Source organism: Chiloscyllium plagiosum, unplaced genomic scaffold, assembly GCF_037043375.1.
Source record: "Chiloscyllium plagiosum isolate Xiang-an unplaced genomic scaffold, Cpla_swu_hap1 HiC_scaffold_1, whole genome shotgun sequence".
In the NCBI taxonomy this organism is placed as follows: domain Eukaryota; kingdom Metazoa; phylum Chordata; class Chondrichthyes; order Orectolobiformes; family Hemiscylliidae; genus Chiloscyllium; species Chiloscyllium plagiosum.
This window is the reverse complement of record NW_028270139.1, coordinates 9,360,168-9,432,256: the sequence shown is the minus strand read 5'-3', so window position 1 is coordinate 9,432,256 and position 72,089 is coordinate 9,360,168. Positions and strand designations below refer to the sequence as shown.

General features: G+C 41.9%; 2 protein-coding genes across 4 annotated transcripts in view; both read left to right on the top strand.

Annotated features, from left to right (window-relative positions):
* The first annotated feature begins 31,745 nt into the window (after positions 1 to 31,745).
* Positions 31,746 to 57,069, top strand: lsm6 (LSM6 homolog, U6 small nuclear RNA and mRNA degradation associated). 3 transcript variants are annotated; one of them, XM_043699236.2, is made up of 5 exons: positions 31,803 to 31,886; positions 45,531 to 45,767; positions 50,013 to 50,127; positions 53,286 to 53,399; positions 56,677 to 57,069. In XM_043699236.2, exons 3-5 carry the CDS (start codon positions 50,034 to 50,036, stop codon positions 56,709 to 56,711), a joined length of 243 nt encoding a protein of 80 aa, XP_043555171.1. In that variant the 5' UTR covers positions 31,803 to 31,886; positions 45,531 to 45,767; positions 50,013 to 50,033; the 3' UTR covers positions 56,712 to 57,069. The 3 variants fall into 3 exon arrangements, with proteins under 3 accessions (XP_043555161.1, XP_043555171.1, XP_043555179.1); XM_043699226.2 differs by lacking the exon at positions 45,531 to 45,767 and having other exon boundaries at positions 31,746 to 31,886; XM_043699244.2 differs by lacking the exon at positions 45,531 to 45,767 and having other exon boundaries at positions 31,853 to 31,980.
* A 12,628-nt stretch (positions 57,070 to 69,697) lies between these two features.
* Positions 69,698 to 72,089, top strand: part of reeld1 (reeler domain containing 1) — a 60,772-nt gene continuing 58,380 nt past the window's right edge. Inside the window, exon 1 of the mRNA XM_087975368.1 lies at positions 69,698 to 69,794. The gene's annotated coding sequence lies outside the window, so the exon portion shown is untranslated. The remainder of the gene's footprint in view (positions 69,795 to 72,089) is intronic.

The following is a 72,089-nucleotide window of genomic DNA, read 5'->3' as shown; positions in this document are numbered from 1 at the left end:
AATTGTTGAGGATGTGGACCAGATCAGCCAATTGAATGAGTGTGTTGGTGGAAAGGAACTGGTTGGGTTGGACGGAAGACAAAGAAATGGAGGGTTTGGAGGCCTTCCTCATGGTGGATGGATGTGTATAGAGACTGGATGCCCATGGTGAAGATGAGGCATTAGTGGCCGGGGAACTGAAAGTCATGGAGGAAGTAAAGGGCATGGGTGGTGTCCCAAATGTATGTGGGGAGACCATGGATCAAGGGGACAGGATAGTGTCAAGGTATGCGGAGATAAGTTTGGTGGGGCAGAGGTAGGCTGAGACGGCCCTTCCTTCCAGCTACCAATTGGATTCATTCCTCCCATCGACCAAACAGGTCATACCCTCAACTTGTCTTCACCTATTGCTACCTCACCACCCCACCAAAAACCCTCCCCAACCATCCCCCCCACAATCTGTAGCTCCCCTTACACACATCCCCACTCCTGAAGAAAGGTTACACCCAAAATGTTTAATTCTCCACCTCCTAATGCTGCCTGGCTTGCTGTGTTCTTCCAGTCTCCTGCCTGTCAACATTGCTTATCCACCGTTGCTCCTTTCAGTGACATTTCCTCATCCGTCATAGCCAACTCAATGCCTCATGCCAGCATAGTCTTCCTTATTAAGATTCAGGAACCTAGTCTCAGAATCAATTACCTCACTTTCCACCTTGAAGAAGAATTGTGAGGTAGAATGGTGGCTCAGTGGTTACTACTCCTGCCAAGGTGCCACAGATTTGGATTTGATTCCAGCCTCGGGCGACTCTCTCTGTGGAAGTTGCACAGTTTCCCTGTGTCTCCTTGGTTTTCTCCAGGTGCTCTGGTTTCCTCCCACATTCCAAAGATACGCAGGTTAGGTGAATTGGCCATGCTAAATTGCCCATAGTATCCAGTGATATGCAGGCTAAGTGGATTAGCCATGGAAAATGCAGTGTTACAGGGGTAGGGTTGGGGAATGGGTCTGGGTGAGATGTTCTTCAGGGGGTTGGTGTAAATTCAATAGGTCAAAAAGCCTGCTTCCACACTGCAGGGATTCTGTGATTCTATGGATTCTATCATATTTATGGTTGCTCATCCCAAAAGGGTCTCTCATGACTACATTATCAATTATTCCTTTCTTATTGCATAACACCAAGTCTAAGGCGGCCTGTTCTCTAGTTGGTTCCTCAATGGATTGCTCGAGAAAACTATACTGTATACATTCTAGCAATTCCTCGTTTAGAGTAATGGTGACTAATTTGACTTGCTCAATTTATAAGCAGATTAAAGTCATTCATAATTACAGATATTTCTTTACCATATGCTTCTCAGGTTTCCTGTTTAATACCATTCCTATCATCATCACTACGGTTCGGTGGTTTATATACTACTCCCACAAATCTCTTTTGCCCCTTGATATTTCTCAATTCTACCTACACAGAATTGATATTGTCTGAGCTAATATCTTTCCTCAATATTGATTTTCTATCCTCATTACCCAGTGATGCAACTCCACTGCCTTTTCTTTTTTGTCTATCTTTCCTAAACACTGAAAACACAGGGTGGCTCGGTGGCTGGCACTGCTGCCTCACAATGCCAGGGATCCAGGTTTGATTCCAGCTTCGGGTGACTGTCTGTGTGGAACTTACACATTCTCCCTGTGTCTGCATGGGTTTTCTCTGGTTTCCTCCCACAATCCAAAGATGTGCAGGTTAGGTGAAATAACCATGCTGAATTGTCCATAGTGTTAGGTACATTAGTCAGGGGTAAATATAGGGTAGGGGAATGGGTCTGGGTGGGTTACTCTTCGGAGGGTCAGTGTGGACTTGTTGGGCCAAAAGGCCTGTTCCACACTGTAGGGAATCTAATCTAATCTACTCCTGGATAGTCAGTTCCCATCCCTGGTAACCCTTCAGTCCTGTCTCCATATTCCCAACTATATCATATCCATTTACGTCTAGATTAGATTAGATTACATTACATTACATTACAATGTGGAAACAGGCCCTTCGGCCCAACAAGTCCACACCGACCTGCCGAAGCACAACCCACCCATACCCCTACATTTACCCCTTACCTAACACTATGGGCAATTTAGCATGGCCAATTCACCTGACCTGAACATCTTTGGACTGTGGGAGGAAACTGGAGAACCCAGAAGAAACCCACGCAGACACGGGGGGGGGGGAATTGAACCCGGGTCTCAGGCGATGTGAGGCAGCAGTGCTAACCACAATGTCACCGTGCCGCCCACAATTCATCCACTTTATTTTGAATGTTCCATGTGTTCAGGCTTGTCCCATTTCCATATTTTCTACTTTGGCCTTCTTTGATTCTGACCTTTATTTCCTCTGCCTCTCACGTCTCTTATTTCCCCTTTCTGTTTTTTGTTCTTGTCCTTGATTGCCTTTCCTCTGACATCCATGCCAATTTAGTTTAAACCCTCCCCAACCACTCCACCAAATACCCCTCCTCGGACATCAGTCATAGTCATGACTAGGATAACTGGTCCAGTTTATACTGGTCCCATCTCTCCTAGAACCATCAGAAATCTGAACACTTCCCCCTCAAACCACTTCTACAAGTTCAACCAGTATATGCTGCTATTTCAACTCTGTCGAGCACATGGCACTGGTAGTAATGAGGGACTGGTAGTGATTGCAAGATCATTATCTTTAAGGTCCTAATTTTCAGGTTTCTTCGTAACTCCCTAGATTCCACTTCATCTTTTTTTTAACCTACGAGTACCACGACCATTGGTTGTTCACTCTCCTCCAGAATGTTCTGTAGCCACTCTGAGACATCCTCGACCCTAGTACCAGGGAGGCAACAGACTATCCTGGAGTCTCATTTGTGATCACAGAACACCTATCTATTCTCCATACAATTGAATCCTCTACATTTATTGCATCTCCACACTTTGTGTTCCTTTCTTGTGCAGCACAGCCAACTGTGGTGGCATGAATTTGGCTATTGCGGTTTTCTTTGGGGAGGTCAGTCCCCTCAACAGTATCGAAAGTGGTACATTTGTTTTGCACAGGATTAGCCACAGGAGACTCCTGCACTGCCTGTCTAGTCCACGTACTCTGCCTGGTGGTTACCCATTCCCTTTCTGCTTTCTCCATAGGTATTACCCACGATTCTCTCAGATTCACAGATGCTCCACAGTATCCCCAGCCATTGTTCCATCTCTGAATCATAGACTTCCAGGAACTGCAACTGGAGACATTTCCTGAACACATGCTGGCTCTAGGCATTGGAACTGTGCCCAACTTCCCACACAGAGCAAGAGTAGCACATCACGACTATGAACTCTCCTAACATGGCTTACCCCTTTAAGTTAAACCTTTTGGAAAACGCTTAAATATCAAATATTATTCATTTCTCTCACACTCGTTCTTTCCAGTTCCTTGTTATAGCCCATAAAAATTATAAACCACAAAAAGACCTTAGAAACTAATTGCGATAAAAATACTAAATATTTATTTGACCTTGCAACAACTTACCAAACAAATCTCTCCCTTGGAGCTTCTACTCTTGCCGTAGGGTAAGACCACTTCAGTTTTTCTATGATGTTACTCTTTATTTCTTCCCAAACTGCTTCACTGTGATGCCAACTGTGGGAACATTCTTCCCAGACTGCTTCACTGTGACATTGACTGCGAGGATATCCTTCCCATACTCAAAAGCTGAAACTGCAAAGAACTTGACATCACAACTTTTCTGACAGATTTGGAACACGATATCAAGGAAGCCTTGGTGAGTTACTGCTTTGAATCTTGTAGATGGTACACATTGCTGCCAGTGGTGAAGACAGTGAATATTAAAAGGTGCTGAATGGTGTGCCAATCAAGTGGGCTGCTCTGCCCTGCATGGTGTTAAGCTTCTTGATGGTTGTTGGAGATGCATTTGTCCATGCAAGTGGAAACCACTCCATCACATTCCTGTCTTGTGTGTTGTAGGTGGTAGACAGGATGTGATGCGTCAGGAGATGAATTCCCTGATGTTGAGTTGTAGAATTCCCAACTTCCAACTCATCTTGTAGTCATAGTATTTATATGGTTAGTATCATTCAATTGTCACTGAACATCAAGGAGTGATGGTTAGATTCTCTCTTGTTGGAGACAGTCATTGTCTGGCAATTCTATGGCATGAATGTTAGTTCCATCTGTCAGCCCAAGCTTGAAGTCATCCAGGTCTTGTTACATTTAGACATGGACTGCTTCAGAATCTGAGGAGTCATGAATAGTGCTAAAAATGGACAAGGAAGGGCCAAAGTTTGGCATGGGGGTGCATGAGGAACCATGGTGAATGGGTGGAGGGGCATAGCCTGGGATGGGGTGAAGGGCATGAGGTGACAAGCATGAGGCATGAGAAATGCATGGACAGTGAGTGGGTATGAAGCGTGAGGGCTGTCTTTATTATTACTGGGATGATATTCCACAGCATCAAGGCAAACCTTTTAAACAGCCTGTCTTAAACCTTACTGCCATTTCCACTGCTCTAACCATTATCTCTGGTCATTCTCTTAGTTAAGGCTCCACAGCTCCACTTTTTGTTGCACAGTTCTGTGCTATTGTAAGACATGTGACTTATAGCAGCCTTGGTGTGTGTGTAACAAGACTTTTGTTTAGCTCTGAGGGTCACTATATGTACTGTCCATCTTTTGGAAATGGTGGTTCAGAAGAATGGTCATGAATTTACTACCTTTTGATCAGTCTCATACAGTAGAATCTTGAGTGCTAATCTGTTTGAGAACAAAGTCCTGTGTGTAACTGAAACTGAGAATAATAGTTGCAATTGTACTAAAATACACAATAAAGTTCTGAATTTGAAATATTCTGCAGTCCCTGTGGCTACCACGTGGAGTAGCTGGAAAGGATGTAGCTGGAACCCAATCCTCAATGAAGATTCCATACTTGGGGGCACTCTCTCCCACGGTGGAGTGAGCCAGGACATTTCCCAACTCCTGATAATCAGCGTCCGGATTAAAGCTTGTGCCTCATATACCTATTAGGGGCCAGGAACGATCTATGTTCCAGACAATACAAGCATGGGATAAACTTCTTTAATGCCTGTCATTTTTATATATTAGCATTCAATGGCATCATAATCTAAAATCATTCCATTTATTAGGATTATATTTATGTTTTAAGAGAGTAGTAGCTTTTATTCTTTGACACTCTATGTACCACCCAGATTAGATCAGAAATTTGATAGCACACTGCACATTATTCTAACTATTTGAATGATCTAACTTGACAACGTTACATGACTGTGTTTTTGCACCAAAATTAATTCACTGCCATGGAGTGTGAAGGGGAGGTTTGGAACCAAGGGAAGGTACACAGGCGGTAAATACTTGTCAGTGTTCTGGTTGTGAACAGTGATAGATATTTAAATAACTCACTAGAGGAGAAGACTCCATATATGTTCCCATCCTTGGTGGTGGGAGAGTCCAACACATCAATGCATTTGCATCAATCTTCATCCCAAATTGCCAAATGGATGATCTACCTCATCTCTTTCGAAGGTTCCCAGCATCACAGATTCCAATTCAATTCACCAACATACCAAGAAATTTATGATACTTGAAACCACAAAGGCTATGGACCTTGAGCAATAGTACTAAAGACTTTTGCTCTAGAACTTGCTGTGCTCTTGGACGGTCCATCTACCTGGCAATATGGAAAGTTGCCCAGATATGTCATGCACATAAAACTTAAACAGGACAAACTGAACCCACATTATTACATGAGTAAACTGAAGGAAGGTGTTGCTAACAGTGCTATCAAGCAGTACCTGCTTAGCAATAACATGCTCAGTGACACCCAGTTTGGGTTCCACCAGGGCCACTCAACACTTGATCTCATCAGAGCCTTGGTGCAAAAGAGCTGAACTCCAGAAGTGAGGCAAGAGTGACAGCCCTTGACATCAAGGTCACAGTTGATTGACGATGCCATTAAGGAAACTCAGATTCTGAAGAAAATTCATTTTGGATTGAGGCATGAAGTCCTATTCTCTTTCCACAGAATGCTGTTAGACACGCTGAGTTTCAGCAGCACTCTGCTTTTATTTCAAATTTCCAACATCTGCAGTATTTTACTTTTATCTTACAAAATCCCAATTTGGGCTGAGAAGAGGAAGCAATATTTGCACCACAAATGTACCAGGCAATGGTGATCTCCAACAATGGAGAATCTAATCAACGAATCTTGACAATCAATTACATCGTCATTGCTGAATCCCTGACTACCAAGATTCCGAGGTTACCATTAACTAGAATTTGACTGGACAAGTCATAAATATTAGATTCCTAGTGGCTAGGAATTCTGCAGCAAGTAACTGACTCCTAATTCCCTAAAGCTTTTTCACCATCCACAAGACACAAGTCAGGGATGTTCCGGAATATTCCCCATTTGCCTGGATGAGTGCAGCTCCAACAATACCCAAAATGCTTGGTACCATCCAGGGCAAAGCACCCCATTTGACTGGCACCATCTACACAAACACCCCCTCCACCACAAATGTACAGTAACAGCAACAGTGTCTATCTACGATAAGATGCACTGCAGAAATTCACCAAAGCTCCTAAGACAGCACCTTCCAAACCTACGACCACTATTATCTAGAGGTGCAGGGGAAACACTACCAACTGCAAGTTCCTCACCAAGCCACTCAAAATTCTGACTTGGAAATATGTTGTTATTCCTCAATTGTCACTGGGTCAAAATACAGAGTTCCTTTCCCAACAGCATGGTACTGAACGTACAAAATGGACTGCAGCAGTTTAAGAAGGCAGCTCCCCACAATTTTCTCAAGGCCAATTAATGCTGGACAATAAATGCTGGCCCAGCCAGACGAAGCCTCTGAATGAGTTTGAAAAACTGTTGCAGGTCCCAACACAACTATTCTGCCAGGTTGAGGAATTGTAGAAATTGCTCATTTGTGACTTTCCCCTCTAACTTTCTGCCCTACTGGTAGTGAAAGATGGATTGTGCTTAACAACTGTACTATTATTGTAGAAAACTAAGATTTTAAAATTTGATGGATGTCACTAAGGATTAACACCAAGATTATAAAATTCAAATTTGTTGCCACGTGTTTATTAACTACATCCTGTTTATGAGAACAATCTAGTCCTCAGCTAAGAATTGGATGTTCTTGTTCTAATATTACACTATGTGAAAGAAAGATCGCTGAATGTTTTTCAACCCTGCCTCGAGACATTTAATCATAACACGTCTGCCCAGAACTTTCCTAAAACAAGCTTTTCTTCCTGGATCATCACTATTGCTGAACCATTGCTCCGTCATTCACCAAACTTGTATTGGAAAATAAATGTTTTGACAAGAAATAAAGCAGCATTGCCAATGATGAATTCAGCCTCTAATCCTGCAGAACAGAGTGACTGATTTCTACCTCGGATTCTATTTGGCAAAGGCTGTGGTTGGTCTGATTCTTTAAGAAATTATGTTTACAACCCTTCCTTTGACAATTATTTTCCACTTCTTCCATTTCTCTTTTCTGTTCTTCATGTTGTCCATGGGTGTTTACATGCACATCTGCTGATAGTATCTTGGATGTCTACATAGTTCATCATTACAACTATTTCATTTATTTTAGTCTTCAGTTTTCTTTAATCTTTAAAAATGTAAAAATTGGAATTTCACTTCCCATTTAGTCATGTACCAAATCTCATGATTACAAGTTGTTGTTACTTTATGTACGAAAAGAAAACAGGCAACTATTTTCATACAAAACAGGCACGAAGACATATTAGAAAGTTCTGTAATGGTCTGTGGACAGACTTAACTACACTCATTTTATACAAGCGAGTTCAAGTGTAAGGAGCAGGTGTCAATAAAACCAAAAACCCACTGCTATCTTATTTTTCCAATGAAGCTACTTCTATGTTCTTGACATAGTTTACCACTTCACCTACTCTCATTCCTTTGGTGTAGCATCCCATGACTTTTCCACAGATGTGCTCACCCTGGTGGAGTGGATACTGAGGGCACTTTGTTCAAGTGGACATAGATATCACGTTGACAGGGCTGGTGAAGATATCACCCTGGCAGACCACAAGATGGAGCAGAAGTAAGGCTGATTTGATAACTCTCAACTCCACTTTTCTGCCTTACCTGCATAACCCTTGATTCCCTTACTGATTACAAAACTGTCTGTCTCAGCCTTGAATGCACTTATTCTGTTCTGCTGTTTTTAGTTTTTATAAATGACTTGGATGAAGAAGTAGAAGGATGGGTGGGTAAGTTTGCCGATGACAGAAAGGTCGGTGATGTTGTAGATAGTGTCGAGGGCTGTTGCAGGCTACAACAAGACATTGACGGGATGCAGAGCTGGGCTGAGAAGTGGCAGATGGAGTTCAACCTGGATAAATGTGAAGTGATTCATTTTGGAAGGTCGAATTTGAATACTGAATACAGGGTTAAAGGCAGGATTCTTGGCAGTGTGGAGGAACAGTGGGATCTTGGGGTGCATGTACATAGATCCCTCAAAGTTGCCACCCAAGTTGATAGGGTTGATAAGAAGGTGTATGATGTTTTGGCTTTCATTAACAGGGAGATTGAGTTTAAGAGCCGTGAGGTTTTGCTGCAGCTCTATAAAACCCTGGTTAGACCACACTTGGAATATTGTGTCCAGTTGTGTCGCCTCATTACAAGAAGGATGTAGATGCTTTACAGAGGGTGCAGAGGAGATTTACCGGGATGCTGCCTGGATTGGAAGGCTTGTCTTATGAAGAAATGTTAAGTGAGCTAGGGCTTTCCACACTCGAGAGAAGGAGGAAGAGAGGTGACTTGATAGAGGTGTACAAGGTGATGAGAGGCAGAGATAGAGTAGATAGCCAGAGACTTTTCTCCAGAGCAGAAATGGCTGTCATGAGGGGTCATAATTTTAAGGTGATTGGAGGAAGGTATTGGGGAGATGTCAGAGGTAGGTTCTTTACACAGAGAGTGGTAGATGCATGGAATGCACTGCCAGCAGGGGTAGTAGAGTCAGAGACATTAGGGGCATTTAAGCAACTGCTGGACAAGCACATGGACAGCAGTAAATCGAGCGGTCTGTGGGTTAGGTTGATCTTAGATTAAAATAAATGCTCGTCACAATATTGTGGGCTGAAGGGCCTATACTGTGCTGTACTGTTCTATGTTCTTAATGACACAACCTTGACAGTCCTTTAGGGTAAATAAAATCTACAAATTCACTACCATCTGAGAAAAAAAATTCCTCCTCCTCTGTCTTAATTAGACTCTCCCATGAGAAGAAACAAACACTCTGCATTTACTTGCCAAACCCCTTAAGAATCTTAGATGTTTCATTCTTCTGAACTCCAGTGAGTATAAGCTCAACCTAGTTAATCTCTCCTCATTAAAAAAACAAACCCTCCGCATATCAAACAAGAGAACCTTCTCTGGACTGTCTCCAATGCCAGTATACCTTACCTTAGATCAGGGATCAAAACTATTTACAGTATTTAGATTAGATTACAGTGTGGAGCCAGGCCCTTCGGCCCAACAAGTCCACACCGACCTGCCGAAGCGCAACCCACCCAGACCCATTCCCCCACATTTACCCCTTCGCCTAACACTACGGGCAATTTAGTATGGCCAATTCACCTAATCTGCACATTTTTGGATTGTGGGAGGAAACCGGAGCACCCGGAGGAAACCCACGCAGACACGGGGAGAATGTGCAAACTCCACACAGTCAGTCACCTGAGTCGGGAATTGAACCCGTGTCTCTGGCGCTGTGAGGCTGCAGTGCTAACCACTGTGCCACCGTGCTGCCCATCTGGGTATTCTGGGTGTGGTCTGATAAGTGCTGTTTATAGATTTAGCAAGACCTCCCCATTTTATACTTCACATTTATCCACATCAAATTCTATCTGCCAAAGTTTTGCCCACTCACACCCTATTTATAGCCTTCAGTAGACTCCTTGCAGCTTCATCATGACGCTTCTTCCCACATATTTTTATAGCACCCTCAAATGTAAGTACTACATTCACTTCCCCCATCCAAGTAACTAACATATATTGTAAATAATTGTGGCCCCAGCACTGAACCCTGTGGCACTCCAATAACTACTGACTGCCATCCTAAACTTTCCACCTTCTCCAGTTCTGCTTTCTGTTGGTTATTCAATCCTCTATCTATGCTGACATGTTATCCCCAACGCCATAGTGCATGTAATAGGGAAGAGCCTATCTTATTGTGCCACGTGTAGTTCCAAAGTCTTTTGTAACTTGACCAATTTCCCACTCAATCAATTTGGTCCTTAAGTCACAGTCACCAGCAGCTGTAGGGCCTGAGACAGACATACTCATACAGGTTCATACAAGTCAAAAGGGCAAATCTTCCCAAAGGACTTCACTTTAATGAAACCCTGTAACTGTCTGGTCAGCTCTGGCAAAAACAGTGTGCAGCAGTAAGATTGTCAAATTCACAATCCCTGCTCTTTAGGTTTCTGACCATTTAACTCTTTCTCACACATATAGTTCCCTGTAAGTGTGCCTTCTCTGTTCTTCTCTCTGCTGTATATCTCTTTTATCTACCCTTGCGTCTGGCTTTTGTATCACTTCTTTGTTGTTGGTACTGTTTCCAGGTCAAGGGTCACCAGGTCATATGGATTATTATCCAAGAGAATTACAATTGATCTCTTCACAATTGATGAAAACATTTAAGTCTTTTTAAGCATTCTTAAGTACAGCTACATATTACACATATATTTTTTAAAATGACTAATTTTCCTTACTGGATTGCTTTCAGAGAAAAGATTATCAGAATAGCTTCACTGATTGTAGTGTTACAGGAATGGAGTGACAATGGCAGCCATTTTGCTTCTGAAGACATCTCAGTGTAGGGGTCACAAATTCATAAGCTCACCTGTGCGCTTCCCTCCTTTACCTGAGAAAGTAGCAGTGCTCCAAAAGCTTGTGGTTTCAACTAAACCTGTTGGACTATAACGAGGTGTCAGGTGACTTCTGATTGTGTCCACCCAAGTCCAAAGCTGACACTTCCAGACAATGAGATCAAGAAGAAGCAGCAAAGAAAATAAGTTATTTACCAAGGAAGAAGGAGAAGGCCTTTCACTATCTCCTCAGACTCTTACAGTGCTTGGCAAGCACAATGCTGCCAGTGACCCTCAAGGTTATTGTTGGCCTCAATTTCTACAGGAACTTGTTCCAGGTCAAGCTAATGACAGCCCCAATATTTCTTTGATCTCGATCTGCTGCTGTATCGAGGGCACACAATGGCCCTGTACATAAGGAAAGGAGAGTTAGCTGTCTTCTGTCTTAGGAGAGAAGAAGAATACACACATAACTTTGTCAGGACAGCAGCTTTCACAATGGCGCAGGAAGCTATCTGCGTGTTGCATCTTAATGGTGAAATTCTTTGCATTCACCAATGATTCCACTCCCTGAATGTGTAGTTCATTTGTTTTCAAATGCATCATGTTGTTGACTTTACTTTTCCTGGCAGCACTAATGATAGGTCCATCAGTCGGACACACCAGCCTCACATGGATCCAGAGGACTGCTATTCAGTGACAAGTGCTAGCAGCTCTCCACATGCATGATGATTCCACTTCAGTGAGAGCCATGCTACAATGAAGAACACTGTGCAATGGTGCAATGATTGTGTTCCCTGATGCAAGAGGGACATGATGCCTTCCAAAGAAGGTCTCCAAATTCATGGTGATTTGCTGCGTCCTTCACAATTTGCATTTTTTTTTAAGGATGTAGCCCTTGCCATCATAGCTTTGTGATCACCTCAAAAAGAGGAGAAGAGGAAAGGAAGAGGCATTCTTCACATTGTAGGCTCAGGAGAATTACCTGCAAGTGACTCGTCAGAATCAATTACCCTGAAGAATTCTCATATTATTGCTGCTCCACATTTCCCCTCCAGCCCAGGGGACTTGTCTACTTTCACTCCTTCTAGAATTGATAACACCTGTGCGTAACTAACCTCAATCCTTTCTAGTCTAATATCTCGTACCTTATTTTTCTCCTCCACAATATTCTCCTTTTCCTGAGTAAACACCGATGAGAAATGTTCATTTAGCACCTCTCTGATCTCTACAGGGTCCACACTCAACTTCCCACTTCTGTCTTTGACTGGCCCCATTCCTACCCTAATCATCTTTTTATTCCTCACATACCTATAGAAAGCTTTAGGGTTCTCCTTTATTCTATTTGCTAAAGACTGCTTGTGTCCTCTTTGTTGCTCTTCTTAACTCTCTCTTTAAATCTTTCCGAGCTGATCTGTAACTCTCCATTGCCTCATCTGTACCATCTTGCCTCATCAACACATAAGCCTCCTTCTTCTTCTTAACAAGAGATGCAATTTCTGTAGTAAACCATGGTTCCCTTATCTTATCACTTCCTCCCTGCCTGACAGAGACATACCTATCAAGGACACGCAATAGCTGTTCCTTAAACCAGCTACACATTTCGATTGTCTGCATCCCCTGCATTTTGCTATCCCATTCTATGCATCCTAATTCTTGCCTAATCGCATTATAATTGCCCTTGCCCCATGGATAACTCTTGACCTGTGGCATGTACCGATCCCTTTGCATTGCTAAACTAAATGTAACTGAATTATGGTCACTCTCTCCAAAGTGCTCATCTACAACTAAATCAAACACCTGGCCTGGTTCATTACCAAGCACAAGAACCAGTTAGGTCTCCCCTCTGACCTACTGTGTCAGGAAACCCTCCTGTGCACATTGGACAAAAGCTGATCCATCCAACATACTAGAGCTATAACATTTCCAATCAATATTGGGGAAGTTAAAGGCCCCCACCCTGTTCCTTTCACTCCTACCTAGGATAATGTTGCTAACCCTCTCTTCCACCTCCCTGGAACTATGCGGAGGCCTATAAAAAACTCTAAGCAGTGTGACCTCTCCTCTCCTGTTTCTAACCTCAGCCCACTACCTCAGTAGACAAGTCCTCATCAAAAGTTCTGTTAGCCACCGTTATACGATCTTTGACTAACAAGGCCACACCTCCCCCTCTTTTACTGCCTTGCCTGTTTTTATTGAAAGATCTAAACCCTGGAACCTGCAACCTCCATTCTTGACTCTGCTCTATCCATGTCTCCGAAATGGCCACAACATCGAAGTCCCAGGTACCTATCTATGCTGCAAGCTCATCTACCTTATATTGGATACTTCTGGCGTTGAAGTAGACACACTTCAAACCACTTCTCTGTCTGCCAGCATATTCCTATGACCCTGAAATCCTGTCCCTGTCCTTCTTATTCTCATCCTCCTGTACACTGCAGCTACACCTCCAGTTCCCATCCCCCTGCTGAGCTAGTTTAAACCCACCCGAATAGTACCAGCAAATTTCCCACCCAGGATATTAGTATCCCTCTGGCTAGAAGAATAAACTTTCATTTTTTCCCCAAATCAATAAAAATCTTTAAAAGACTCTTTAAGCTTTCATTCACACTGTGAACTCAGAAACATCTGCGAACATTATTGCATCTTTTGAAACTCAGCCAAGCTTGCATGATGATGTAATAATAATAGCCATTAGAGAACTGTCAAAAAATACAGCACGAACAGATGCTACGCCACTGTGTTGTCAATTAATGCAATCCAGATTTTTTGAGTTGACCTGCCAATTTTTTTCATGTTTAAAGTGCTGGGAACTTAAAAAGATTTAGAACATAACAGTTAAGTATACCCAAGAGCAGTTATGCTGATTTCATAAATTTGCGACCCCTTCACCGAAGGTAAAGACCTTGGAAACAGCCAAAATTAAGTTTGTCTAAATATTCCTGCTGAGTTTGGATTTCTGGGAGTCTGTTACGAATGGGGTGGGCTTCCACATCCAAGTCCTGTTCGGACAAATTTAAAAGGTACGCGGAGTCAGGATGACTTTTGAAAAATCCAGTCCTTGGTATCTGTTCAAGGTTCCAGTTTCCAAGTCTTTGAACAAAACAAAAAATGATGTAAACTTAGAAACTGCTGTTGTTGAATTTGTTTTATGCAGGAGACAATTATGAAATTGAGTTGGAAATGTTAGAAAGATAATGAGCCAAATCCTCTGGTCTCTGAATCATTGAAGAGCAAACATGTGGGTGAGGATGCACATTGGGACTTTGCAGAAGTTCTGATGTGCAGACCCACATAGGAATTGCCTGGGAAATTTTAAGTTCTGATGAGGCTCCTCAAGACCCTCCATGAATGTTTCTGTTTCTGAATTAAAAGTCAGAGTCTTGGAACATTTGTGATGTACTTATGTAGGTAGCTGCTCTGGAAATATTAGTCAGAATAGAACTTAATCAATTATATGAGTAACAACACAACTGAACACCCAAATTACTCTCCTGACCCACCTCACTCTACATTCATTTCCATCTAATTTTTCCTATTACTACATTTCTGTAAGATCTAGGAAGAAATGGCCAGTACCATCGAGTGGCTAATTTCCAAGTGTAGTGGCAATTGATTATTATTGCAATTTTGAAAGGTCCAGACCTCTCCAGAAACAAAATGAAATGGAAGCATGCAGCTCCTTAGTGAACTCTTCTAACCTACTTGTCTCTTGAGGGTGGATTAATTGCGCTTCCTCTGAGTTACCATTATTAAATCAGAAATAAGTTAGTGCTGGATTTCAGAATTTGAAAGCATTTACTTCCCATCTGCACCTAATCCAGTGTTCTGAGAGTTAAATTCCCATTATTGGTACTGAACTGGAACAAAATCAAGCCGTATCTGGTCCAAATTAACTGAGTTGAATTTGCATAAAAAGTATGTCCAATTAACAATGAGGATTACATCATATTTATAGCACAGAAATGGAACATATGTTCCAACAGATCAATTTCTCTCCATATGTTCTACACAAGTGTCCTTTGACTGTTCTTCATCCATCAACTTACCTCTAACTCTTTCTCCCACATGGCTCTATGGAGATTCCCCTTAAATACATCTATGCTATTTGCCACAACTATTCACTGAAGTAGGAATTTCAACAGTAGGGTGAATCCCCTACAGAAATTATTTGAGAGTATTTTATCTTTGTCTTGTATCTCACCCACAAATGGAAATATCTTCTCTACTTCTGTACAATTATCAAGTTTGCTTCCAATCTTCTCTGTCATTGGAAAAGAAGCCCAGCAAGTTCAATTTCCCCTGATAAGCACAAGCTCTCAGTACTGGTATAATTCCATGATGTGGAAGTGCTGGTGTTGGACAGGGGTAGACAAGGTCAGAAGTCACATTATGTCAGGTTATAGTCCAACAGGTTTGTGTGAAATCACAAGCTTTCAGAGCGCTGCTCCTTCATCATGTCACTTCTGACTTGGTATAATTCCAGTAATTCCATTTTGCACTCTCTCTGGTTCCTTGATATCCTTTTCATAACATAACTGTTCCTAGTGGCCCAATGTAATTCAACTAAAAACAGATCCAGACTTTGCACCAAAACAAGGTTAGCTAATAATGCTTTCAAAATGTGGTGGCAGAAAAACAGAGATTTGACATTCAGTGAGGAAAACTGTCAAAGGGTACATAGACTGTTTGCAGAAAGATACATGAACTTTTGTGGTGCATGTATTTTGTCAGGAATATAAATATACAAACTAGCAAGATGGAGGACAGGAAAAAATTATGGCTGTATGTCCTGCTCCTTTTTGAGGTATTTTAGGTGTTGGTTGTAATTTCCTGGAATTCCAGGAGCAGCAGTTACAGTTTTCTTTGCTGTTGCATTGTTTTAAGTCAAAACAACAGCATTTTTAAAAGAGAGAAAGAAGGACAGGCAATAGGAGCACATGGTCCGTGAAGTGGGGGGGGGGGGGGGGGGGGGGGGGAAGAGAGAGAGAGAGAAAACCGACACAGCAATGAACCTGCGCAGTTACTGCCTTTGTTGTTTGAATTAATGTATCTCTGGACATCAGAGTGCATCTAGGAAAACTTAAACAGCGAAATTCATAACTGATCTTGGAGAAACCTGTTTGGGAGAGCTCACAGCACAGAAACAGATAAGTGAATAGTTTTAAGTGTAGCCTTGCTATAAAACTACAATAGTGAGTAGGGTGGGTACTTTCTTGCTTATATGTTTTATTGAGATCTGTCTGTCGTTTAAATTTTAAAAAATAAGCCATAAGTATTAACTTGGCCTGGAGCAGTGTTTTTTTAAAGCAATAAGACAGTGCTATTTTCTAGGTCTGTAGATTGTAAAGGAGCAAAATGGCCTTTAGTAGAGTGATGTGCTTTTCTTGTCAGATGTGGGAGTTTAGAGAGAGTTTACGTGTTACTGAGGACAATATCTGCAGTAATTATCTTTGTTTGCAATTCCGATGAAATGAAATGGATCGGTTGGAGCGATAGTTAGAGGTAATGAGGAATTTACAAGAGCTAAGGGGTGTGATGGATGGTAGTTATAGGAAGGGAGAAAAGCTGCAGATGCAGTCAGGTAGATGGGTTAACTCCAGGAAAGGTAGGAGTCGTAGGCAGGTAGTGCAGGAGTCTTGTGTGGCTATCCCCATTTCAAACAAGTATGCTGTTCTGGAAAATGAAGGAGATGATGGACTCTAATGGGAATGTAGCATGAACCGCCAAGTTTCTGATAGCAAAACAGGCTCTAGATTAATGAGGGGTACAGGAAACTCTCTAGTCAGAGGCACAGACAGATATTTCTGAGGCCAGCAGCGAAAAATCAAAATGGTATGCTGCCTCCCTAGTGCCAGGATCACGAATGTCTCAGACAAGGTGCAGAATATCTTAAAGGGGAGAGGGACCAGCAGTACACATTGGAACCAATGACATAGGAAGAGAAAAGGAAGAGATTCTTAAGGGAGAATATAGCAAGTTAGACAGGAATGTCAAAAGGAAGCCCTTGAGGGTAGTAATATCTGGATTACTCCTGGTGCTACAAGCTAGTGAGAATAGGAGGATAGAGCAGATGAATGTGTGGCTGAGGAACTGGTGCATGGGAGCAGGATTCATATTTTTGTATCATTGGAATCTCTTCTGGGATAGAAGTGGCCTGTACAAGAAGGTCATGATTGCACTGGAATTGGAAGGGGACTAATATACTGGCAGGGAGGTTTACTGGAGCTGTTTGGAAGGATTTAAACTAGTAAGGTGGTTGGAGGAGTGCGGGGATAGGGAGATAGAGAGCAAATGGGAAAAGGACCGATTCAAACAGTCAGGGCAGGCAGTGCCAAAGCAGAGAACAAGGTAGTACTGGCAAATTAAACTGCATTTACTTCAATGCAAGAGGCCTAAGAGGGAAGGCAGATGAACTCAGGGCATGGTTAGGAACATGCGACTGGGATATCATAGCAATTACAGAAACATGGCTCAGGGATGGACAGGACTGGCAGCTTAATGTTCCAGGATACAAACACTACAGGAAGGACAGAAAAGGAGGCAAGAGGGGGAGTAGCATTTTTAATAAGGGATAGTTACAGCTGTACTGAGGGAAGACATTCCCGGAAATACATCCAGGGAAGTTATTTGAGTGGAACTGAGAAATCAGAAAAGAATGATCATTGGGATTGTATTAAAGAGCCCCTAATAGTCAATGGGAAACTGAGAAACAAATTTGTAAGGAGATTTCAGTTATCTGTAAGATTAATAGGATGGCTATGGTAGGCGATTTTAACTTTCCAAACATAAACCTGGACTGCCATAGTGTTAGGTGTTTAGATGGAGAGAAATTTGTTAAGTGTGTACAAGAAAATTTTCTGATTCAGTATGTGGATGTACCTACTAGACAAGGTGCAAAAACAAGACAGGGCAGGTGACGGAGGTGTCAGTGGGGGAGCACTTTGGGGCCAGCGACCATAATTCTGTTAGTTTTAAAATAGTGATGGAAAAGGATGGACCGGATGTAAAAGTTGAAGCACTAAATTAAAGAAGGCTAATTTTGACAGTATTAGGCAAGAACTTTTCAACAACTGATTGGGGGCAGATGTTCGTGGGTAAAGAGATGGCTGGAAAATGGGAAGCCTTCAAAAATAAGATAACGAGAGTCTAGAGATAGTATATTCCTGTTTAGGTGAAAGGAAAGGCTTGTAGTTGTTGGGAATGCTGGATGACTAGAGAAATTGAGGGTTTGGTGAAGATATATCAGGTATAGACAGGAGAGATTGAGTGAATCCTTAAAAGAGTATACAAGCAGTACTTAGAGAAATCAGGCGGGCAAAAAGGGGACATGAGATAGCTTTGGCAAATAGGACAAAGGGGTAATTAGGGAGAGAATAGGACCCCTCAAAGATTAGCAAGGCAGCCTTTGTGTGAAGCCACAGGAGATGGGGTAGATACTAAACGAACATTTTGCATCAGTACTTAATGTGGAGAAGGACATGGAAGATATAGAATTTGGGGAAATAGATGGTGACATCTTGAAAAATATCCATATTACAGAGTAGGAGGTGCTGGATGTCTTGAAATGCATAGAGGTAGATAAATCCCCGGGACCTGATCAGGTGTGCCCCAGAACTGTTGGAAGCTAGGGAAGTGATTGCTGGGCTTCTTGCAGAGATATTTGGATCACTGATAGTCAGAGGTGCAGTGCCAGAAGACTGAAGATTAGCTAATATGATACCACTATTTAAGAAAGGTGGTAAGGACAGAGAACTACAGACTGGTGAACCTGACATCGGTGGTGGGCAAGTTGTTGGAGGGAATCCTGAGGGACAGGATGTACATGTATTTGGAAAGGCAAGGGCTGATTAGGGATAGTCAACATGGCTTCGTGCGTGGGAAATCATGTCTCACAAACTTGATTTAGTTTTTTGAAGAAGTAACAAAGAGGATTGATGAGGGCAGAGCAGTGGACGTGATCTATGTAGACTTCAGTAAGGCGTTTGACAAGGTTCCCCATGGGAGACTGATTAGCAAAGTTGGACCTCATGGAATACAAGGAGAAGTAGCCATTTGGATACAGAATTAGCTCGAAGGTAGAAGACAGAGGATGATGGTGGAAGGTTGCTTTTTAGACTGGAGGCCTGTGACCAGTGTAGTGCCACAAGGATCGGGTGCAGGGTCCACTACTTTTCGTCACTTATATAAATGATTTGGACATGAACATAGGGGGTACAGTTAGTAAGTTTGCAGATGACACCAAAATTGGAGGCATAGTGAACAGCGAAAGTTACCTCAGAGACTATGGGATCTTGATCAGATGGGCCAATGGACTGAGAACTGGCAGATGGAGTATAATTTAGATAAATGTGAGGTGCTGGATTTTGGAAAAGCAAATCAGAGCAGGACCTATACACTTAATGGTAAGGTCCTGGGGAATGTTTCTGAACAAAGAGACCTTGGAGTGCAGGTTCATAGCTCCTTGAAAGAAGTCGCAGGTAGATAGGATAGTGAAGAAGGGATTTAGTATGCTTTCCTTTATTGGTCAGAGTATTGAGTACAGGAGTTGTGAGATAGTGTTGTGGCTGTACAGGATATTGGTTTCCTTTCTATTGGAAGGATGTTGTGAAACCTGAAAGAGTTCAGAAAAGATTTACAAGGATGTTGCCAGGGCTGGAGGATTTGAGCTATAGGGAGTGGCTGAATAGGCTGGGGTTGTTTTCCCTGGAGTGTTGGAGGCTGGGGGGTGATCTTATAGAGGTTTATAAATCATGAGGGGCACGGAGAAGGCAGCCTTTTCCCTGGGGTGGGAGAGTCCAGAACTAGAGGGCAGAGGTTTAGAGTGAGAGGGAAAAGATTTAAAAGGAACCTAAGGAGCAACATTTTCACAGACAGGGTGCAGCACATATGGAAAGAGCTGCCAGAGCAAGTGATGGAGGCTGGGATAATTACATTTAAAAGGCACCTGGAAGGGTAAATGTATAGGAAGGGTTTAGAGGGATTTGGGCCAAGTGCTGGCAGATGGGACTAGATTAGGTTGGGATGTCTGTCGGCATGGGCAGGTTGGACCGAAGGGTCTGTTTCCTGCTGTACATCTCTATGACTCTATAAATGAAATCTGCAGAAGGACTGTGATAGAATAGAGACACCTTGTGGTTCAAATACATATTTCTTGAATGTGAGTACATGGAGATAACAGCATTTTGGATTTTGTAATTAAGGGCATTGAGGCAATGGCAAATTTATACAGGCCAATGGCTAGACCTCAGTGAGGGTTAATTTTAACTTCACAGAAAAGTTCTGGCACTGCTCACTTGGAAGAGTAAATACTTAATAAAGCTTCATAAAATTATCAAAATTTTTAGTTATTTCATTCTTTCAGTTATTCAGTTATTTTCAAAGTTTACTTATTCCCTTTAGTCAGGGAACTCGTAAGGAGGTATCACTAATTTAAAAGTCCAGTTGAGAGAATAAGGAGAAGGCTTTGTTGGGATTTTTCCTCGCAGACCTCTACTGAAAGTGGTCGATCCTTTTAAACAAATTAATAGTTCTACACAGCATTTTTCTCTGCAAATAATTGTTCTGAGAGTTATGCTCATTTCTCTTCAGGTAAATTCACTTACAAGAAGATTTAGTGAACAAATTCAGGTCAAACATAATGGAATAAATCTATGATGGATGCTGAAGTCACCTTCTAAATAAAATGGCTCACAGTAAAAATGATTAACTGTAATTATAGTAATGCTTGCTCTTTTCTTATTTCTGTCAATTGTGAAGTGGTGGTGCTGTGTCAAGTGCAATGCCTTTGCTTAAAACATTTTTCTGTAAAACAAAGTTGTTACAGTAAATAATGCATAATGTAAACTTGAGGGAAAGCTATTTTAATCATTAAACTATGAATTTTGAATGGATGCTAAGCTCCTCACTTGGATATTGGTAATATCCAATAAATAAGTGAAATTACTTCAGTTCAGAACATGACCATAAAACCATAAGTTGTAGTAGCAGAAGCTGGCCATTTGATCCATCGAGACAGTTCTTCTTTCAGTGAGATCATGGCTTATATAAGCATCCTCAACTGCACTTTACCGCTGTTTTCTCAAAACCCCTCATTCCCTTACTGATTAAACATCTGTCTGTCTCAGCCCTGCCTCAACAAACCTCTGTGGTAAAGATTTCCAGATTCACTACCTTCCGAAAGGAAAAAAATCCTCATCTCAGTGTTAAAAATAGTAACTTACTCCTATGTTATGTCTCTCATCCTAGATTCTTCCACAAGGGAAAATACTTTTCTGCACCTGCCCTGTCATACCCTGTAAGACTGTTAAATGTTTCAATAAGGTCTCCCCTCATTTTTCTAAACTCCAATGAGTACAGGCCCAACCTATTCAACCTCTACTCATTTGAAAATTACTCCATATCCTGGATCAATCTTGTAAACCACCCATTTCAGTATATCTTTCCTTGGATAAAGAGATCAAAAATGCTCTCAGAATTCTATGTGTGGACTAACTTGCAGTGACTTATATGGTTTTACCTATTTTAGTACTCCACTTTCTTTGAAATAAAGGCCAGCAGTTCATTTACCTTTCCCGCTTTTGAAATTCATGCATGGGAATGCCTAAATCCCTATGTGCTGCGGTTTTCTATAGTCCTTCTCTATTTATTTAATATTCAGCTCCTCTATTCTTCCTGCAAAGTGCATAACCTCATATTTTCCCCCATTCTGACATGGTTGTGTACTCACTTAACTTGCCTCACCACTTGCCTTTCCACCTATTCTTGTACTATCCACAAACTTGGCTGTAGCACCTTTGCTTTCCTCACTCAAGCCATTAACATATAGTAAATAATTGTGGCCTCAGCACTTCACCAGTTACAGATTGCCATTCTGAAATTGTCCCCTTTATCCCAAATCTCTATCTTATATTAACTAGCCAATTATGTATCCATGCTATTATACCATCTCCAACACTGTGGCCTCTTATTTTACTATGTAGTGCAGTGAGTGGCGCCTTATCAAATCCAAGTATATTTCATCCACTTCCACTTCATTTATCCAGATTGATACCTCTTCAAAGAATTCCAATTAAGGGGTGTAGGCTTGCTCGCTGAGCTGTAGGTTTGATATCCAGATGTTTCATTACCTGGCTAGGTTGTCTCCTGCTTTCTATTTATATCTTTCTCCTGGATGGGGTTCCTGGGGTTTGTGGTGATGCCATTTCCTGTTCGTTTTCTGAGGGGTTGATAGATGGCATCTAAATCTATGTGTTTGTTTATGGCGTTATGGTTGGAGTGCCAGGCCTCTAGGAATTCTCTGGCATATCTTTGCTTAGCCTGTCCCAGGATAGATGTGTTGTCCCAGTCAAAATGGTGGTTTTTTTCATCCGTGTGTAGGGCTACGAGGGAGAGAGGGTCGTGACTTTTTGTGGCGAGCTGATGTTTGCATATCCTGGTGGCTAACTTTCTTCCTGTTTGTCCTACGTAGTGTTTGTGGCGGTCCTTGCATGGAATTTTGTAGATGACGTTGGTTTTGTCCATGGGTTGTACTGGGTCTTTTTAAGTTTGTTAGTTTTTGTTTGGGAGTGTTGGTGGGTTTGTGTGCTACTAGGATTCTGAGGGGTCTTAGTAGTCTGGCTCTCATTTCTGAAACTTCTTTGATGTATGGTAAGGTGGTTAGGGTTTCTGGCTGTGCTTGGTCTGCTTGTCGTGGTTCGTTATTGAGGAATCTGCGCACTGTATTTTTTGAGTATCCGTTTTTCTTTAATACGTTGTATAGGTGGTTCACCTCTGTTTTGCGAAGTTCGTCTGTGCTGCACTGTGTGGTGGCTTGTTGGAATAGTGTACTGACGCAGTAGAACGAGCCATAAACATCAAACGACAAGAAACACTGATAAAGAAAAATCGGGACCTGAAGAAAGAAACTTGACAAACTCACAAAAAAAGACAAAACTGAAAACACAGGGGCATGTATAAAGAACTTATCAGACCGGACCCTATCAGACACAGAAAAAGCGATACTAGTAAAAGGATTAAATTTCAATTACCGAGACGCTGACAAGAAGGATTTCCTCGCGGCATTAGAAACCACATTGAAGGACAACAATCTCACGGAAGAAACACAACAAACGATCAGTCAGACAGTTGCACCTATTCTGAAACGAAAGAGGGAAGGAAACAAACTGAACATACAAGAAAAAAAAGCCCTAGAAAACCTCAAAGACAAAAACATCGTTATATTACCTGCAGACAAAGGTCGGCTCACAGTCATCCTGAACAGAGGGGACTACATAGAGAAAGCCAATGCACTACTCGCAGACACCAACACCTACCAACAGGTGGCGCTAGACCCGACCCCACAACTAGGAAACAAAATTACATATCTCCTAAGAAAATGACACAATTCCGGACAATTAAACAAGACGGAATTCCAGAAAATGAAACCCGACGGGACCAACACCCCACGATTCTACAGACTACCAAAAATCCATAAACCAGGTGCCCCCCTCAGACCTATAGTCTCACTCCCCGGAACACCAACTTACAGACTCGTCAAAGAACCACACGCAAGACTGAAATACCTAGTAGAAGAGTCACAGCACTCCATCCACTCCACCCAGGAATTCCTAAAAATCATCAAAAACACCAAAATAGAGGAAGACGAAGCAATGATCTCATTCGACATAACAGCACTGTTCACCTCCATCAACATCGACCTGGCAAAGGAAACACTTACCACACTTTTGGAAGAGACCATCACACACACCCCAAACACCATCAATCACATTACCAACGAAAACATCATGAAGCTAATGGACTTGTGCCTCACCACCCACTTCACTTTCAACAACATTGTCTACAAACAAACCAACGGCACAACCATGGGATCTCCACTATCAGGGTTCATAGCAGAAGCAGTAATGCAAAGACTAGAACAAACAGCCCTACCAAAATCAAACCAAAAATCTGGCTCCGCTACATAGATGACACCTTTTTCATCACAAAACGAAACAAGATAGAAGAGACATTTATCATCATCAACAACACCCTCACATGCATAAAGTTCACCAAGGAGGAAGAAACTGACAATAAACTCGCATTCCTGGACGTCACAGTAGAAAGAAAGGACAATGGAGAACTACAAACCTGCGTATACAGAAAACTGACAAACACTTAACTACACCAGCAACCATCCCAACACACACAAACTAAGCTGTATCAGAACACTATTCCAACGAGCCACCACACACTGCAGCACAGACGAACTTCAGAAAACAGAGAAGAACCACTTATACAACGTATTCAGAAGAACGGATACTCAAAAAAATCGGAATCCTAGTAGCACACAAACTCACCAACACTCTCAAACAAAAACTAACAAACTTAAAAGACCCAGTACAACCCATGGACAAAACCAACGTCATCTACAAAATTCCATGCAAGGACCGCCACAAACACTACGTAGGATGAACAGGAAGAAAGTTAGCCACCAGGATACACGAACACCAGCTAGCCACAAAAAGACACGACCCCCTCTCCCTCGTAGCCCTAGATACGGATGAAAAAAACCCCATAATTTTGACTGGGACAACACATCTATACTGGGACAGGCTCAGCAAAGACATGCCAGAGAATTCCTAGAGGCCTGGCACTCCAATCACAATGCCATAAACAAACACAGATATAGATGCCATCTATCAACCCCTCAGAAAATGAACAGGAAATGACATCACCACAAACCCCAGGAACCCCATCCAGGAGAAAGATATAAATAGAAAGCAGGAGACAACAGCTTCGCTTCACTTGGAGGTCGCCACTGATGATGTTACCTAGCCAGGTAATGAAACGTCTGGATATCAAACCTACAGCTCAGCGAGCAAACCTACACCCTAAACCTCAACCTGAGCTACAAACCTTCACAAACCTTGCAATTCCAATTAATTTGTCAGACATGAATTCTACTTCGTGAAACCATACTGCCTCTTTTCAATCCTCTGAGGTATTTCTAAATGTGATGTTATTATATTCTTTATAAATTGATTCTAACAATTTGACAATTACAATTGTTAAGGTACCTAGCTTAGAGTTATCTTGTACCGAAGAGGCCTTTCAGCCTTTCGATTCTGCAGCCCCAAAAACATATCAACTGTTTATAGCTTATAGCTTCCTGATTTTCTTGTCTCCTTTGTTAAATAAAGATGTGAGATCAGCAGTTTTCCAATCCCCTGGGAACTTTCCAGAATCTAAGGATTCTTGGAAGATTACTACCACTGCATCTATGTTGCTGCTGTTTCAATATCCTAGGATTTATAATGGCACTCTATACTGATGTCATTTACAGCTGGGAGATTCTTATCTCAACTGTAATCACTTTTCTTTCACATGACAGGTTGAAGGGATCTTGAACTGAGAATGATCAACTCTTCAATAGAAAAGGAAGAAAAATTTGATTACTTGCTCCACTATTGACAAACCTGTTGTGCTAAGGGCTTGGACAATGTCATCCTTGGTAGGCATCTGAATTCATGAAAGAAAATCACACAGGAATCAGAGAATCTCTTCAATATTCAATAGCAACTGAAGCACTGAATGTCAGTACAAGTCATGTAATGTGCTTCATGGTTTTCTACTCTGGAAAACTATGATTTGATATAAAGAACTGCCACTGACTAGATATCTAGTATCCTTCTAGAAGTTGTCAGGTGGGTGCCTTTGTCAGGGGTAAATATAGGGTAGGGGAATGGGTCTGGGTGGGTTACTCTTCAGGGGGTTGGTGTGGACCTGTTGGGCTGAAGGGCCTGTTTCCATACTGTAGGTAATCTAATCTACTCAGGCCTTGCTCCAAACCAAAATATCAGCCACATCTTCTTAGCATTAGTAAGAAACGTCAATGTGGTTGATTAGAGGCTACTCAGTATTATGCTACCAAATCTTATTTTTTGCATTCCAAGGTCTTTCAACTATTCATTGTTCTGCAATGTTTGGAGCCTTGTACACAGTCGCCACATAATGTGCATCAGTTATTCAATTTATTTGATATTGTTCAGGCTTGGAAACCACTTTGGGTATTTGCCTGCTTTTCTTTCAAAGGGCTTGATGGAAAGTTGCTCATATGTTTATGAGGTTATCTGCCTGGTGATGCAGACAGCAAATGCCATCTCTTGTCTGTTTAAAATTCCTGATCTTGTCACAAGATTGCATGCCGAATTTAAGATTTAAGCTTTTACAAACGCTTGCACAATTGAGGTATAAAGTACCAAAGTGGTATTGCTATTGTAGAGGATGTAGATGCAATAGGGAAAAGAACATCAGTAAACAAGAAAGAGCTTTCATCTGTTGTGGAAAATGAAGAGATGGTGCCAAGAACTCTGCTCCCTTTCCTCTGTGCAATGTCTTGTTTGTGTGCAGACTTCAGTATTCTGCACCGAAGAACAAGATTTCATCAGTTGATTTTGAAAGCAATTCAGTCTGGGTAGAATTATTCTTGAAACGTACATGCTCTGTTTGTAACAATGACTGTGTATACATTGTTGTGATGAGGAGACTAGCTGTTGCACAATGTACAGAGATTGGGCTCTGTATTGGTCCTCAAACTTTGGGAGAAGATTTGTAGCTCGGGTGCTTGTTGTTGTGGTTCTGTTCGCCGAGCTGGGAATTTGTGTTGCAGACGTTTGGTCCATTAACATGAATCATACTTCAGCAGGAATACAGGCCTGCCACTGACTAGATATCTAGTATCCTTCTAGAAATTGTCAGGTGACTACTGGGTGCATTTGTCAGGGATAAATATAGGGTAGGGGAATGACAATCTGATATTGACAAGAAGTATGTGTCACCAACATGTACATATCTTAGATCATAAAACCATAAGATATAGGAACATAATTAGGCCATTCAGCCCAATTAGCTTGCTCCACCGTTCGATCATGGCTGATATATTTCTCAACCCCATTCTCCCTCCTTCTCTCTGTAACCTTTTATCCCCATACTGATCAAGAACGTATGTATCTCTATAATAAATACAGATAATGACTCGGCCTCCACAGCCTTCTGTGGCAATGTTTTCCATAGAATCACCACCGTCTGGTTGAAGAAATTTCTCCTCATTTCAGTTCTGAAGGGTTGTCCTTTCACTCTGAGGCTGTGCCTTCAGGTCCTAGTCTCTCGTACTAGTAGAAACATCTTCTCCACATTCGCTCTATCCAGGCCTCGCAGTATTCTACAAGCTTCAATGAGATCCCCCACTCATCCTTCTAAATTCCATGGAGTATAGAACCAAAGTCCTCATTCTTGTAAACCTTCTCTGGACATCCTCCAATCTTCCTTAGTTATGGGGCCAAAAACTACTCAGAATATTCCAAATGCATTCTGACCAGACTTACACAGCAATATATCTCTGCACTTGTCTTCTCACCCTCTTGAAACGAAGGCTAACATTGCATTTGCTTTGCTAACTGCCAACTGAACCTGCTTGTTATCCTTAAGAGAATCCTGAGCTGACTCCTATATCCCATACTCTTTAGATTTCTGGAGCTTTTTCCCCACATAGAAAATAGTCTACATCTCCATTCTTCCTACCAAAATGCATAATCTCACAAGTTCCCACATTGTATTCGATCAGCTACTTTGCCTGCACTTCATTCATCCAGATTGTGAATGTATAACATGAATAGTTCTGGATGCACCATTGACCTCTGCAGAACTCCACTGATCACTGACTTCCATCGTGAAAAACTCCCCTTCATCCTCGCTCTCTGCCTTGTACCAGTCGGCCAAAATATCCATGCCAGAACCTTGCCTCTAACACCATGGGCAACAGCAGCCTCCCGTGCAGCATCTTGTCAAAGGCCTTCTGGAAATCCAAATAGATTACATCCACTGTACTTCTTTGTCTAACTTGCTTGTTGCCTCCTCAAAGAATTCTAACAGATTTGTTACACATGATACCCCCTCAATTCAGCCTTATTTTACCATGCACTTCCAAGGACTCTGCAATCTCATCTTTGTTAAATATTAGCTGATGAGGTGAGAAGAAAGCTGCAGGGGAACAAAGAGAAAGGCTGTAACAAGGAGAGAAGGCTGCAAGTAGTGGGAAGAGGGAGATAGCAGAAGGGAGAGAGGTAGGTATCAGGGAAGGGAGAGGAAGGCTGCAAGGAGCAAATGGAGGCTATGGGATGGGAGGTTGAGGCTGGAAGGACTGGAAGGTGAAGCAGGAGGGAGGGTGGCTGAAAAATGGAGACTAGCTTTAAGCCAGTCAAAGGATAATACAACTTACTGGGAGTGAGGAAAACCTGAAGTCACTGAGATAAGAATCATTAAAAAATCTAGGGCTTAAAACTGCATAAATTCAGGAGCTACTATATGGGTGAAAATTGTAGTGAACAGTGTCAAGAGATCACAGTGTGTTAAAAAAGATAGTTACTGCCCTATTTCAGTGGACTCTGTTTAGATACATGTTATAGTTAGCAGTAGCAGCAATGTCCAGCTGATTGCCTCAGGAAGGTGATCTGAGCACCAAATCTTTTTGAAAAGCTAGGACCACTTTTCCCATCAGTCAAGAGTTGCAAATATTATAAGACATTGTTTGTTTATTAACAGGTGCATAAACTTGGTTTAAATGTTGCAAAGTTACCTTCAAAAAGTGGTTTAAAGTAAGGATGCATCACTAAGATCTATGAAATTGCTAAGGGATAGCATGGTCAATTCTCTCAGCTTTCCTGTAGTCTCCACTCATGTCTGCTCAATTTGCAAGAAGCTCATAACTGTTGGACTACGGCAGATGTAAGAATCCTAAAGTGCACCTCCCTGGATTCCCATACCTTATCAATAATCACACCCTCCTGTCCCTGATCACAGACCAATTTGAATCATAAAGGGTTATGACCACCTTCTGGAGCAAGGAGTCCAGGTAACTTTCCTCTTCCCTGATATGGTGCAATTCTACAGCTCAAACCCCCGATCCTCAAATCAGATTCAAAGTTCCTTGAGCTGCAAACACTGACTACAGGTGTGTTCTCTCTGGATCACATTGGTGTCCAGCAGCTTCCACATATCAAGTCATACCATGTTGCAGGAGCAATACATCACCCAAGCTGCCATTACTATCATACTGAATTAATAAATTAAGTATTCCAGATTCCATGGTCTTTATTCGAAGGATGCTTAATTTTTATTAAAAAAAGGCAAATATTAATCAGATACTGAATTGGATATGTTTTTAAGCAAAAAATGAGTTGAAAAATTCTGCAGACCTAATCACAATATGAAAACCTTATTTTTACTTTAAAAACAAGAAATATTCCCCAATTCTATTCACGAATCATATTCTTTCTTTGGACACATATCACACCGTGGTTTGTGATATCACTTGTTCACCAGTCTCACTGCAGGACAGCTTCTGGATACACACCTTTTATCTTCTCCCACTCAGCTCCTGATCTGGAGAGTTTGCTTGTTGGACTAATCCTTAGTTAAAGCACCTTTGTACTCTTCATGCACCAAACTTTCAGTATTTCAATCATTCAGCCTTTTTCTCACTCTGTTGAAGTTTCCTTCACATTGACCATGCTCCTCAGTGAAAATCACCCAGCAATTTGTGGTGATTTACACAATAATGTATTGAAGTTTGCAGTCAGTGGCAAAGCAAGAGTGCTGAGAGATGAACTCTTATCAGGGCAAGTAATACAGCAGGTAATTGCAGATATCCTCTCAGACATTCCCAGAATTGAACTGAACGGTAACAGCATCAGGCTACTCAACAGCCAATCACATTTAATAATTTGCACAGATTCCTTGGTTATAAACTAAAAGTACTAAACTAAAATTAATTTTAAATATTTGCATGTCCAGAAAATTAAAGATTGGGACTTACACAAATGGTACAAAATGTTTTTAAAAATTTAAACATTATTTATAAATTAACTGTAAAGAATTCACCAAGGCTCCTTGGACAGCACCTTCCAAACATGATCACTTCCATCTAGAAGGACAAGAACAACAGTAGGAATACCACCACCTGCAAGTTCCCCTCCTTGTCACTCACCATCCGGACTTGAAAATATATTGCCGTTCCTTCAGTGTTGGGTCAAAATCCTGGAACTTCCACTTTAATGGCACTGTGGATGGATCTTGCCATGATGATGCATCATAACCACAGAACATCTTCAGTAATGTTGAACTTTTAATTAAGATGCATGTTTTAAAAAGAGGAAATACAGCTATAAATGACAGAGAATGTAAATGTTGAACAACGTAGTTCAATGAAAGCCTGGAAGGCTTGTGTGGATTACGCTCGGCCTCAAGGAAACACCAGAATATCATGCCTGACAGATGTTAAAGAGCCTTCAAAGGGAAGGTCTTCAAAAGGTAGAAATGTACTGCAAATTGAAGTGCAATCTCCCGTGAAGTGTACTGCAAACTGAAGTGTAATCTCCTGTGAGCTATCTCAGACTGTAAACATAATTGAAGAAAGACAGCAATCTGGGTGAGAAATATGTTTGCATTTTACTCTCTCAAGAATACATAAGAGCAAAGATTAAAAAGTTCAATGCTGGTCTCTGTGTGGTGGTGAGCGAAGGTTTGTGCTAAGGCTAAAAAGAAAGAAGTCTCTCTTTGCTGGAAGTAAGTGAAACTGCAGTCAATAGGAACAGGACTAAGGCCTTTCAGGTGACCTACAAAGCCAAGGATCTCCAAATTAAACTTACCTACTACCTACTATGGATATTACTCAATGTAACATTCACAACTATTCTTTATCTATTCTTCAGAATCCGCATGTCTTTTTTGAAATACTTTTTATCCTTGGACTCACCTAATTTCTAATCTGTGTCCATGTCTGTTATGTTATTATCTACACATGTTGAGTATTATCAAATATACTGTTTTGTTAACTCAAGAAAGCCTATTAAATTGGTCCCATTGAAAGCATAAATTACACTGGATAGGGAAAAGGCATCCACAAGCGAGGGCAGGTGAATGAAGGAGCAGGTCTTCATCCAGCAGCTTGACATCTCATGATAAATTGAGGAAATTTCTCTGAGGATTGGTCATCAAACCTAAAGTGAGTGGACTGCAGCAGTTCAAGAAGGTTGCTTACCACTTACTAAAGTACAACTAGTGATGGACCAAAATCACAAATTTGAAACTGTGTAAATCAATGATCCATATAGCCTCTACTGCTCCGCGGCAAAGAATTTGATCAATTTTCCTCCTCAACTCTCTTCTAAATAGAGACATCTTATTCCATACCCCTTCTAAATTCCCCATGTAGTGGAACTTTCTCAGAATCTACCCACCAAGCTCCCTCAGAATCTTATACATTTGGATAAGTACATGAAAAGGAAAGGTTTGGTGGGACCAGTTTAGTTTGGGTATGGTCTGCATGGATTGTTGGACTGACGGGTCTGTTTCCGTCTTGTATGACTCTATAAAACTTTCAGTGATCTCCAATGACTGCAGGCTAGGCCTAGTTGCAGTCAGTTTGAAGCAAAACGACTTTGAGTCAACACCTAGTCCCTTGCAAAATCCATCTCATGGCATATTACCACGTGTGTACTAAACCTGATGTTATTTTACCAGCAAATTGTCATTGTTTACGCATGAAAGATTTTTTAAAAAATTCTGGAAACACACAGATCTGCCAATTTCTCTCTTTTTTTTAAAGGATTTCCGTTGTTCCTCGCCATTACAGAGCAGGCGGGGATGATGTCACAAGTTTCATTTGTATCGAAATATTCCCAAACCACAAACAAAAAAACGTTAATACTAATGCATCTGTAAACACCACCAGGAGAAACACTATTCACCTGCCCTCGCTGGGGGATGCTTTCCCCCTATTTGCAGCGGACGAAAACTGGGAACTTCCGGTGAGACGTCAACCCGCCGTCGCGTGGATTGATAGGCGGTGCTCAGCTCCGGATTGGCTGGGTTTTGTGGAGTCGCGAGCAGAGCTCCGGCTAACGTCCGAATTGGTTGACGGAACGTGAGGGAGTTTGAAATCGTCCGGGCGACGTTCGAATCGGGCACTGAGTGAACGGTAACCGTCGTTAGAATTTCGCGCCAGAGCAGCGCGCGGTGCGAGCTACGCCTCAGTTGTGGCCGGTGTCACTTGTTGAGTTTCGCCGCTTTCGGTGTGTGTTTGTTCTTATTTGTTTGGGCCCCGAGGCCTGCTGTGAGGTTCCGAGTGCCTATTCGGGGCTTGCATGTGAGCTATCCCCGGGTCTTGTGAGCTCAGTTGTCTTCCTTTCTGCATACAGGTTCATCCTCTGCCTACTGGTGCAGAAAGACAAATCTCGATATATAATCGGACATGTGAGGATCTTACTGATATTTCGCGAAGCAGTGTAGAGCAACGACGTCCAGCCTGGTGTTGTTCCCTGCCGGTGTTCTGCTTTTGCCCGAAACGTCGATTTTCCTGCTCCTCGGATGCTGCCTGACCTGCTGTGCTTTTCCAGCACCACTCTAATCTAGACTCTGATTTCCAACATCTGCAGTCCTCCCATTTGCCTTCATGGTCCATAAACCTCCTCCCGGCCCACTCTTCTTTTAGTGTCATGTACAGCATGGAAACAAACCCTTTGGTCCAACCCGACCATGCCGACCAGATATCCCAACCCGATCTAGTCCCACCTGCCAGCACCCAGCCCATATCCCTCCAAACCCTTCCTATTCATATACCCATCCAAATGCCTTTTAAATGTTGCAATTGTACCAGCCTCCACCACATCCAGGATCTTGACCAGATTGGCCAATGGGCTTAGAAGTGGCAGATGGAGTTTAATTCAGATAAATGCGAGGTGCTGCGTTTTGGGAAAGCAAATCTTAGCAGGACTTATACACTTAATAGTAAGGTCCTAGGGAGTATTGCTGAACAAAGAGACCTTGGGGTGCAGGTTCATAGCTCCTTGAAAGTGGAGTCGCAGGTAGATAGGATAGTGAAGAAGGCGTTTGGTATGCTTTCCTTTATTGGTCAGAGTATTGAGTACAGGAGTTGGGAGGGCATGTTGTGGATGTACAGGACATTGGTTAGGCCACTGTTGGAATATTGCGTGCAATTCTGTTCTCCTTCCTATCGGAAAGATGTTGTGAAACTTGAAAGGGTTCAGAAAAGATTTACAAGGATGTTGCCAGGGTTGGAGGATCTGAGCTACAGGGAGAGGCTGAACAGGCTGGGGCTGTTTTCCCTGGAGTGTCGGAGGCTGAGGGGTGACCTAATAGAGGTTTACAAAATTATGAGGGACATGGATAGGGTAAATAGGGTAAGTCTTTACCCTGGGGTCGGGGAGTCCAGAACTAGAGGGCATAGGTTTAAGTTGAGAGGGGAAAGATATAAAAGAGACCTAAGTGGCAACTTTTTCACGCAGAGAGTGGTACGTGTATGGAATGAGCTGCCAGAGGAAGTGGTGGAGGCTGGTACAATTGCAACATTTAAGTGGCATTTGGATGGGTATATGAATAGGAAGGGTTTGGAGGGATATGGGCCGGGCGCTGGCAGGTGGGACTAGATTTGGTTGGGATATCTGGTCGGCATGGACGGTTGGACCGAAGGGTCTGTTTCCATGCTGTACATCTCTATTACTCTGACTCTAGTTACAAATAATAGTATCATGTTTCAGGTGGTCCCATTTAAGATGGAGTCTGAGACCTTGATACCCTCCGATCACATGATATGAGGCATCTATGATATTGCGAGCAGTAAATGGCAGGGCCCTTAGCAACATTGATATACGGAGGGATCTTGGAGTGCAAGTGCAGAGCTCTGCAAGTGGCAACACAAGTGGTAAAAAAGTTGTAGAGCATGCTTCCTTTCATCAGTTGGCGTTATTAAATATAAAAGTTAGCAAGTCATGTTGCAGCTGTGTAAAACTTCAGTTAGGCAATATTTGGAATATTCTGTTCAGTTCTGGTTGCCACATTATGGGAAGGATTTGGAGGCTTTGCAGAGGGTGCAAAAGAGGTTTACCGGGATATTGCCTGCTTTGCAGTGTATTAGCTATAATGACAGGTTGGGCAAACTTGGATTTTGCTAGAGTATTGGAAGTTGAGGGGCCACTTGATAGAAGTATATAAAATTGAGAGGGAGTTCGAGTCTTTTACCCAGAGTGGAAATGTCAAAGACAAGGGGGCATAGATTTAAGGTGAGAGGAAAAAGGTTTAAAGGAGATGTGCGAAGAAAGTTTTTTTTTACAGAAGGTGGTAGGTACCTGGCACATTCTGCCAGGGGAGGTGCTAAAAACAGGTGAGATAGCAACGTTTAAGAGGCATTTAGACCACTACATGAACAGGCAGGGAACAGATGGTTACTGATATACATAGATCGATGGGATTAGTTTAGAATGGCATCATGGTCGGTGCAGACATGGTGGGCTGAAGAGTTTATTCCTGTGCTGTAATGTTCTGTGTTCTAATTGCTTACTGTACCTGCATGGGTTTGTACATGTACACCCATGCCTCTGAACGTCTACACTTAAAAGCATCTCACTATTACAAAGTATTCTGATCTTTTATTCTGCCTAACAAAGTGAATAACCTCTCATTTCCCTATTTTATACACAGCATTACCCATTCAGTTAACATGTCTGTATCTCTTTACAGCTTGTTCAGTATCCTCCTCTCATTCAGCTTTGTATTAGCGGCACCGTTGAATGCATAATTTTTGGCTCCTTTATCTAAGTCATTACTATAGATTGCAAATAGCTGAGGCTCAAAACTAGTCCTTTAGGCATTCCACTGGTCACAGGCTACAAATTTGAACACACCCCATTTATTGCAACTCCACTTAACTTGTCATCCATCGACACTAATGTATTATCCTCATTCAATGCTTTATTAAAAATTGATATGTAGGACATTCTCCGGCTTCTCTTTGCCTACTAGTTATGAGCTCCAAATCCATAATTTGTTTTCAAGCATGATTCCTACTTCTAAAACAATGTTTAGTCTGTCTAATCATATTTTAGAAATAATTTTCTAAGTGTTGTTGACTCCTCCATTTCACCGTTGGCTAATGTCAAGCTAATTGGCCAGCAGTTCTCAGGTTTTCTCTTACTCCTTTCTCAAAGAGCAATGTTACAATTTATTCTTTCCTATTTGCAGGAGCTATTCGAGAGATTAGAGCCTTCACTACCTTTGCAGCCAATTCTCTTAGGACTGTTGGCATAGGTCACCAGTCCCACGGAAATTGTCAAATATTAGTATCTGAAGTAATTTATCATTACTAATCATTGCTTTAATTTTCTTCTTGTTAGACCCTTGCTTCCTCATTATTTTTGGTATGCATTCTGAAGATAGACAAAATATTTGTTTAGAGGAGAAAGTGAGGTCTGCAGATGCTGGAGATCAGAGCTGAAAATGTGTTGCTGGAACAGCGCAGCAGGTCAGGCAGCATCCAAGGAGCAGGAGAATGGATGTTTCGGGCATAAGCCCTTCTTCAGGAATGAGGAAAGTGTCCAGCAGGCTAAGATAAAAGGTAGGGAGGAGGGACTTGGGGGAGGGGCGTCAGAAATGTGATAGGTGGAGCGAGGTCAAGGTGAGGGTGATAGGTCAGACTGGGGTGGGGGCGGAGAGGTCAGGAAGAAGATTGCAGGTTAGGAAGGCGGTGCTGAGTTCGATGGATTTGACTGATCAAGGTGGGGGGAGGGGAAATGAGGAAACTGGTGAAATCTGAGTTCATCCCTTGTGGTTGGAGGTAAACAAAAATATTTGTTTACCACTTCTATTTCCTTATTGCCTGCTAGAGCTTCTGGGTTTTAAAATTCATTCTTGGAATATGGGTGACCCTTGCTAGGCCAGTATTTATTGCTCATCCCTAATTGCTTGAGGGCAGTTGAGAGTCAATCGCATTGCTGTGGATCTGGAGTCACATGCAGGCCTTACCAGGTAAGGATGGTTATTTCTCTCCCTAAAAGACATTAGCAAACCAGTGTTTTTTAAAAGCAATCCAGTGCTGGCAAATGGGACTAGATTAACTTGGGATACCTGGTCGGCATGGACGAGTTGGACCGAAGGGTCTGTTTCCGTGCTGTACATCTCTATGACCCTATGACTGTGACTACTTTCCCTAGTACTTTCTGACCCTTGTTTTTCCTGACTTGTATCCACTACTGGTTCTTCCTGATTTTCTGTGCCAAACCATTTAGTCCTCCACAATGAAAGATTTGTTGTAGGTACTGCTGCAGGGTGATGATAATGGTGAAAATGAGGTGTGATTGTTACGTGATCCTATGTTTGTTTTCAAAAATGTTTTCATTACAATAACAACTTGACAAGTGTTTAAACCAGAAACATAGATCCCAGACTTCCGCTAATATCATAATAGAAACATAGACTCACTGAACAGGAATGGGCCATTCAGTCCTTCCAGCCTGTTCTGCTATTCAGCATGATCATGGTTGAGCATCCAACTCAGTACCCGGTTCCCAATTTCTCCCATCCCCTTTGATGCCTTTAGCCCCAAGAACTCTCCACTCCTTCTTGAAAACATTCAATGTTTTGCCCTCAACCGTCTTCTGTGTCACAGAATTCCACAAGCTCGCCATTCTCTTGGTGAAGAAATCTCTCCTTCCTTCAGTTCTAAAAAGCCATTCTATGACCCCTGGTTCTACACTCCGTGGTCATGGAGAACATCCTCCATCTACCTTGTCTAGCACTGCTGGAATTTTATGGGTTTCTAGAAGATTCCAGTCTCTCTTCTAAATTCCAGCGAATACAGTCCTAACCAACGAGTCTCTTTCTGGCAATTAATCTGGCAAATGGGACTAGATTAATTTCGGATATCTGGTCAACATGGATGAGTTGGACTGAAGGGTCTGTTTCCGTGCTGTACATCTCTGACTATGACAATGACTTTGGTACATCTGTCCTGCTATCCTAGGAATCAGTCTGATAAACTTTCTTTGCACTCACTCAATATTAAGAACGTATCTTCTCAGATAAGGAGACCAAAACTGCACACACTACTCAATGTGTGGTCTTACCAATGCCCTGTACAGTTGCAGAGGACATCCCTATTCCTGTACTCGCATCCTCTCATTGTGAAAGCCAGGGTCCCATTTGCCTTCTTTACCACCTGCTGCACCTGCATACTTGCTTTTAGCAACTGGTGTAGGAAGACAATAGACAATAGGTGCAGGGGTAGGCCATTCTGCCCTTCAAGCCAGCACCACCATTCATTGTGATCATGGCTGATCATCCTCAATCAGTATCCTGTTCCTGCCTTATTCCCATAACCCTTGATTCCACTATCCTTAAGAGCTCTATCTGACTCTTTCTTGAAAGTATCCAGAGACTTGGCCTCCACAGCCTTCTGGGGCAGAACATTCCATACACCCACCACTCTCTGGATGAAGAAGTTTCTCCTCAACTCTGTTCTAAGTGGCTTACCCCTTATTTTTAAACTGTGTCCTCTGGTTCGGGACTCACCCATCAGCGGAAACATACTTCCTGCCTCCAGAGTGTCCAATCCTTTAATAATCTTAAACGTCTCAATCAGATCCCCCCTCAGCCTTCTAAACTCAAGCGAATACAAGCCCAGTCGCTCCAATCTTTCAGTGTAAGATAGTCCCGTCATTCCGGGAATTGACCTCGTGAACCTACGCTGCAGTCCCTCAATAGTCAGAATGTCTTTCCTCAAATTTGGAGACCAAAACCGCGCACAATATTCCAGGTGCGGCCTCACCAGGGCCCTGTATAGCTGTAGAAGGACCTCTTTGCTTCTATACTCAATTCCTCTTGTTATGAAGGCCAACATGCTATTAGCTTTCTTCACTGCCTGCTGTACCTGCATGCTTGCTTTCATTGATTGAGGTACAAGAACACCTAGATCTCGTTGTACTGCCCCTTTACCTAACTTGACTCCATTTAGGTAGTAATCTGCCTTCCTGTTCTTGTCATCAAAGTGGATAACCACACATTTATCCACATTAAACTGCATCTACCATGCATCCGTCCACTCACCTAGCCTGTCCAGGTCACCCTGTATTCTCCTAACATCCTCCTCACATTTCATCCTGCCACCCAGCTTTGTGTCATCAGCAAATTTGCTAATATTATTTTTAATATCTTCATCTATATCATTAATGTATATTGTACAAAGCTGCGGTCCCAGCACTGATCCCTGCGGCACACCACTGGTCATTGCCTGCCATTCCAAAAAGGAGCCGTTTATCACTACTCTTTGTTTCCTGTCAGCCAACCAATTTTCAATCCATGTCAGTATTTTGCCCCTAATACCATGTGTCCTAATTTTGCCCACTAACCTCCTATGTGGGACTTTATCAAAGGCTTTCTGAAAGTCCAGATATACTACATCCACTGGATCTCCCTTGTCCATCTTCAGAGTTACATCCTCAAAAAATTCCAGAAGATTAGTCAAGCATGATTTCCCCTTCATAAATCCATGCTGACTCTGACCTATCCTGTTACTGGTATCTAGATGTGTCGTAATTTCGTCCTTTATAATTGACTCCAGCATTTTTCCCACCACTGAGGTCAGACTAACTGGTCTATAATTCTCTGTTTTCTCTCTCCCTCCTTTATTAAAAAGTGGGACAACATTAGCCACCCTCCAAACCGCAGGAACTGATCCTGAATCTATAGAATATTGGGAAATGATCACCAATGCATCCACGATTTCTCGAGCCACCTCCTTCAGTACCCTGGGATGTAGACCATCAGGTCCCGGGTACTTATCAGCCTTCAGATCTTACAGTCTCTCCAACACCACTTCCTGCCTAATATAAATTCCCTTCAGTTCAGGTCCTTCAGCCACTATTACATCTGGGAGATTGCTCGTGGCTTCCCCAGTGAAGACAGATCTAAAATACCAATTCAACTCTTCTGCCATTTCTTTGTTGCCCGTAATCAATTCACCCGTTTCTGCCTTCAAGGCCCCAATTTTAGTCTTAACCTTTTTTTTCTTTTCACATACCTAAAAAAGCCTTTACTATCCTCCTTTATATTTTTGGCCAATTGAGTTGGAAGACTTGACCTCTTCCTTTCACAAACTATTGCCAAGCAGATAATAACCTGCTTTCCTGTTCTCTCTACCAAAGCAGAAAACGTCACTTTTCTACATTATACTGCTTCCCCCATGTATTTACCCAATTTGTCCAAATCATTGAAGCTTCTCTGCTCACAGATCACCCTCCCACTCAGCTTTGTTCTCTGCAAACTTGGAGATCTGACACAGTTTGCTCCTCTAAACCATTGATATATATTGTGAATAGCTTTGATTCAAGCTCTGGTCACGTAGTAATCATTAGCTGCCACTCAGAAAAAGCCCTATTTAATTCCTATTCCTTGTTTCCTGTCTGCTGATCAGTTCTCCATCTATTTCAGTACACAACCTCCAATATCATGCACTTTTGATTTTACAGTCATCTCTTGTGTGGGAGCTTTTTGAAAGCAATCTGAAAATCCAAGTAAACCACATCCATTGACTTCTCCTTGTCTACTGTAGTTAAATCTTCAAAAGATTCCAGCAGATTTGTCAAGCCCCTTTGTGAAACCATGCTGACTCCATCCTCTTTGTCACATTTTTCCCAAGTGCTGTGCTATTACATCTTTCACAATGGACTTTAATAATGTTTTAGCCCACTACTGATGTCAAGCTAACTGATTTACAATTTGTGTTTTGCCTCTACTTCCCTTCTTAAAAGGTCGGCTTCGTTAATTACCCTTTAATCCGTGCCAGAAACTGTAGAATGTTGGAAGATGATCACTAGTACGTCTGTTATTTCTAGGGCCATTTCCTTAAGTATTCTGGGGTGAAGGTTATCAAGCTCTGGGGATTTATCTGCCTTTAATCCTGTTAGTTTCGACAATAGCACTTCTCCACTAATATTGATTTCTTTCAATTCCACCTTCTCTTTCGGCTCGATTACATCCCCCTACCCTTCTCCGTATTTTTGGAATGCCACTTGTGTTTTCCTTTTGTGAAGACAGAACTAAAGTATGTGTTTAATCGGTCTGTCATCTTTGTTCCCCATTATAAATTCCCTTTGTCAGTCTCTTTGTCTCCCTTTACTAGAATCTAAACTCTCCCAATCCTCAGGTCTGCTTTTTTTTCAGCTAATTTGCATGCCTCCTCTTGGATTTGATACTGTCTCTAATTTCTCCTGTTAGCCATGGTCTGATCATGTTTCCCATTTTACTTTCATGCTGGACTGAGATGAATAAACTTTACAGTTCATCCATGAGCTATTTAAATGCCTGTCTGTCGTCATCCCTTTAAATAATAATCCCCAATTTATCATAGCTAGCTTACGTCTGATACAAGTTGTTCTGGTATAACACGTGTTTCATAAACGCTAATTGGTTATAATGCAATTGATTAACTGTGGACGCTGTTTGGTTAACACAAACTTTCTACTGAACAGGTACAGCAATTTTCTACAGCTGTTTTCCATAGCATGAGGTTGCAGAGGAATGCAATTGTCACGTTCCACCAGAACGCACTACCATCATAATTTCCTTAATTAGTCAGGCATTGATTACAGCTCCCCTAAGTGTGATATTACAGCAAAGCATTGGCCTAGTTAACGTGCTCAGGAGACTGGTAAGGTGTTAGAACATATCCCTTTCTGACCGAAGTGAAAGTACTGTCACTTCGTATAGCATGGAAAAATCCTTTGGCCCATCGAGTCTGCATCAAAACGTGAGAAGCGCCTGACCTTCAATCTATTCCCATTTACCAGCTCTTGGCTCAGCCTTGAAAGTTATAATGCTCCAAGTGCTCATCTTGGTACTTTATAAAGAATGTGAGGCAATTTTCCTCTACTACCTTCCGAGGCAGCACTTTCCAGACCATCACCATCCTCTGAGTTTCCAAAAAAAAAGTTGTTCCTCCCACCCCCAATCTCTTGCCCCCCCACCTTGAACCTGTGTCCCCTCTTGATTAATCCTTTAACTCAGGGCAACAAATACTCCTTATCCACTCTATCCATGCCCCGCATAATCTTGTACACTATAATCACATCACTCCTCAGTTTCTACACACCCCCACCCCAAAACAAATCCTTTCATCCAACTTACATTTTCTATTCCAAACAGCATCCTGGTGAATCTCCTCAGCTCTCCCTCCAGTTCCTGTAATGTCGCAACCAGAACTACACACAGTACTCAAGCTGTGTCTCACCAAGGTTCTATACAACTCCAACATGACTTCCTTACTTTTGTAATTTATTCCTCAATTAATAAAGGCAAGTGTCCTTTATGCCTTTTTCACCACCCTAATAAGGTGCCCTTCGGCATTCTGAGATCTATGGGGAAACACTCCAAGGTCCCTTTGTTCCACAGAGCTTCCTGGTCTCATGCCATTGATTGAATACTTCTTTGTCAGATTACTCCTTCAAAATTGTATCACCTTGCGCTTTTCAGGGTTAAATAGCATCTGCCACTTATCTACCCATTTGACCATCCTATTTGTGTCTTGTTGCCTAAGCCACTTAATTTCACTGTTAACCACCTGACTAATGTTTGTATCATCCGCAAACTTACTAATACACAAACCTCCACACAATAATCTATGTCATTTATGTAAATGACAAAAAAAAAGAGAACACCGTACAGATGCTTGTGGTACACCATTGGACACTGGCTTCCCGTCACTAAAGTGGCCTTCGACATTTACGCTGTGTCTCTGACAATTAGGTAAATTTTGAATCCACTTTATCAAATAGTCCTGCATCCCATGTGCATTTGCCACCTTGATAAGTCTCCCGTGTGGGACCTTATCAAAGGCTTTGCTGAAATCCATATGAACTATATCAACTGCACTACCCTCTTCGGCTCACCTGGTCATCCCCTCAAAACAATTCAATCACGTATGTTAGGCATGACCTCCCTTTGCTGAAGTCACGCTGACTGTCTCTGATCAAACCTTGCCTCTCAAGTGGAGATAGGTGCTCTCGTTCAGAGATCTTGGGCTTATCTTTACAACCTTTTTGAAATATTGGAACCACAATTAGTGTTCTCCACACTTTTGGCATCTCTCCCAGGGCCAAAGAGGAAGTAAAAATTCAGGGCAGTGCCACTGCAATATCCTCCCTTGCCTCCCACAGCAGCCTGGGGCACAATTTATCCAGACCCAGAGATTTGTCCACCTTTTAAGCCTACTAACACCTCCAATACCTTGTCCTTCCCTAATGTTAATTTGCTCAAGCACCTCACAGTCTCTCTCCTCCAAGGTTTCACATCTTCATTCAAGGTTTGCTAGCACTCTTCCGGGGGGGGTTTAAACTAATTTGGCAAGGGGATGGGATCCGGACTTGTAGTCCAGTAAGTAGGTGAGCTGTTTGTCAGGATGTCCAAGAATGTAGGGAGGCTGTGGAGAAGGTAGCACTAACAGGGAATACTTGCGGACACAGAGAGGGGTTCAAGTGTGTATACTTCAACGCAAGGAGTATCAGAAATAAGGAGGGGTTCAAGTGTGTATACTTCAACGCAAGGAGTATCAGAAATAAGGTGGGTGAACTTGAGGCGTGGAGCGGTACCTGGGACTACGATGTTGTGGCCATCATAGAAATGTGGATAGAATAAGGACAGGAATGGTTGTTGGAGGTTCCTGGTTACAGATGTTTCAGTAAGATTAGGGGGGTGGTAAAAAAGGAGGGGGGGTGGCGTTGCTAATTAGAAATGGTATAACGGCTGCAGAAAAGCAGTTCGAGGGGGATATGCCTTTGGAGGTAGTATGGACTGAAGTCAGAAATAGGAAAGAAGCAGCCACCTTGTTGGGTGTTTACTATAGGCCCCCAAATAGCAGCAGAGATGTGGAGAAACAGATTGGGAAACAGATTTTGGAAAGGTGCAGAAGCCACAGGGTAGTAGTCATGGGTGATTTCAATTTCCCAAATATTGATTGGAAGCTCTTTAGATCAAGTAGATTGGATGGGGCGGTGTTTGTGCAGTGTGTCCAGGAAGCTTTTCTAACTCAGTATGTAGATTGTCCGACCAGAGGGGAGGCCATATTGGAGTTGGTACTTGGTAATGAACCGGGACAAGTGATGGGCTTGTTAGTGGGTGAACATTTTGGTGATGGTGACCACAATTCTGTGACTTTCACCTTGGTTATGGAGAGAGATAGGTGTGTGCAACAGGGTAGGTTTTACAATTGGGGGAAGGGTAAATACGATGCTGTAAGACAGGATCTGAGGAGCATAAGTTGGGAGCACAGGCTGTCAGGGAAGGATGTCGTTGAAATGTGGAACTTTTTCAAGGAACAGATACGACATGTCCTTGATATGTATGTGCCTGTCAGGCAGGAAAGAGATGGTCGTGTGAGGGAACCTTGGTTGACGAGGGAGGTTGAATGTCTTGTAAAAAGGAAGAAGGAGGCTTACATAAGGTTGAGGAAACAAGGTTCAGACAGAGCATTGGAGGGATACAGGATAGCCAGAAGGGAGCTGAAGAAGGTGATTAGGGGAGCAAAGAGAGGGCATGAAAAATCTTTGGCGGGTAGGATCAAGGATAACCCCAAGGCATTTTATGCGTATGTGAGAAACATGAGAATGATGAGAACGAGGGTAGGTCCGATCAAGGACAGTAGTGGGAGACTGTGTATTGAGTCAGAAGAGATAGGAGAGGTCTTGAATGAGTACTTTTCTTCAGTATTTACAAATGAGAGGGACCGTATTGTTGAAGAGGAGAGTGTGAAACGGACTGGTAAGCTAAAAGAGATACTTGTTAGGAAGGAAGATGTGTTGGGCATTTTGAAAAAATTGAGGATAGACAAGTCCCCCGGGCTTGAAGGGATATGTCCGAGGATTATGTGGGAAGCAAGAGAGGAAATTGCAGAGCCGTTGGCAATGATCTTTTCGTCTTCACTGTCAACAGGGGTGGTACCAGGGGACTGGAGAGTAGCGAATGTTGTGCCCCTGTTCAAAAAAGGGAATAGGGATAACCCCGGGAATTACAGGCCAGTTAGTCTTACTTCGGTGTTAGGCAAAGTAATGGAAAGGGTACTGAGGGACAGGATTTATGAGTATCTGAAAAGACACTGCTTGATTAGGGACAGCCAGCACGGATTTGTGAGGGTTAGGTCTTGCCTTACAAGTCTTATTGAATTCTTTGAGGAGGTGACCAAGCATGTGGATGAGGGTAGAGCAGTGGATGTAGTGTACATGGATTTTAGTAAGGCATTTGTTAAGGTTCCCCATGGTAGGCTTATGCGGAAAGTCAGGAGGCATGGGATAGAGGGAAATTTGGCCAGTTGGATAGAAAACTGGCTAACCGGTCGAAGTCAGAGAGTGGTGGTAGTTGGTAAATATTCAGCCTGGAGCCCAGTTACAAGTGGAGTTCCACAGGGATCAGTTCTGGGTCCTCTGCTGTTTGTAATTTTTATTAATGACTTGGAAGAGGGAGTGGAAGGGTGGGTCAGTAAATTTGCAGACGATATGAAGATTGGTGGAGTTGTGGATAGTGAGGAGGGCTGTTGTCGGCTGCAAAGGGACTTAGATATGATGCAGAGCTGGGCTGAGGAGTGGCAGATAGAGTTCAACCCTGTCAAGTGTGAGGTTGTCCATTTTGGAAGGACAAATAAGAATGTGGAATACAGGGTTAACAGTAGGGTTCTTAGTAAGGTGGAGGAGCAGAGGGATCTTGGGGTCTATGTTCATAGATCTTTGAAACTTGCCACTCAGGTGGATCGAGCTTGTAAGAAGGCCTATGGTGTATTAGCGTTCATTACCAGAGGGATTGAATTCAAGAGTCGTGAAGTTGCAGCTGTACAGGACCTTGGTAAGGCCACATTTGGAGTACTGTGTGCAGTTCTGATCGCCTCACTTTAGGAAAGATGTGGAAGCTTTGGAGAGGGTGCAGAGAAGATTTACCAGGATTTTGCCTGGAATGGAGAATAGGTTGTACGAGGATAGGTTGCGAGTGCTCGGCCTTTTCTCATTGGAACGGCGAAGGATGAGGGGTGACTTGATAGAGGTTTATAAGATGATCAGAGGAATAGATAGAGTAGACAGTCAGAAACTTTTTCCTCGGGTACAACAGTGTTACAAGGGGATATAAATTTAAGGTGAAGGGTGGAAGGTATGGGGGGATGTCAGGGGTGGGTTCTTTACCCAGAGAGTGGTGGAGGCATGGAATGCGCTGCCTGTGGGAGTGGCAGAGTCAGAATAATTGGTGATCTTTAAGCGGCAATTGGATAGGTACATGGATTGGTGCTTAAGCTCGGACAAATGTTCGGCACAACATCGTGGGCCGACGGGCCTGTTCTGTGCTATATTGTTCTATGTCTATGTCATCCTCATTCTCTTGAGATGGGTGATATTCTACCAACTCAGCACTCTCCCAATGTCCTCTGGCTCCACCCACAGATTGCCACCTTGTTCACTAATGGGGCCTGGTCTTTCTCTGAGTACCCTGTTCCCATTGATGTACTTATGCTTGCAGAATATCTTGGAATTTTCCCTACTTTTACCAGCCAGAGTTTTGTCATATCCCCTCTTTGCTTTCCTAATTGTGTTGTTAATCTCCACCTTGCACTTTCTGTATTCCATTAATACCTCCACTTGTACCTGCTAAATGATTTTTCTATTTTGCCCTCATCATATCCAGAATACCTGTGATCATCCATGGTTCTCAGGGCTTGCTATTCCTTCCTATCACTGTAGGAGGAACATGTTGGGCTTGTACTCTCTCCATTTCCCCACTGTACCCAACTGCTCTTCTGTAGGTTTCTGTAGGTCGGAGTGGTGACAGCACAGACCAGGGGGCTGCTGGGAAGGTAAATTTCCCTCTTAAAGACTGACTTGTGAATAGGTGAAACGAAGACTGAACAGGAGTGGACGCGGACGCTTGGATTGCTAGGCACGTATACTGTGGCTAAACCCAAGAAACTGCACCTGTAGTGTCTCCCACCCATCATCCTCCTCTTAACTGAAAAAAGGATTGTGTGTGTAGGGTTGATAAGGTAAGGGTTTTTTCCTCATTTATTCCACCTCTCTTGGCAATTTAGGGCAGAGGGGATGGAGGCTCGGGCAGTTTCATGCTCCTCTTGCAGGATGTGAGAGGTAAGGGTCATCATTAGTGTCCTTGCTGATTTCGCTTGTGAGAGGTGCACCCAACTCCAGCTCCTCTCTAATTGCATTAGGGAACTGGAGTTGGATGAACTTCAGATCATTTGGGAGGCTGAGGGGTTGATAGGGAGTTATAGGGAGGATAAAGGTAGCTGGGTGACCATCAGGAGAGGGAAAGGGAATAGGCAGACAGTGTAGGGATCCTCTGTGGCAATTCCCCTCAACAATAAGTATACTGTTATGGAAACTTGGAGGAGATGAATTACTGGGGAAAGTCACAGCAGCCAGGTTTCTTGCACTGAGGCTGGCTTTGTGGCTCAGAATGGGGAAGAATAGGAGGGTGATAATGATAGATTCAATTGTGAGAGGAACAGACAGGAGACTCTGTGGTCGCAATCGAGACTCCCTGAAGATATGTTGCCTCCTAGATGCCAGGGTTAGGGATGTCTCTGATCGAGTCTACAGAATTCTTTAAGGGAGAGGGAGAGCAGCCAGAAGTCGTCATACACATCGGTGCGAACAGCATAGCCAGGGAAAGGGATGAAGACCTGAAAAGAGAATATAGTGAGTTAGGTTGGAAGCTAGAAGGCAGTATGAGCAAAGTAGTAATCTCAGCATTGCCGCCGGTGCCATAGGCTAGTGAGGCTAGGAATAGAGAGCGAATGTAGAGGAACATGTGGCTGTGGGGCTGGGGTAGAAGGGAAGGCTTCAAATATGTGGATCATTGGGGTACCTTCTGGGGAAGGTGGGACCTGTACAAGGACAGTTTATGCCTGAACTGGAGGAGTACAATATCTTGGGTGGGAGGTTTGTTAGAGCTCTTTGGGATGGTTTAAACTAGATTGGCGGGGAGGGGGTGGGGGGGTGGGGAACCAGCAATATGGATCAGATGATACAGTATGTAATGAACAACCAGATACAAAGTATGCAAAGAGTCTGTGAAGTCTTGATAGAGCAAAGGTGTAGTCAGTGTGATGGGTTGAAGTGCATTTATTTTAATGCAAAAAATATCAGAAATAAGGGTGACGAACTTCGAATTATCAGTAAATTGATCAGTACTTGGAATGATGATGCTCTGGCCGTTAGAGACTTGGATGTCACAGGGGCAGGAATGGTTGTTGGATATTCCAGGGTTTAGATGTTTCCAAAGGAATAAAGGGGACGGAAAAGAGCTAGAGGAGTGGCATTGCTAAGCGAGGATAGTATCACAGCTGCTGAAAGGGAGGTCATCTGGGAGGGTTTGTTCTACAGAATCAGTATGGATGGAAGTCGGAAACAGCAAAGGAGTAGTCACTTTATTGGGAGTTTTCTACCAATCCTTCTGTAGCAACAGAGATACCGGAGTAGATTGGGAGGCAGATTTTGAAAAGGTGCAGAAGTAACAGGGTTGTTGTCATACTTGACTTTAACTTCCCTAATATTGATTGGAACCTACTTAGTTCAAATAGTTGGATGGAGCAGCTTTTGTCAGGTATGTCCAGGAAGAGCTCATGACTCAATATGTAGAGGGGAGGCCATATTGGATTTGGTACTTGGCAACGAACCATGCCAGATGTCAGATCTCTCTGTGGGAGAGCAGTTCAGTGATAGTGATCACAACTCCCTGATGTTTACTATAGTCATGGCGAGGTATAGGAGCAGACGGCATGGGAAAGTATTTAATTAGGGAAAGGGGAATTAAAATGCTATTTGGCAGAAACTGCAGCTCCTAAATTGGGAACAGATGTTTTCGGGGAAATGTATGACAGAAACGTGGAGGTTGTTTAAGAAGCACTTGCTGGTTGTGCTAGACAGGTTTGTCCCACTGAGGCAAGGAAGGGATGGCAGGGTGAAGGAACCTTGAATGACAGATGTAGAACATCTAGTCAAGAGGAAGAAGGAAGCTTACTTAAGGTTGAGGAAACAAGAAACAGACAGGGCTTTGGAGAGTTACAAGGTAACCAGGAAGGAATTAAAGAATAGACTTGAGAGTGAGAGGGTGCATGAAAAAGCTTTAGCGGGTTGGATTAAGGAAAATCCTAAGGCACTCTACACTTATGCGAGGAACGAGAGGATGGGAAGAGAGAAGATTGGGCCGATCAGGGATAGTGGAAGGAACTTGTGTTTGGAGTCAGAGGAGGTGGGGAGGTCTTTGATGAATACTTTTCTTCAGTATTCACTACTGAGATAAACTTTTGACGTTTCTGAGGACAGAGTAAAACAGACTGATATGCTTGAGCAGGTTGATGTTAAGAAGGAGGATGTGCTGAAAAGTTTGGAAAGCAAAGATAAATAAATGCCCTGGGCCAGATGGGATATATCCAAGGTTTATTTGGGAAGTGAGGGAAGAAATTGCTGCACCTTTGGTGATGATCTTTGCATCCTCAATGTTCACTGGAGTAGTATCAGATGATGGGAGGGTAGCAAATGTTATTCCCTTGTTCAGGAAGAGGAATAGGGATCACCCAGGGAATTACAGACCAGTCAATCTTTTGTCTGTGGTGGGCAAATTATTGGAGAGGATTCTGAAAGACCAGACTTATGATTACTTGGAAAACCGTAGTTTGATTAGAGATAGTTAAAAAGGTGTATGGTATGTTGACTTTCGTTAGTAGGGGGATTGCTTTTTAGAGCCGTGAGGTTATGCTGCAGCTCTTTGGAGGCCTGGTTAGACCACACGTGGAATATTGTGTTCAGTTCTGGTCAACGTTTTAAAGGAAAGATGTGGAAGGTGCAGAGGAGATTTCCCAGGATACTGCCTGGGCTGGAGGGCAGGTCTTGTGAAGAAAGATGAGAGGTGACTTGATAGAGGTGTACAAGATAATGAGAGGCATAAGATAGATTGGATAGGCAGAGACTTTCTCTTTGTCTATTACAAGGAGACATAATTTCAACATGATTAGAGGAAGGTTTAGGGGAGATGTCAGGGGTAGGTTCTTTACACAGAGTGGGTGTGTGGAATGCACATCCAGCAATGGTAAGAGAAAGTGAGGACTGGAGATCAGAGTCGAGAGTGTGGTGCTGGAAAAGGACAGCAGGTCAGGCAGCATCTGAGGAGCAGGAGAATTGATGTTTCGCAACAGGACCCTGCCAGACCTGCTATGTTTTTCTAGCACCATACTCTTGACTCTGCAAGCGGTGGTAGTAGAGTCAGATGCATGAGGGACATTTAAGCGCCTCTTGGATAAGAACGTGGAAAATAGTACAGTGAAGGGAATGCAGGTTAGCCTGATCTTAGAGTAGGATGAAACGTCAGCACAATGTCAAGGGCGTGTACTGTGCTGTACTGTTCTGTATTTGCTCACTGTTAGCTGCTCCAGTCTACCTTGACCAGATCCTGCCTTGTTTTATTCTAATTTGCCCTTCCCAATCCAAAACTCTTTATTTTGCAATTTATCTGTTTCTTTACCCATACTCAGTTTAATTTGTACCATGTTGTGATTGCTATCACTCAAATGTTCCCCCACCAGAATTAGATCCAGGACAGTGTCATCTCTTGTTTGGCCCTCAACATATTGGCCTAAAGGTTTTCCCTGTACACAAGTCATGACGTCAACTTCACCCAAGCCCTTAACACTATGTCTATTCTAGTTAATGTTGGAAAAGTTGAAATCATCTATTATAATTACTTGTTTGTTATTATTTTTACACGCCTCCCCAAATTGTGCAAAAGGTTTCTCCTCCATTTCTTGTCAGCTCTCTGGGAGTCAATAATAAACACCTAGTAATATAGCTGTCCTTTTCTTATTCCTAAGCTCTACCTGCAAAGCTTCATTTGATGACCCCTCAAAGATATTTTTCCTCACTGCAGTAACCAACTCCAAAACTAATAACGCAATGCCTTCTCCTTTGGCATTTTAAATAACAAATTATATCGAACTTATTTTTTTCCTTGAAGTATTCAACTATTTTTCTGCAATTAATTTAAATTACCAAATTCAAATTGATGCTTTTGGGGGTAAAGTAAGCGTTTTCTGCTAATACTTGCCACTGCTTTTTTTTGTTTGTCTTTCACTCATTCTCCGCTCACACTCTAACCCCCCTCTATTCATGACTACAAGTTGTACATGTATAGAAACCCTTGTCAGTTTTTTGCAAAGTTGGTTTTGAATTATTTATGCTTGTATTGTCATTTAGGAAATGTTTCTGTTCTGATGCAGGGGCTTAGGCTGAAATAAAAAATGAGCCTGCGAAAGCAAACACCCAGCGATTTTCTAAAACAGATCATAGGGAGACCAGTAGTGGTCAAACTGAACTCAGGCGTGGATTATCGAGGTACAGTAAGTCCTACTTAAAATTGTAATTGAGTTCCTGAAAATCTCAACTTTGAGTGAAATAATTGTAAGTGAACCATGAGTTGCCATCAGAATCTGGGTTAAAACCAATGCTGGGTTTGGACATTTTCATCTCTGGACAAACCAAATGTACAAGATGAAATAGCCTTTTGCACATGTGCAGCACTGTGCATTCCTAGCTGAAATAATTTGCAAAACAGAACAGGTCATTTTAATTGTAAAAGGTACTGCATAAATTGAAGGGAGAACATTGGAGGGCTATGCAGAAAGAGCAGGCGATGAGACTACATTTAGTTGATAGGTATTTAAAAATTAAGCTTTGAAATGATATGCTGAATAACTTCCTTCTGTGATAATTCCATGATTCAAAAGAAGTTAAGGAGAGGCCCTGTAATCCCAGCCCACTGGCCCTTCCACTAAATTCCACAAGTCTTTGTCATATTTTCCTGTCGAAGCCTCTGAAACCTTTTCCCCTTTCTACCTTCTACAGCTGTTCCAGTCTTACACTTGTGCATTAAAAAAAATTATCATGAAATGCTGTATTATATTTTTTCATTTTCGCATCTTTTATCTCAATATATTGTGTGTAGTTGCCCTGATGACTTTCTTTCTGATCATTCTTCACTCTGAGAACAAAACATTTAATCCTGTGCCACAGATACAAGTCTTTCAGTCACCTTCAAATGAATTTCCAATATTCTTTGTCTGAACTTCAAAAGATTGTCAATAATATTTATATTCATTTATTGTAACCTGTGTTTCTAATGTCAATAGCATTCGCAAACTTTGTAAATTCAGAAATCATGGCTCAAACTGATTAGGAAGCAGGCCTTGAAGAATAAACATCTTTAAAACAAAGCAATATTAACCAGAACAGTGAGGTTTTACTGTAATGGAAATTGTGCCTCTTTACTGCTTAAATGCTGGTGAAAAAAAAGGCCAGGTTACAGAAGTTTTATGGCACAGAAAGAGGCCATTTGGCCCATTATACCTGCACTGGCTTGTTAAATGAACATCATTACCTGGTTCTAATTTCCTGCCTTTTCCCCCATACCCTTGCACATAATTTGTATCCAAGTAATCACCCAGTGACTTCACAAATGCCTCAACTGAGCCTAATACCACCACAACTCTAGGCAGTACATTCCATACCCTAACTGAGTGAAAAGGATTTTCCTCACTTTGCCCTGTTTCTTTTGCACTTTAGACCACTTTATTTATTTCTATATTGTTCTTGCAACAAGCAGGAGCAGTTTCTCTATCTACTGTCTAGTCCTCGCATGATTTTGAAGACCTCCATCGGTTCTCCTCTTAGCCCTCCTGTTAGTCCCAACTTCTTCAATCATTCCTCATCCCTAGAACAATTTTTTATACCACTTCCGCACTTTGTCCAATGCTTTCACATTCTTCCTATAACATGGCACTCGCAACTGTACCCAGTACTCCAGCAGAGATCTACCAAGTATCTACATTAGTTCAGCATAATCTTATGAATAAAGCTGCAGCTACTGTATGCTTTACTGTATTTATTGCTCTGCCTTTACTTATCCTGCCACTTTCAAAGATCTGTGGACGTACACAGCCAGATTCCTCTACTTTTGCATCCTCTGTTGGTAGAAATGTATCCACTATTTAATATTGTCTTTCCATTTTATTCCTACCAATGTGTTTCACTCTGCACTTGTCTGCGTTGAAACTCATCTGCTATGTGGCTGCCTACTCCACTGACTTCTTCCATGCCTTGTATCTTTTGCAAAGTCCCAATACTGACCCCGGGGATCTCCACTAAAAGACCCCGGGAACATCCACTAAAACTACCCCCTACCCCCTCAGACCATAAAATGTGTTGCTCTGCCCATTCTCTCAGCATTTTGCTAATGACCCTTTTATAACATGGCCTAAACTTTCCTCACAGGTCTGTTGTTTTGTACAGTACCACGCAGCTTTCTCAACGTCCATGTGCACCACATCAACATCAACAGTGTTACCTTCATTGAGCATTTTTTATTTCCTCTTCAGAAAGCTCCAAGTTAAACATGATCTTCCCCTTACGAAAAGTCAGCAAGGATTTCTAATCAACCCACCATTTTCCATGTGATTATTTTTCTATCCAGAATAATTGTTTCAAGAAACTTCCCCACCACTGAAGTTAAGCTGACTAGTCTGTTACGATGGGCTTATCCTTGGCACCTCCTTCAAATCTAGGGAAGTCTAGGCCATTGCAATTTCCACATTCACATCCTTCAAAATGTTTGGATGCATCTCAATGATTCCTGGTGCTTTGTCAACGTAAGCTCCAACAGTCTTAGCAGACATATCTGCCCTATCAGTTTGGAACCCTTCTAGTGAATGATTTCATCCACTGTCACCGTGGACTGGTCAGCGTCTCTGTAAAAGAAAGATGCAAATTATTCATTTGACACCCCAACCATGCCCCCGCCTCGAAGTGTACGGCAACTAGTTGTAATAGACATTATTTTAAAAGAAGTAAGCATAATCTAATGACTAAGATTAACAGAATTCTTGATGCTCAGTTTACTTGTGTATGTACTGCTTTTTCAGTTCATGTGTATACATAACTGAAGTTGAAACCTCAGTTTATCAGTACTAGATTTTCCTTTATAAATGGTGTCCTTTGCCTACAATGATAGCACCTGTACTTTTACTGCTGCTGTATTGCCAACTAGTTGGAGGCTTGTCCACCTGATGGATAAAGGATAGATGTTGCTGCTTTGTTTTGTTTTTAACTTTTTCCCGCATTCCCTTTCTCAGTGAAGATAAGGAACTTGTCACTAAAGCTGGCCTTTCTAATTTAATGAAGGGATAAGTCCCAGGTGTCTACTTGTCAAATAAAATTAATAATCTTCATTTTAAAATAGAAATTAGTTGTTCAGTTTCAACCATTTGTTTAAAGAGTAAGGGTTCTTTAAATTGAATATTTTTATTCAAGTATAATATGAGAGGCATTCTTTTGTTGCTCTGAACTCTAAGTTGTGGCTAAACCATGATGTAATATTAAATTCACATTTAGTTCTAATTTCTGGTAATCATTACTCAGTTATAAAACTGAATATTGCATTGAGCATTCTAGTCTTGGATTTTAATAAATTTTAATTGCAGTTGTCTCACTTTTGCCAGGTGTTTTGGCTTGTCTGGATGGTTATATGAATATAGCACTGGAACAAACAGAAGAATATGTAAATGGTCAACTTAAGAACAAGTATGGCGATGCATTTATTCGAGGCAACAATGGTAAATTCACTTGTTTCCTTTCGAAATAAAATTTGAAAGTTATGCTTTATATTGGACTGTAAAACTACAAAGGTTTTTGAAAAAGTGTTCATCCGGAGACTGTTTAGGTGCGTGCATGACTCTCTTGTGCTTTCTGTCTGCTGATCAGTTTATCTCATCTATTTTGTTTCTGTATTGTTCCTGTCTCTTTCTTGAAGAAAGTCACATTGTTTGTTTTTTAAAATACAATAAGTCCTTGCTCCCCACAAAGGGTAGAGGCATGGATTTCCCATGGTTACCAAGAAATCAAGAATACCATGGAGCTAAGCACTTCCCCTATGCACCCAATACATGCCCCAACATGTTTGAAAAGCATTAAAACATTGCAATAAACACATTTAAACTTTTAAATCGATGCATTACTAAAAAGGAAATGATATTACTGTAGTTAACAAAACTTTATAGTACTGTATAAAAATATGTACTGCAGTAGTCGATTCAATATTGTTACAGTGTTCAATGAGATGAGCAGCATCTTAGTTGATATTTAACAGCCATCAGCTGTTGATCAGGAGATGGAGGCTGGAAGCAAGACAGCAGTGGGGAAGGAGCACACAGTTGTGATTCATCTGCTGTCTCTAGACTTGCTTGGCTTTTGTAAACTGCATCATATGGGAAAGTGCAATACTTTTTAAAAAAAATCCCTAATAACCTCTACAAAAGGAGCCAAAGTATTTTCTAATCCCTTTTGACTTGAATGCTACATCCAAGAGAAACATCATATTTAAACAATAAATCTGTTATCTCATTAAAACATCAAATTCCTCCTCTTAATCTGAACATGCTGTAGAGCCTCACCATCCCAATTGAAATCTCCAGCAAAGATCTATTTCTCTTTTCTGAATATAGATGAAAAATATTCATTAAGACCTCACCTGCATCCTCTGGCTCCATGTACAGATTGCCCCTTTGGTCTCTAAAAAGCCCCACTCTTTTCCTGATAATCCTGTTGTTTTAATATACCTATAAAATACTTTTGAGGTTTTCCTTAATCCTATCTGCCAAAGACCATTGTGTTTCCTGTTTTCCTGAAGGGCCTCCCCTGTTTTTAATGCCATCTCGGGACTTGCTCCCTTCACTCACGGAGGAACGCACTGGCCCTGCGTTCTCACTATGCTACTTTTTAAAAGACTCCCACTTTCCAACTGTAGAATTATCTGCAAGTAGCTGCTCCCAGTCTATATTTGCCAGATCTTGTCTAATCATATTGAAATTGACCCACCCTCAATTTAGACAATTAACCTCTGTACCTTCCTTTATCCCTTTCCATAATGACTTTAAAACTTAGAGCTATGGCCATTTCAACAACCTGACTGGCTTCATTCCCAAGGATTAGCTCCCCATCTTCAGTAGGGCTGTCTACGTACTGGCACAAAACCTCTCCTGGTTGCTCTTTAAAAGTTCCACCCCCCCGTCTAATCCTTTCACACTAAAGTGATCCCAGTTAATGTTAGCTAATGGGGTTCCATTCTTGAGTACGTTTGAATAGATTAGATTACTTACAGTGTAGAAATACGCCCTTCGGCCCAACAGGTCCACACCGACCCTCTGAATTGATTTGTACACAAGTCAGAATGCTGCAGAACAATATAAAGTAGCCATTTGTAAGTACAGAAAATGTTTGTGTTGGATCTTTAAAATTGCACCCATTTGTGGGATTCAGTTCGTAAGTATGAACGTTCTTCAGTTGTACATTCTTAAATTGGGACCTCCTGCATAGTTTTAGCACCACCTCCCTATTTAAATTACATTCTCTTTGAAATAAAGGCCAAGATTTCATTTGCCATCCCCATTGCCTGCTTAACCTGGAACGCTAGTTTTTGTGATTCATACATGAGGGCTCTCAAATTCCTCTTCTGTAGCTTTCTGAAGTGTTTCTACATTTAAATAACACTTAACTCTTCTATTCTTCCTGCCAAAGTGCATAACCTTACATTTTCTCATAATATATTCCAACTGCCAAGTTTTTGCCCACTCACTCAAACTGTCTGTATCCCTCTGCAGATTGAGTCATTCTCACCAAAGTATTTAAACTATTTAAAATCTTGACCACAAATTAAATTCACATCAGTTTTTTTATTAACTTGAGCAAATACCCCACCTGTCTAATGTAAAGTGCAGCTCTGATATTGAATCATGTGAGGAGTAACTTGTTTTTGAATATATCTAATAATGCAAATATTATTTAGGAGTTCAGAGATGGGGAACAGGGATCTTTAGTAGATGCAGCTTGCTCTGCTGGTTTATTTAGTACGTTTCGTTTCCAAAAGTGACGCTTGTTTAAAAGTCCCTGGTCAGAAATATGAATAAAACTGTTCTTGACTCATGTCATGCTTGGTGTGTTGGTGATGAAAGAAGCAATTAGTTTACCGAGCAACAAAGAATATAATTCTTTAAATAAAAGATGAAATCAGTAAGCTTGATTAATTATTGCCTTTTCACTGGAAAAATGCCACAAAGTTAAGGGGAAAAGTGCATGATTGTGTGTACGCTGGAATACGTTGCTTTAGAGTCATAGAGATGTACAGCACGGAAACAGACCCTTCGGTCCAACCCAACAATGCCAACCAGATATCCCAACCCAATCTAGTCCCACCTGCCAGCACTCGGCCCACATCCCTCCAAACCATTCCTGTAAATGCCTTTTAAATGTTGTTATTGTACCAGCCTCCACCACTTCCTCTGGTAGCTCACTACATACATGTACTACCCTCTGTGTGAAAAAGTTGCCCCTTCGGTCTCTTCTTTATCTTTTCCCTCTCACCCCAAACCTATGCCCTCGAGTTCTGGACTCCTCCACCCCAGGGAAAATACCTTGTCTATTTATCCTATCCATGCCCCTCATGATTTTATAAACCTCTATAATATCACCCCTTAGCCTCCGATGCTTCAGGGAAAACAGCCCCAGCCTATTCAACCTCTCCTTATAGTTCAAATCCTCCAGCCCTGGCAATGTCCTTGTAAATCTTTTCTGAGCCTTTTCAAGTTTCACAACATCCTTCCAATAGGAAGGAGACCAGAATTGCATGCAATATTCCAAAACTGGCCTAACCAATGTCCAGTACAGCCGCACCATGATCTCTCAATTCATGTATACAACGTGTTGGAAATTTTGTTTATTCTGGCCTTGCGTTATCAACAGTACTGGCCTCTGTATATTAATAAGAGATTAAGTGGTGTTTGGTCTGTTTTTCCTAAACTAGAAAATCTTTACATTTTCTTTCTTTTTTTCTTTCAGTGTTGTATATAAGCACACAGAAGAGGAGACTTTAGATGATGATGTGCACCAAATGTCATGTTTTTTGATTTTTAAAAGACAAAAAAGTTTATTTTTTAAGCAAGGAGAAGACATCCAAGTACAGTAGTTCTTTTCAATTTTTGGTTATCTGCAATATGCGTGATCGTTCCTCATAAATAAGGATGATTGATTTATATTTTCTTGAAGCCTTCATTTGGTGGTTTTTCAGAAATGGATAATGGCTGTAATGTAATATATAAAACCGGAAGTTTGATTCAGGCAAGCACTGGCCTGTTTTGGAAACACTGTGTACATTTTAAGCTAACTACCTGCTTAGGGAAAAGTGACTTCATTGCTGACACTGTTGTGAATAAAGGACTTGATGTATGTGTCTCACTTTGTTTAAGTTTAATATCACCACAAAAAATATATTACAAATACTTCATCATCAAGGGAAAGGGGGGAATGTCATGAAGACGTCTGTTTGGAATCCATTAGTGCAATCATTGCTGTATCTATTCATGAATTTTCTGATTTTGATTTAAATAATAATTTTTTCCCTGAGGCTCTTTGAGCCAGTAAATAGCAGCAGAGTTGTACAGAATTGTTTCCCATTGTGGGAGAATCTCGGACCACCGGGCATGATCTCGGGTTAAGGGACAGAGTTGAAGCAGAGGGGAAGATTAATTTTCTTCTGAAATTAGCACTTCTGTGGAATTCTTTACCACAGCAGGCTGTGGAGACTGCATTGTCTTATACGTCCAAGGCTGAAATAGATTTTTATTAGTAAGGGGATGAAAGGATATGGGGGGGGAAAAGGCAGGAAAGTGGAGTTGAAGATTGTCAAACCAGCCATAATCTCATGGAAGATGGAGCAGACTCAGTGGACTGAATGGTGTATTTCTACGTCTTATGGTAATTCTTGATATAATACAAAATATTGTAAGAGTAGATAATTTGTGGAAAAACCAAAAGAACTGTGGATGCTGTAAATCTGAAAAAAAGTAGAAATTGCTGAAAAAGCCCTGCAAGTCTGGTAGCATCTGCTAACTCTGACTTCTCTCTACAGATGCTGCCAGACCAGTTGAGCTTTTAAAACAATGTCTATTTTTGTTTTAAATAATCTGTGAATTGATGGCCTGTAGCTCTGACAGAAAACTTTGCAGCACAAGGAGGCTATTTCACTGATGGGTGCCTTTGCTATCTCTGATCGAGTTATCAAATTAGACATGTTGCTTTACTCTTCCCTCCTAGACCTGCATTTTTAATCTTTTCAAGTAAACATTCAGTTCTCATTTGAAAGATATGTTTCTTTTCTGGATTTTGAATTGGATGTTAAGTTTTAAAATGGACCAATTTCTTTCTTAGCCTTTGTGTTTATATATAATTTATTTTTTCCCAGGACTGACACAGTGCACTGGGAGCAACATTTGTTTAACAAAGCTTTTCACCACGTCTGATTTTCGGTATTATAGATGTTGTTGGATCACTGAGCAGAGAACCAGTTGCTTGCTGTAGGGAGTGGATATCTGATCTCTTTACTATAGGGCCTTTCTTGCTTACCACCTACTGGTGGGAGACTTTGGAACAAGTTATCCATGGCCTTAATCTAGAGGTTGAGAAGAAAATTAAATTTGATATATTTTTCCAGATATATCTGCTTTTTTTGGGCTTTTTAAACTGCTAGTCACATTTTGAGGTGATGGGTGTTCTTGACTTTCACAGCTTCTGCTTTGAGTTCTGCTACTTTGCAATGTTTTGCAATTTTCAAAATATTTACTTGATTATTGCACATGATTCTGTTGTCTGGTTCCTCTTTAAGGACATTAGACAGCTCTGATCAGAATGTTTTGAATGAATTTCCATAGGTGTCCCACAATACCAAAGTGGTCAAATCAACACGAACACAAGCTGGTACCAATGCAAAACAGTCCCAACTTAATCAGGAACAAAGTTACAATAGCCCTTAATACTAAACATGTTATCTGTAATCCTATTGGGCCCCGTAAGGTTACAATATGTCTAGAGTCTCTTGTAGATTTGTGCAGTTGCTCTCTCTCTGGTGTTGTCTCTGGATCTGTGAAGCTGCTTTCTTCCTCTCTCCCTCCCCATGATTAGCTGGTCTCTGCTTCTTGCCATGCTGGTCTCCTCAGAAGGTTTCAAATGATTCAAGCTGCATTCCAAGAGATTCTAAGAGCGAGATCTGCAGGTGAACCCTTTTCTATAGCTATTAGATGGTCTTTTGAAACTTTGGCCAATCAGGGAGGTACACTTAATAGTTTGAAGTGATGTCAGGTTACTGTTAGTTTCTTTGTGTAGCAGGGTCTGGTCCCTTTGTGTTGGGGCCCTCCTTTGTTTCATGGATAAGTTGGGGTATGTCTTGTCCAGGACACCTGTTGCCTTTTAAGTTATGCTAATGTAATTAACACCTGGCTGCTCTGTTTGTACTGTGTGTCTTTTGCGATTTCAGTTTTACTTGGTCGATGTACCCAGCGTTCCTTGTTGTTTAGCCAAGTTAGCAATCTCTGTATTTTATCAGTAAAGAGGCTACTACAATGCTAAAATAAATTGGCTTGCTTTTCACAGGTCATACACCATTGCTACTATGCTGAGATTTGAATCTTGACCTTTGAGATGTTAACTTCAACAATACATAAGAAAATGGGAACAGCAGCTACAGTATTATTTGTAATTTTTTTTTCTTCAAGTAAGTAAAGCTTGTGGGTGATGTTTGCAATGCCACTAAAGTAGAGAAGAGTTGATGCTTTCATATTGGGTGAGGATCATGAGAAGATACTAAGTGTCACCAAAGCTATTGGTACATTTGATACTTCAGTTAATATGATGGGTTCTGATGTCCCTCTCTAAACTGAGTCAGATTTAGAATGTAAATGCTTTGTAGTAAAGAACTTAAACATTGCTAAAGAAGGTTAGAGATAGAAACTGTCTGTCTTGCATTCCTCAGAACTTGGAGGCAAGAAGTGTTTTTTGTTTTAAAAAGTGCAATGTAAATTCCTCTTGCCTATGTAAGTCCGGGTTCTGAGTCTTACGTATGGAGCTTCTAGCGCGCACACACAATCATCACAGAGCGAATCTGGACAATGATTTTAAATTGATTTCTAGTCTGTCTCTTGGCATAGTCCAGATTATTTAATAAATGATTTCCAATAAAAGAATCCCATCTAATGGTGGATATTTTCTGAAGTTTCCAGGACGGGCTGTTTGAGGTTTTAGCAGTATGCTGCCAGCTGAGATGATTAATGGGACATATTGTTCGATGCAGTCTGCTAGTCACAGGGTATACCTGATATCACACTGGCATTAAAACTCTGATCACGTTACTGTTTCGTGTGGTATGCAAAACATTGGCTTGATGGCGGCATCTTTGTTAGTGGAGAAAGTCCCTCAGATTTACTGCATAGTTGTAGTATGAGACAGCTAGCTTCACTTGTTCTAATCTTTTCATAGCGTTCATAACTTCATCATCCAGTCTAATACTGAGTTAAGCATCCTACCCTGTTTCTAGCATAAGAATGCTTACTTCCATCTTTGTAACCTTTATACCATCTCTAAACCTACCTGACACACAAACTCGTTTACTTTCCATCTTATTACTGTCTTATTGCAGTTATAAGCAGGTTAATAAATACCATAGAAATTTAAATTAAAAGCCCATAAGACTTACAACTGGAAATCTGTTGGTTATGATTTATGGTTTGATATAACTGGTGGCATCAGTACCAGAGCCTCACCCATTCTGTCTGTTTAATATAATGGGTGAAGAAATCAAGAAACATATATCTTGTTTACTGTGCCATCTAACTAATACAGTTATGAGCAGAAAGTTGTAAATAGACATAAGTGAGCAGGCAAAACTGATAAGATGGAGATTTAATGTGAGGTAGTTCTATTCCTAAATTATTTTATAATTAAAAGGGAGTTGCAAAAAAAAAATAAAGAAAAAATGGAATTCCGGGTGTAGGTTTGCTCGCTGAGCTGTAGGTTTGATATCCAGACGTTTCATTACCTGGCTAGGTAACATCATCAGTGGCGACCTCCAAGTGAAGCGAAGCTGTTGTCTCCTGCTTTTTATTCATATGTTTGTCCTGGATGGGGTTCCTGGGGTTTGTGGTGATGTCATTTCCTGTTCGTTTTCTGAGGGGTTGATAGATGGCATCTAGATCTATGCATTTGTTTATGGCGTGGTTGGAGTGCCAGGCCTCTAGGAATTCTCTGGCATGTCTTTGCTTAGCCTGTCCCAGGATAGATGTGTTGTCCCAGTCGAAATGGTGGGTTTTTTTCAGTTTTAGTAGCAAAAGTTGTACTTGTATGTTTTTTTTTAGATTAGATTAGATTACTTACAGTGTGGAAACAGGCCCTTCGGCCCAACAAGTCCACACCGACCCGCTGAAGCGCAACCCACCCATACCCCTACATTTACCCCTTTTAACATAACACCACGGGCAATTTAGCATGGCCAATTCACCTGACCTGCACATCTTTGGACTGTGGGAGGAAACCGGAGCACCCGGAGGAAACCCACGCAGACACGGGGAGAATGTGCAAACTCCACACAGTCAGTCGCCTGAGTCGGGAATTGAACCCGGGTCTCTGACGCTGTGAGGCAGCAGTGCTAACCACTGTGCCACCGTGCTGCCCACCATGTTTGTTATGAAATGTTTAGATTTAACTCATGTTCTCCATGTCTTGCACAATGAAGTTTTCCCTAACTGAGCTCAAAGAATACTGATAATAAATGTATGTTTTATATCTAAATCCCAAAGTAATTGACCAAGGTTTGGGCGTTGTTTGTAAATACTCAGTTGGATACATGGGTGTCTTAGAACCAAGCAGTAGAACCAAGGTCAGACTTTCTTTTTTGAAGGTAAAGAGTTTGTTAACCCAACTGTGGTCAGGAAATATCTTTTTTCTAATCCCATATTGAGCTCTTGTCAAGTTACTGTTAAATACTACTACAGTGCCACCTCCAGGTTCAGTTGCATGCATATTCAATTGAGCATGCTGTTCGATAATACCCTTGCCTCAAATTTTGCTTCAAACTTAAAACCCAGGATGGCATTATAAAAGCAATTTCTATTCTTTATTCCACTGTCAGCACTGAAGTCCATTCCTGAAAGTCTTGCTGAGTAACTTTATCCGTCCCTTCAAAAACATTTTCAACAACTGCTTCATTTATATAGCACCTTGAACATTCTCAATCACCAAGCCATTTAGAAAATGTAAGGGCATGACCAGAAGCTGCTTCACAGAATTAGCTTTGGAGGAGAGAGAAAGAAAGAGACAGGTTTGCATTAAAAAAATTTAGAACTTAAATCCCAGGCAGCTGAAGAAACTGGCGAATGAGAACGTACTGCAGAGATTTCAGACAGCTTTAGGATTAGAAGAGGTTAGGGAAATGGGAACAATGTTACAAAACAAGTAATCCCGAGGCCTGGCCTGAAAATCTTGGAACACCAGTTAAATCCCACTGCCAAACCTTTTTTTTTCATCTGACATTCCTGTTTTTTGTTTTGCCCTGAAGTATTGCTTATATTTTCACCAAATTACCCATGGCTGAGTGTTATATGTGTAGTGACAGTAAAGAGAAGTCATTGTGCTAACATTTTATATTTTCCACCACCAGGAAAGCACCCATGTGGCTAGTGGAACGTTTAACAAACAAAGTCTGATAAGGGCAATTCTTTAGTGAAAATGTGAAGGGAGGGAAGGAAGGGACAAAATCTTTTTGTTTATTCTTATAAGGCAATTGGGTGTCATTAAACTTAATCAATGAATAACTACATATCTGGACTAAAAAGTTAGCCTCGGTAATAGTGACAAAGTCCTGAATCTTATATTTTAAAGCCTCTTTATGAGTTGGCTTGAGCGTTTTGGAGGGCGCCTCTCTTCAAGACCAAATGAGATTCCTTGTTGTATCTCAAAAAACACTCCTCGTTAACTACCTACCCTACCACTTTTGCATCCATTATGACTGATTCCAACTCTATAATACCAAGCACATTTCCTGAAACAACTGCCATCCTTAAAATGCCACTGTGCACCCAGACACGTGCTCATTGGACAGAATCTGAACATAGCAGAGAAGGGGAAGGTAGCACCATGATTCACTAACAGAGACCTAGAGATCTGGGCAGCATAGTGCTACAGCACCAGGGATCAGTGTTCAACTCCAACCTTGGTGAATGTGTGGAGTTTGCTCATTTTCCCTGTCTATTTGGGGTTCCTTCCAAAGTCTAGAGATGTGCAGGTTAGGTGAATTATCCATGGTAAATATGGGGTTATGGGATAGGGTGGACGTCTTGGATGCCCTTCAGAGGGTCTCGATCTGCACTGTCAGGGTTCTATGAGCCTGATGAAGAAAGTGAAAGACCAGCAGAGGGCATAGCACAAGCAAGTTCTGGCAGCCTGGTCTGAGGTTACCACCAGGGTTCATGCAGTCTCCACCATGGAGTGGTGTTGGTGACCAGGGACTTCATCCACATGCAAGAGGAACAGGAACAGCAGACTGGTTTAGGGGAGGCAATGGCCCCCTCTGTCCAGAAAATGCAGCAGTGCAGCTCATCCTGCAATAATCTGGCCACCTCCAGAGACAGATTGGTGATGGCCAAGAAGGGCCACATCCTGTGATCCTAGGATATGCTGGAGAAGCCTGCAACACCTCAACCATTGGTCCTCCAAGTCTGGAGACAGGGAACTTGGTGAACGCTCCAGGGGTCCCTTCCTCGTCCATTCAGAAGAGGACCCCCCCGCCTCCCTCCAACTCAGAAGTTGAAGACTGAGCACTTCCCTGTGGCAGGAAGGCATTCTGTGCCAGGGTAATCCAGTCTCTAGCTCGTCTAACCCAATCTCCAAGGACAATGGGTTCCACTGCTGAGCAGGGTCCCTCCACCCGACTGTGGAACAGTCACCATATTAAGATGTAGTGGTAAGCAAAGTAAGTTTTTTTTTTCCCTATTGCAGGCACTTTGACAGATGTGACAGCACATTGTACATGAATTCTCATGTTTATACACATTTTTGGTCTCGCCTCTCTGTACCTGCTTAAGTCTCTCCGTATCCCTAAATGTTACTATGTCAGCATGATACACAAATTCCTTTTTTCTAAATTCATTCGGCTTGGGTGTAGCTGGCTGGGCCAGCATTTGTTGTCCAACCCGAGCTGACATTGAGAAGGTAGTGGTGAGCTGCCTTCTTGTGACACTCGTGAATAGTCCACATGCTGTAGATGAACCCACAATACTGTTCGGGAGTGATTTTGAGAATGTTGACCCAGTGACATTGAAGGAATGGCAATATATTTCCAAGTCAGGATGGCGAATGACTTGGAGGGGAACTTGCAGGTGTTGGTGTTCCCACGTATCTAAATAACCTTGATGAATTTCTGAGCATCAGTCATGGAGGGAGTGGATGTGGTGCCAATCAAGTGGCACCACATCCAGTTAAGTGGGAAATATTCCATCACACCCCTAGCTTGTACCTTGTGGACAGGCTTTGGAGAATCGGGAGGTGAGTTACTCACTGCAGGATTTCTAGCCTTCAAACTGCTCTTATAGTCACTATGTTTAAATAGTGAGTCCAGTTCAGTTTCTGGCCAGTGATAATCTACAGGATGCTTTGGAGTAGGATTCAATGATAGTGATTGTATAGAATGTCAAGAAATGAGGGTCAGGTTCTCTTTTGCTTGAGATGGTCATTGTGTGGTATTTGTGTGGTGCAAATGCTCCTTGCCACTTGTCAGCCCATGTCTGGATATTGTCCAGATCTTGTTGCATTTGACTATGGCCTACTTTTGTATCTGAGGTGTTGCGAATGGTGCTGAACACTGCTGGTGCAATCATCAGTGAACATCTCCATTTCTGACCTGTATGATGGAGGTAAGGTCATTGATGAAGCAGCTGATAGTTGGGCCGAGGACACTACCCTGAGGAACTCCTGCAGAAGTATTCTCGGGTTGAAATGACTGACCTCCAACACTCACGACCATCTTCCTTTGTGCCAGGTATGACTCTAACCAGCAAATAGGTTACCCCTGCAGTTTCATAAATTCCAGTTTTGCTCAGGCTCCGCAATGCCACACCTCCTGTAAACACAAAGCAGGACAAATCCATCTTGGCCAATTACCAACCCATAAGTCTTCTCTCAATCATCAAGGAGAAAGTGAGGTCTGCAGATGCTGGAGATCAAAGTTGAAACTTTATTGCTGGAACAGCACAGCAGGTCAGGCAGCATCCAGGGAACAGGAGATTCGACGTTTCGGGCCTGTGCCCGAAACGTCGAATCTCCTGTTCCCTGGATGCTGCCTGACCTGCTGTGCTGTTCCAGCAATAAAGTTTCAACTCTCAATCATCAGTAAAAGTGATGGAAGTTATCATTAACAGTGTTATCAAGCCACACCTACTTGGCAATAACCTGCTCAGTGACACCCAGTTTGGGTTCTGCCAGGGTCACTCAGCTCCTGACCTTATTACAGCCTTTTTAAACATAGCTGAATTCCAGAGGTGAGGTGAGAGTGACAGTCCTCAGTCGGATGCAATCTTGATGTCAAGGACTGTCACTCTCATCTCACCTCTGGAATTCAGCTGTTTTGACTATGTTTGAAGCAAGGCTGTAAGGTGGTCAGGAGCTAAGTGACCCTGGCAGAACCCAAACTGGGTGTCACCTGAGCAGGTTATTGCTGAGTAGGTGCTGCTTGATAATACATTCCATCACTTTACTGATGATTGAGAGGGGACTGATGGATTGGTAATTGGCCAAGATGGATTTGTCTTGCTTTGTGTTTACAGGAGGTGCCTGGGCAATTTTCCACTATGTCAGATGGTTTAGTTGTACTTGAACAGCTCTTCCTAACAGAATGCATCATGGATAGACGTCAATGTTGATACCATGCTGCTACATGGTAAATCCTCCGCAGGAATCTACTTAGAGAAACTGAAGTCCGTATTACAGGAGGTAATGTACTAGCATAGATTAATGATTGATTGTTTTCGACCTGTGAGCTAGAGTAGAAGTAAAGTGGTTACGCTCACGTTTGCAGGTTGTGACAAGTGGGGTAGTGCAGGGATCAGTACTTTGTCCCCAGCTGTTCACAATATCTATCAATTATTTGTATGCGGGGGTCATGTGTAATATTTACAAATTGGCAAATGTTACACAGTAAATGGGAATGTGTTGTGTGGAAGATGTAAAGTAGCTTCAGGAGGCTTTGAACAAGATTAGTGAAGGGGCAAGGATAATAAAGCAGAGAATGAGAGGGCACGAGGGCACACAGCAGATGGGCATCCATAGCATCAGGATGGACAGGGGTTAGGAACTCTGCAGGTCTGTGTCCTGTCCATTTCATGTGTATAATGCTTCCTTTTTAAGGTAGTTTCACACTGAGTGCGGTAGCTTCCTTTGTCATAGATATTTAGATATGTGAGGTTATCTACTTTGGTAGAAAAGAACAGACTTGCAGAGTATTTCATAAATGGTAAGAGGTTCAAAATTGCACTTGGTGTCCTTGTTAATAAGTTACTAAAAATTAACAGAACGCTATTAGAAATATCAATGGAATGTTAGTCTTTGACACAAGTTGATCTCCGTGCTCGTGAGTACAGCAGTAGCAAAGTTTGCTTCAAATGTGTAGGAGCTTGGTTCGACTGCAACTGGAGTCCTGTGAGCAGTTTTTATCTCCCCATCTCAAGAAAGATATTGTCATAGATGGAGTGCAACAACGGTTCACCAGACATGTTCCTCAGATGGTGGGACTGTCACAGAAGAGAGATTGGCCAAACAATCTAAGGTTTTGAAGAATGAGAGGTGATCTCATTAAAACCTACAAAATACTGAGAGATGGACAGGTTAGATGAAAATAGAATATTATGCCTGGTTGATGAATCTAAATCCAGGGGGCACAATTTAATTATGAGGGATGAGATTTAGGTCTGAAATATGGAGAAATTCTTTTGCTCAGAGGGTGGTGTCTTTAGAACTTTCTACCACGGAAAAAGTTAGGGATCTAAGTCTTTGACTATGTTAAAGGTTGAGATTAACAGATTGCTGATTACCAATTGTATACAAGGTTGTGGGAAAGGGCTGGCAAAAGGCATTGAGCTGTTCCGTCAGTGAATATATTGAATGATGGGGCAGGCTCAACAGGTCAAATGACCCAATCCTGTTCTTATGTTCCTGAGTGGAAGCAAGATGAGCCATGCATGCCCAGTGTAATGGGTCCTGCTGGCACCATTGCCCCTCATCTTACAATGCTATTGTTTCCTTGGCTTCTGTGACCATAAATGTTGATGTGAATGATATGGACAGACTAGGGCACAAGGGCACACATCAGACGGGCAGCCATAGCATCAGGCTGGACAAGGATTAGGAACCCTGCAGGTCTGTGTCCTGTCCATTTGCATAAGATAGTTTCACATTGGGTGTGGCAGCTTCCTTTGTCATAGATATAGACACTTAACCCTCACAATTTGATTCTGGTTGCAACTGTAGAATCATAGAGTTGTACAGCACAGAAACACACCCTTCAGTCCAATTTGATATCCTAAAGCTGACCAGATATTCTAAATTAATCTAGTCCCAATTCATTAACTCTTAAGATATAGGAGCAGAATTAGGCTATTTAGCCCATTGGGTCTGCACCACCATTCGATCATGGCTGATATGCTCCTCACCCTCATATTCCTGCCTTGTCTCCATATCCATTCAACCCATTACCAATTAAAAATCTGTCTAATTCCTCAAATTTACTCCGTCTCAGCATCCACTGCACTTTGGGGTGGCAAATTCCACACATTCACAACCTTTTGGGAGAAGTATTTTCACCTCAATGCTGTTTTAAATTTGCTACCCCTTATCCTAAGACTATGACCCCTTGTCCTAGAATACTTCACAAGAGGACACATCCACTCCATGTCTATTTTATCCATAGCTTTTTATCATCTTGAATATCTTAATTTGATCTCCCCTCATTTATCTAAATACCAGAGAGTATAAGTCGAAACTATTCAATCTCTCTTCATACGACTAACCCCTCATCTCTGGGATCAATCTAGTGAACCTCCCCTGAACTGCCTCCAATGCCACTTTCCTCTTCCCTCAAATAAGGGAACAAAACTGTGCACAGTACTCCAGATGCAGTATCACCAATGCCTTGTATAGTTGCAACAATACTTCCTTACCATTATATTCTATTCTTTTAGCTATAAAAGCCAACATTCCATTTGCTTTCTTTGTTATCTGCTGTACCTGCATGCTAGTTTTCTGTGACTCATGAATGAGTACACCTAGATCCCTCTACACCAGAGCACCCAAAGTGTCTCCCCATTTAGATAATAGATCACCTTCCATTTTTTTCAACCCAAATGCATGACCTCACATTTATCCACATTTAAACTCCATCTGCCACATTTTGGCCCACTCCCCTAACCTATCTATAGTAAGATTCTTATTCCTTACAATTTACTGTCCCACCTATTTTTGTGTCATCCACAAACTTGGCTATATCCCTGTATCCACGTCGTTGATGTAGATTGTAAATAGCTGGGGTCCAAGAACCAAACCCTGTGGCATCCCACTAGTTACATCTTGCCATCCAGAAAAAAAAAATATTTATCCCAACTCTGTCTTCTGTCCATGAGCCAGTGATCTATCCAGGCTAATAAGTTACCCCTAAGTCCGTATGATTCAACCTTGTGAATTAACCTTTTGTGTGGCACCCTATCAATTGCCTTCAGGAAGTCCAGATAAATTAAATTATATCTACAGCAACCCACTTTGGTTGTTACATCTTTGAAGAACTCTTAACAAATTAGTCAAACATGATTTACCATTCATAAAACTATGCTGTTTTAAATTTCTCTTAAGATAGTTTGTCAGCATTTGGCCTATATCTCTTTAAAACCCAACCCTATTTGTCTACCCATCCAGATGCCTTTTGAGTGTTATAACTGTACCAGTCTCCACCACTTCCTCTGGCAGCTTATTCCATACACACACCACTATCTGCATGAAAAATCCCCATAGGTCCCTTTCATATCTTTCCCCTGTCGTCTTAAACCAACTGCTGTCTAGTTTTGGACTTGCCGCACCCCAGGGAAAAGACTTTGGCTATTCATCCCATCAATGCCCCTCATGATTTTATAAACTTCTATAAGGTCATCCCTCAGCCTCTGACCATCCAGAGGAAATAGTCCCAGCCTGTTCAGCCTCTCTCTGTAGCTCAACCTCTCCAACCTGTTAACATCCCTGTAAATCTTTTCTGCACCCTTTCAAGTTTAACAACATCTGTCCTGGAACAGGGAGATCATTTGTGTACTTTTGATTTCCAGCATGATGAATGAGCATTTCCTGGCTAGTGGCTTCCAAATTGGGCCTTTAAGTGTCATTGAGGCTCCGAACATCCAGATCCTGTTTTGTATTTTGTAGCCCCTCACCTGACTGGTGTCTTGGTAAGGATGACTCCCGTAAGATCATGAGACATGGCTGCCTGCTTGCGGAGTTTTCAGTGCTTTTGCCTGTAAATTGCTGGTGCATGATACAAGTGAGATTTACGTAGCACACTGCTATACAGCACCATGTTCAGACCCTAGGCCAAAGACTGCTTACCAGAAGGCAAGTTGCCTGATTTGTGACTGTACTAAAAGAGATGGCAAGGCAATAGTCTAAAAAGTATCCAGGTAGGTGCTAAGTGAAAAAATGCTAAGAGAGTACCTGAGCAGCCTTGAGATGCAGGCTGGTGTGAGCGGTGAGCTGGGTGTCTGTCTGTGTGCATAAAATGTCCTCGCAGCAGCCTCTTAATGTTATTTACTTGTGTTCTCTGCAATATAGGTATATGCTTCCCGTACATCCTGCAAATGGATCAGGAAGGTGCCATGATATTCATGAGAGGGTGGCAAATATTGGATACTAATGTTCTTGGACAATGAGTGTGTGAGGCTGATGCCCATTGGACCCTGCCTTATGACACTGTTTGGTGGAGGAATATGGGGGCTCTTCACAGCCAGCAGCGAGCTGAGGTTGCTCGGTATCCACTCTGCCATCTGAAGAACTCTCGACATTTAACTTGTTCAGTGTGTTTGGTGATTAGGAAACTGAATTTTAATAAGGTGAGTTGTGGTATTAATAAGCATTGAACAAGTAACAATCTCCTTTAATTGGCCACTTGACGCTCTCCAAGAAGAAGCTCACCCTGCCGCTTGGCAACGGCATAAAAGATGCAGCAAAATGTTCCTGACTTTGAGATGAGCCTTGCCAGATCACTTGTCTGATTCTGCCAACATCTTAACATGGCTCGTGTTGCTCCGATCCCTTTGAAATTCCACCACAATGTCAAATAAAATGCATTGATGTGTGCATTCCTTGTCTGGTATTACCCACGTGTGACTTCTGACCCAATGTCAGATGATTAATTCTACATCCTCCTGTAATAGCCTGGTGAGCCACTAAATTAGGAATAGGCAATGACTGACAGCCTCTCGAACAATTCTCACATTCCAAGATTGAATTTTAGATAAAGGAAATGGAAAGTCAAGACTGTCGAGTGATTTGAAACAATGGTAAGGATTTAAGAGGTATTGGCTGAATTTAAGAAGCCAGAGCTAGAACTTAAAGTGAGGGAACAGGGCACAGAGAGAGCAAATACCAACTTAAAAGCCTGGAACTAAAAAAAGTCACTGTTATGACACTGGGTAAACCCTCCTGCTTAATTTAAAACCAGCAACACAGAAAAGATTTATCCTGTGCAGTAATCTGTAAAGATTCGAGTGGCCAAGAACTATTTAAACTAAAAACAACTTTATTTCTTAAAGTATAATAGAGAATAGTTAACTAACAACTATTTACAATTCCTTCCTCAAAACTATCTTTTACCTTCCCTTCTATAATACTAGTCTGATAAAACTCCCAATTAAGATTTACAGAAACATTCAAATTTTAAAACCAGCCAGTGGTCAAATCTTCCCTTTATCTTCATCGGTAAATTGGCTCCCCAGGTCAGTGTTGAGTTTTTTCTCTATGCAAACTACTTCTCTAGATAGGTACTTCTCAGAGAATTCTGACTAGCAGTCTACATCTGTTGGTCTGGTGACAGATCTCCTCCCAACTATTCAATTTTCCCCAGTCTTATACCCCAAAGCATCAGATTGTGTCAATGGCTTTTAAGATTGTCAATATACTCAATTCAACTTGATTGGAATTTGGTATTTTTCAGGGTATAATTTAAACTGATTGGCCTAATTCAAATCTGTTTTGTCACTTCTAGGCAACTAGCTACCCCAGTAGCTGGAGCACATGTTACATTGCGTCTTATTGAGAACACTTGATGTTGTCACTGCTAGCTTTTACTCTCTTAAAGGTATAGTACACCCACATCTCCATAACACTGATTTTAAGGAATGTTCTGAGGAAGGTAATCCTGAGTCTTTAATTTTATACGATTCCTCCCAAGATTTGATTAAAAGGACATTGACATAGATTCATTTGTTTTGAAAAGATTACTAAGCAGATAAGGTGGCAAAAATAAACTGGACACTGAACATGCAAAACAGGTTGACAGACATAGCTTGCTTTTTGAGTAGGTTCCTATCGATCTTGTGATGGCAAACAAATATTGAATTATCAGTGAGATTTCTGAGACTCGGAAGAATTAAACTTCTTGAGTGCTGTTGGAGTTGCACTCATCCAGGTGAATGGGAAGTATTCAATCATACTCCTGATTTGTGCCTTGTAGATGGTGGACAGGCTTTGGGGAGTCAGGAGGTGAGTTAGGCATCACAGTATTCCTAGCCTCTGGAACTACGTAGAAAAATTGCACAACAAAAAAGGCAGACACCGGCATCTCCAAATGATGATTATGAGCTGGGCCATAAATTCAAAACGTATTTGATTGCCATCACGATCCTGAGGATAGAAGGTGGGAGGGTGAATGGAAGGCAAGTAACTAGGGACAAACAAGGACAACTGAGAATGCCTCAGGATCTCTTCCTCAGACCAGAAGTGGAAATTCTGAGGGTAATGTTCAATTCCTGAGTGTTTCCTTTGTTACAAGGTGGGACACCTCAGTATCACTGCAAGGTAAATCTACGGGATTTATCAGGATACATAGTCAATACAGAGAGAGGATCCCTGACTAAGAATACAGCAGATTGAGTTGTAGCTCTGACTGAAGCTATGAGATGAAGTGTGAACACTGCTGTGAGTGAAGGGAAAGTAAACAAGAGACCTGAGGATTATAGGGAAATCTTGGCAAGAGTAAAAGTAACTCCTTATTCCTCAAAGGAAGCAAGTAAATATATACAGAAGCCACCCAAACTCTCTCGTTGAACAAAAGGTATGATTTTGCTACCAGACAGTAAAATGAATGCCAAGGTTTTAGTAAACGGCATTGGCAGGCGATATGTACT

What these genes read in the sequence shown, in the direction of transcription:
- lsm6 (XM_043699226.2), top strand. Translation starts at nt 50,034, where the DNA reads ATGAGCCTGCGAAAGCAAACACCCAGCGATTTTCTAAAACAGATCATA. An exon ending in CTCAGGCGTGGATTATCGAG is followed by an intron (nt 50,128 to 53,285) that starts GTACAGTAAGTC and finishes CACTTTTGCCAG; the next exon opens with GTGTTTTGGCTTGTCTGGAT. An exon ending in ATTTATTCGAGGCAACAATG is followed by an intron (nt 53,400 to 56,676) that starts GTAAATTCACTT and finishes TTTTTCTTTCAG; the next exon opens with TGTTGTATATAAGCACACAG.